Source organism: Calonectris borealis, chromosome 8 (assembly GCF_964195595.1).
Source record: "Calonectris borealis chromosome 8, bCalBor7.hap1.2, whole genome shotgun sequence".
Taxonomy (NCBI): Eukaryota; Metazoa; Chordata; class Aves; order Procellariiformes; family Procellariidae; genus Calonectris; species Calonectris borealis.
The window spans coordinates 18,504,432-18,576,520 of record NC_134319.1 but is presented as its reverse complement, the minus strand read 5'-3'; the positions used below and the strand labels follow the sequence as shown (position 1 = coordinate 18,576,520).

The window sequence follows — 72,089 nt, the reverse complement described above, 5'->3', positions numbered from 1 at the left end:
TGTCAGGACTTTGATACAATACAAACCCATAGAAAACACTGTAAACAACATCAATCTTTCTAAAGGCAAGGCTGAGACAAAAATATTATTACCATATCCAAGGATGGAGACAGTATGTGTGCTTAATAACTTAGAAGAGCCATCCCAACCCAATTGTAGTGGGGAATCAAAACTCTTATAAACACTCTTTTTTCCAGGGTCCCTAAAGGAAATACATTCATCATTTATATACCCAACTAGTGTTTGGCAAGAAAGAGCGTGCTGACAATCTGGAGAAAAAGGAAGACAATTTGGGATAACAGCTGACCTGAGAGGGAGTTGCACGTGAACGGTGCCTCTCAGGGCTTGGGGTGGTGAGCAGAGCTTGTTCCCAGAGCTGGATTCCAGTGCTGCTGTGGGAACACCTCAGCCGTACCCAGGGCAAAGCCTCCACCCCACTGCCTGTGGCAAACTTCACATTCTCCAATGGAGCTCTGATTTTGTCTCATGTCCCTTATTTATCCCAATAAATAAAACATCAGTTCAGAACACCCAGCAACGCCTCATGTCTGTTTAGTTATTGAAGAAGTACCAAACAAATCCAAACGGGCAGACACACTGTTCCTGCAATCACAGGTAACTCTGGATTCTTCAGAACCAGAGAAATTGGCGTTAAATCAAATGACAACACAAATAACCATGAGGTCTGGAGAGAAGGACCAAATCATGGGGAATATTGCAGTGAAATCAGTACTCTAGAGGTATTCCATGCTACAGAGGCATGAATTCACTCACTTCAGAGTCACCAGGCTTCTGAGAATGCCCTGAGCATGGATAAATCCAAGGGACTCTGAAATTCATCCTGAAAGATGGTAACAAAACTATTAGACCAGATCACCTACTCATCTACATCACTAAGAGATTTCACAGAGCCAAGAAGCTTAGATTCTGCCCTGAGATGTTCGCATGCAAATAACAGTTGAAGAGTCTTGGAACAAAATGACTTGTTTAAAGTAGCCCGTGGAATACAAAGAAATAGAAACATTAAAATCAGGGAAGAAATGTTATGCTGCCCATGAGAAAATCATGAGGTAGGAATACCACAGTACACTGGATGTTTGCCATTAAATTTTTATTTCTGTAATAATTACTGAATTTATTTACAATCATAGTGTGACCCAGACATAAAAACATGTCCCGTTTTCAACTAAATGAAGGACATGCCCCACTGCGGTAGACCTTGACAGGGGTACTATTTCATCCAGCTTCCTTGGTATCTCTTTTGCTTCTCTCCTGCATGAAACTCCCACTAATGTAGAATAATAGAATGGCAAAGTGATTTACTTGGGAAAGTATAAGGCAAGAATTTTCCAGAAGTTTTGAAATAAACCAAGCCCTTCTTTAGAAGATGGAACATAGAAGAGAGCTGTGTATTTGGAGTAGTAAGGTCAGAAACATTAAAAAACCTATCCCTTATTTTAAGCTTCCAGGCATAGTTTTGTGTATATAGACTGTACATATTCTCCAGATGTTCTCAGATACTTCGTTCTGCTTTCCCACCTGTGGGGTCCAGTTTTGATCTCCTTTGAAGTGAATGGCAAAACTTTTACTATATTTTAGCATAGCTTTTACACCAAGCTGTCTGGGACAAAACCTCTACTAAACCTCTACACCTGCAAACAGGAAATTCTGCTTTTCCTGTTTATTAAATTTAAAATTTAATAAATTTATTAAATCCAGCTTTGAGTTTGTGGCACAGATTTGAGACTAACATGCTGTTTGATTTCTCTTAACATGACTAGATCCATGAAGCGTGCATGTGCGTCTGCGTGTCCCCTCTTGTACCCATTTCTATTGCATTTCACGTTTCTGTCAATATAGCCTCCAATATTTGAATCCACTGATAGAACAGATGCAGTAATTGCAAACAGCTGTAAAGTATTACTCATCTTGCTAATCAAAATGACTTTCTGCTAAATAAACCATGAAAAAAAGCTTTTCCACCATCAGTGAAGTGGAGTGGAAATGATACAGACTGTAAAGAATCCACCATGGAAGTAAAATCAACAGATCAAGTTTTCCTACAACGATGATTCTATGTGTTAATGCACATTTCCAAAATTGTTATAGAAATTTCTCCATGTTTAGAAAAATGAATTTGTGTAATGACACAAATGTTCCTCCAGGTATTTTACGTGATACCTCCAGATACAGAGAGCCTTGAAGACTGCTTTATGCTTTCTCAAGATTCACAATCCAAGGGAGATAATTGCCCCATATGGTTTTGCTAGATGTGCATTACACGCTATACTTTTTTTTTTTTAAAACTCAGAGTAGTATATATCCACGTCAAACGTGACAAGATGACTGTTTCTGAGCTTATGGGAAGCATGGAAGAGGCTGGTGAATCTCCAAAAACAAGTTTGAGGAAAAAAAAATCACTCCTAAGGAAAACTCATGGCTGATAACTTTAGTGTTTCATTAGTCTGTGCTCTAATGAGAAAGCTCCTTTTCTAGCTCATTGTGCTTCAGTTATCCTATTTTCTAAGTCATATTCTTTAATTCTTAAAAATGCTATTAGAAAAGATATAATCTCTGGTATATACTCTTCCTCTATTCCCTTACGCCACTTAAGCACTTATTGCTGTGGGCCACTCCAGCACAAAACACTCCAGAGGAAACAACTTAGCCCTGAGTTATTTCTCTCACTTCTTTGGGTCACACTGAATTAGGAAGTAAGCAATCTGCTCCCACAGCTTTCTGGTACCATAAATGATTTGTTGGGACCCTCAGCTATTCTGTTATGAAATGTAACTAGAAGTTAAAAAGGCATATAAATTACAGATGTGCTAATTTTGTGGAGCATGATGAACTTCCTACTGCCAAGCTTATGTATCTGCAGAGAGGGGAAGAAGAGGGAAGAGTAAATGAGATACATATCTGATTATAGCACAGGAGCAGAAAGAGTAAATCTATTTCCTCTCTGAAACACTTCATGTTCTCCAGCACTGGATGCAGTCTGCACCAAAGGACTTGGCAAGTTCCCTAGATCAGTTGCCTTTCTGCCCCAGTTTTTGCTCTTTTTTTTCCCTCCCCAGGTCTTTTTCCTTTGCCTTGACTCTTTTCTACTGTCACAGTCATCTATCCACATTCAGTGCCATGGCTGCACCAGCGTGACCTAGTTACACCCAAGACACCCCAGGAGAAGCACTGCAGAACTTCAAACCACAGCATCGCTGCCACAGGCAAAAGAGACCGTAACAGGGGAGACAAGGTCACTGTCTAGGGTAACATAGTCTACAGGGTGACATAATCCTCTTTATTAGAAGGGTCACTGTAGGACTATGATAGAGTAAAGTTCTCTCTCCCTTGATATTCCTCTTCTTGAGGTTGAGAGGAAGCGTCAGAAGAACTGCTTAGAAAGTCTTCACCAATTCACTCTGTCATTCATTCATTTCTCCCTCTTGTTCTGCCCACTTTCCAGACAGTTCTTTGATTTTTGAGTGAGGAATGAAAATGGAGAAAGGGGCACCGTTTTATCAGAAGCCGCATCCTTCTGATAAAGCATATAATGTATGGAGGACATTAAGGTATGTCAGCAGCAATGAACGAGGCTCAGACACCTTCACATCTCCAACTCCCCTCAAATTCCTGGTAGCAGCATGCATAATTTTCACTTACACATAGACATCTCCATGCTACTTGTGGTTGCACCATTTGCGGGTTTTACAGCTAGTGAGTGCATCTTCCCACAATTACTGTAGTAGCAATATGCCTATTTTACAAATAAACAGAAGGCTACAAAGACTTTTCTGAGTGAGTGAATTGCTATCCATTGCAGTCATCATACGATCCCTCCCAAAGATCTGAAGCTGCACCTGAAATGTATTAACTGTGCTTGCCCTCACTACCCCGACTGGAGGTTGTTCCAGAGCCAATATTACTGCTCAGACAGATGCATCCTTCCTATTCCAAGCCTATGTTTATTCATGCTTTGTTTAGTCTAAGGCAACAAGACTTAAAATTATATGGCCTATTTTTGCAGGCAGCAATGCAGCAGAGCCAGGCCTAGATCTCAGCCTCTCAAGATGCAGCACGTTTTAGAGCTTTTTATCATCTGCCCTCATGCAGGTTTTCAAGAAAGCCACACACAAGTCTCAAATGTCAGGGGGGGCAGTGACTGAGCGGCTGTGTGGGTCTTAGTTGCCGGCTGGGGTTAAACCACGACAACATCTTTCACTTTCTAAGCAGTCTCCCATTGCTCTGAAAAAATTTGCAAATTCCATTTCTCACACCTTACAGCTCCTTTCACGGTAATATTCCCACCATTCAGGCTCTGTTCCACATCCAGCAATTTCCTTTCTAGCATCTCAGAGTTTGGACTTCTCCTACTAGAAGTTTTCAAGATGTAACATCCACCTTAAAGTGTGAGAACTGAATGAACAAAGCTCAGACCTTCATGGAGAAGTGTGAGACAGTACTCCCAAGAGAAGCTGAAGACTAGGAATGAAACTTGTTCCTGAGACAGAACTGGGGAGAAGAAAAGGAAAGGAATTTCTGAGAAAATATTTCCTTTGGGAAAAAACGGAAGCTATAACACATTTCAAAGTGCTTTTGTCTCCTCTTACTGACATTGAGAGCCCAAGACAGACTGCAAGAAATACAGAAACAGTCACAATAAGACTGTGGTGGTCCTCATTTAGGAAGAGCTCCCTTACTGCAGAAAACAAACCTGAGAACTTTCCTGAACTGAACAAGAAGGGAACCCTACACATTGCCAGCATGGTACCCAGGAAAAAAAAAGATTACACAATATGCCCTTCTCAGTCCATTAGCAATATTTGTGCTCATTACCAGTGAGATGTGTTTCATGTCAAAGAGCCACTTGGGCAGGAGGGGCACTTGAGGTAATTAAGAATATATTTACATTTTATAGAGCCATTGATGCCCTTATGTCCAAGGAACCCATATTAAAAGTGTGCTTAGGGTATTTTCCCTATCAATAAATATTAAAATGGTTAACCTGCACTTGGTCTGCTCGCTGCCTGCCATGGCTGTGAGCTGTTAGCAAGCAGTAAGAAGCAGACAAAAGAACGTGTCAGACAAGAAACCAATCTTCCAATCTATTTCTCTTTTTTGTGTAAGTTTCCATTTACTATGTTACACATTGTCTTATTTTTATGAATGAAAAATAGAATCCAAAAAATGGCAGTGTCTCAAAATTGTGACAGTAAGTTCTTGATTTAAATGCACTTTTTACTAAAAGATTAGCTTGGAGTGATCTTTCATTCATTCAGTTCTGGAACATTTCCCTATCCTTCTGAAATCATCCTCAAGTGCAAAACGGATCCAATATTATGTGTCCATTTATTTAAGTTCTGCCTGTGCCTATTCTTATTGTTGTCCCACAGCGTTCCTGCTAGACGCAAGCCCAGGAACAATAAACAGCAATCTAAACTCATTACAAAATCACCTTAAGAAATGCAGAAAGTAACAGGAGTTAATCAGCTGAACAGGCAGTCTTCCATTGCAACCCTTGTTATTTAGACAAGTGCAGCTAATATACATAATGTAGCCATAAATAATTAAGTAAAATAAATTACAGCCCAACAAAGTCCACATTAAACAAGACAGGCCTCTCTGAAAGCCATGCGGGACTTACTATGTGAACATCAGAGTAAAAAATGGAAGAGCATGGCTCGTGTGATCTGTCTGTTGCTCTAATTTTTAAAGATGATACCTAATCATCCTTAGATGAGACGTAGAGACTCTTGCCTAAGAGAGCTCGACCATGCTAGAGCTGAACCGAGTCATAAAAGAGTATGAAAATGAAAAATGAGAACGAAATGAGCATATACATTTTGCATCGTGCTCATGTGGTAACTCTCATTGTCATGACTCACAACAGAAAGAAGAAACTCCACCTAGAGCTGTAAATTCTGGTCAGCTCAATTATTTCACATGTTGCAGCCTGACTTAAGTTATTCAGAGCAGAGAAAGGCAGATCCCTGATGCACCCTTCCATATTGCTGGACAGGGTGAAAATAATAAATTGGTCATTGGGAAACACTGTATGTTTCCTGGATAAGGAGCAGCATATTTCACATTCTTCTCTCATAGCTGCCTCTTGATGGCAGTAAATGGTTTTGCCATAGCTGTCATACCTCAGCAGAGAAGTCCTGCAAGCAAAGGAGAGTCTACTTCCACTCACTTGAACGTCACCTACAACCCTTTCTTCCATGGCGGCTGATGTCCCAAGCCCTCCTGGCTCACAAGCAGCAACAAACAGCTCTATGACTTGTCAGTTTTTTAAAGACTACTGGAAGCCTTTTGCTGAAAAGCATCAGACCATATTGACCTAGCCCTACTGGCAAGTCAATAGTTTGGAAATTATTCTGTTTTCCCCAGATAATTGCACTGGGTCCCAGGAGTGGAAACATGGCATTTCCAGTGCATCAGAGTGCCTTTCAGGAGAATCACACAGGTTTTGATGTTGCTGACTGTCTGCTTCTTCCCCAAGCACTTGACATTCTCAAAAAAAAAAAAAAAAAAAAAAAAAGCCTTTCAATGCTCAGGTTTCTAATCCATCTCACACTTCTATTAAAAAGAAAAGTCAGTAATATCTCCATCTCTCTATCCAGAATAGTGAAGGAGCAAATGACACAGGCCTCTTCATTTTTTCCATAGAAAGATCCGACTCCCAAATCCTGTAGGTTTGGTTTTTTTCCCTTGGATTAGTCTGTTGTAAAGAGTCTGTGGCTTAATCTTCAGAAGTGCAGTTCTTGCTGAAATCAGGGCCTCTGAAAATCCAAGCTTTGGTATCTCAGTGCCTTGAAAAGGACCTGCATGCAGAGAGGAAAGGAATAATGATTAACAAACTGCCTTCTAAACATAGAAACTATCACCCAAAAGTGGAGTCATGGTGCCTGCCTGAACTGCTTCCTCATCTCCTGCCCAACTTATTTCCTGGCTCATTGGAGGGAAGAACGCAATTTGCACAATGAACACGGTGCTTTTTGAAGATGTTTCAGTCCAAGTAAATGATCTTGCACCAGTAACAGTTGTTTGATTATAATTCAGGACCCAGCAGTAGATAATGCAGCGGACCCAGTAGCTGCAAGCTACAGTGAAAGGCAATACGGAGCCAGCTTGCCCCCTAGCAAGGGAAAATATTTCTGAACACGTTTGGCATTACCCATTTTGGAGGGGTGCAGAGAGAATTTTCTTCATGTACCTGCCAGCTCTGCTGGTCAGCAAGGTTGCATGGATGCAGCAGGAACCTGCCTTCCTCCAGTAAAAATCCCAGCACCTTCTCAAGTTCCTGAAGTGCTGCTCACTCTGTGGCCACGGGTAGTAGGAAAGCCTTCCCATATTGCACGCATATACCATGCACACGGAGAGTCCTGCACTCGGGATTACCTGAGGAGTCTCCCCAAAGTTTAACTGAAGGGCCCCTTTAGGACTCCTAACCCACTGCTAGCAGCAAGCATAGCTGGATCAATACCCTGCCCAATGTCTTACATGTCATGACAGTGGATATTGCAAATTATTAACAAAAGAACAGTTATTCTAAAGGATGGAGACTAAGTATTTGTCAAGGGGTAGTGATGAACTGGGGCTGAAGATACTAAATAAAATGAGATCAGATTGGGAGAGGACTAGTGGGTAAGGCAGACATTTTTAGTATGGGTATCTTGATACAGGAATATCTCTTGCTAGAGTTTCCGAAACTTGTTGTTATTCTATCGAATAATTCATATAATGACATGGGTGAAGAGTCTTACAGAACGTATTTTTGCTAGGTACAGTAAAACTGCCAGGCTATCTGCCAGAATTTATTTCTGATTTGTTTTGAGGTTCAAGAAAACCTACCAACCCAAGATTCAAGCCATAGTTCTGTCAAAAGACGTTTACGTTACCCCTAAGCATTTCAATTATACATACCAGATAGAACTGTAAATTGTAAGATATACATAGATAAATCAGATAATATGTGGCAAATAAGGTGTATAGCAGCAACATTACTTTGCATACCAGAATCTTAAAAAGCAGACACAATTAAGAGACAAGGCAAAGAAATAAATATCCCGTGATCCTTTCAAAAGGCTAACCACATTGTGTTTATTTTAATATTGTTTAACAGTAACACTTAATAAAGAGAACATCATGATTGTGTGAACTAAATTTTCAGTCATAATGAATGCTACAAACTTAACCTCCCAAGTTTAAATAGGCTACAATGCCTTGGGAGAGATGCAAGAGAAATTATTTGATAAAGGTGACGGTTTTTCACACCTGAAAATAATGTTTTTCTTCCAGGCTCTCTTGATCAACAGTCTGTAGCCACACATTACAGATATAATCTCAAGACCTTATGGTGTATACTTGTCACTACTTGCATAACTTACTAGGGACAGAGGATCACAGAGATTTTGAACATAATTTCCCACACTACAGGAGATTAAATAGACTACATTTGAAGAAGGCAAGAAGCAGCTACGGCCCCTTGATAACAGAAAGTAAACTTCAACCAGTTTCTGCATCATTTATTCAAGAAGTATAGTCTTGTCTCCTACAAAATTTAGGCATAAGTATCCTGTGCAGCAAGGATGTGTATTTGATTTAAACAATTAATTGCACGGGAGTGGATTTCTGTTACGGCTTTCCTGGCACAAACTAAAATCGTTACATAAATCAGCTGGAGAGTGGCAATTTTACCTATATAAAGATTGATTGAACATTCACAGCTAGAGTTTGTCCTGTTCCCCATACTCATCAATATAGAAGCAGCTGTGATCTGAAAGCTTTTTTAGGGTAAAAGGCAACACTAAAGAGCATGCTGGAAGAAAACAATCACCATATCAGAGCTATTCCCCAGATCATTCTTCAGTGCTACAGTTCCTTCTTCATCCATCATGCTTTCTCTGATTGCTATTCATTTCCTTATTTAATGAATATTGTAATGAATACGACACATTTAAAGATGCACTGTAGATCTTTTAAAAAAAAAAAAGTATGTTTACCACTATATATCCTGAGAGGGAATATTAACAGCTCTATTAAATGATGCTCTCTTGTTACCATGATAAATGTGTATTCAGTGATAGATTTAATGCAAATCCAGTGTACATAACTCACCAACAAATCTAAATCATGCATCATCCATTTGAAAACTGTCAACTTTTTCTAACAGATAGGAAGTATTTTCCCAGTGAATCTGTTGCTTACTATACTCTGTTCTTCAGAGATACTAGTGACATGGCAGCATTTCCTATAACAAAAGAAAAATATGCAGACTCGTATCCAAAACTTACCCAAAGAGGGAATATTTTTGTTGGCTTCAGTTGTCATTAATGAAGACAGTCGGACTGTAGAAAAGCCAAAGTATTTGTCACCTTTTAATGATTTAACTGTTTCCTTTGCTTATTATATACACGTATTCTTGTGTTAAAGCCCTGAATCCTATGCTGGTAAGTATAGGGTCACTGGCACTGGTCCTACTTTTAGTGGCATGTGGGGACTTGTTTTGAACAGGCAGTTCAAAAAAAAAAAAAAGCTTTCCAACACTGGAATTTTAGTTTCGGGAATATTGGAACAAAACTTTTTGATTATTACCCTTACCCAAGTTGAGAACTCATCCACATTCTTCCTTTCCCATAGAAGACTTCGGTTTGGCTGCCATTTTCCAAAGAAATTGTATGGGCAAAAAAACTGTTCGCCCTGATTTAGCACAGACCTCAGCATGCCATCGAACCCTTTTCCAAAGAGGTCGGCTTCCTTAAAGGAATGGAAATTGGGGGGCTGGGGATTCTCCTGCCTATTCCCCTGATAGAGCATAGGTGATATATTTGCCTTAAGATCTGGATCTCTCTCACAAGGTCATTTAAGTGCCCTGACAGCTTATTCGCTGGAGGTACAAAAAGAAAGAACTGCCTGAAGCTGACCCAGAGTATAGGTTGATATGCACGTGGCTTTCTTTTCTTGCTGAACAGCTGTTCATGAGCACCATACAGCTCCCACAGCCATACTGCAACTTGAAACACAAGGAATTCCTGGGATAGCAAATTATGGAGTAGTATAGTGCTACCTACCACACCAGTCCTACACCCTACTCTTTGCCTCCCCCGCACTGTAGGAGACAATCTACACCGCTTTGCTTCCAAGAACTGGAGTGGTACAGTACCCACTGCCTCTCCAGTATAGCAGCAGGATGGAAGAAGGGCTGAAAATGGATCTCCACAAATTAGGGATCCCCCTCCTGTCCACTGAATTGCTGGAGGAGTGCTGCTCTGTGCATGGAGGGTCTGGGGATCTTTGGAGACGTGTATGTGAAGGAGGGTGTGGGGCTGGGTAGTGCCTCTGTTCCCAGACAGCAGATGAGAGGCAGATGTGTTCCTTCCCCAAACAACTAGCATTAGGAAGAAGCTCCTTGGCATGCAAAAAGGAAGAGATCTGACTCTTGAGAGTCTTCTAGTGAATTTATAATGAGAAAATAATGACAGAGATTACAGTGCTGCGCTTTTAAACTCAGTCTTCAGTACTTCCTCTCCCAGTGCCTATATGTGTCAGACTCACACACAGTCCTGCCCAATAAATATGTTAATAGTCTCTGTCCAAGATACTCAATGCTAGAGATGCTCCTGATTTAGTGAAAGACTTAGATTACCAGGACATTTCATTTCCTGCTATAAATGATAAAGTTAGTTCTTTCGGTCACTTTTAGTTCTTCAAGTGAAAGAAATAATGAGCCTAAGAGGAAATTCTATGCCTAGTCCTGAGGGCTTGACTCTAGCAGAGCTCCCGCTGTCCTCAATGTCTGGAGGGTTGCTGTGCATGCAAGACCTTCAGAATCTGGATCAGTACACTTAAGAACGTGCAAAACGGGTACAACGTGCCAGCTGATCACAAAGGGTGGAGCAGAGCTATTTTCATCATTAAGGAACAGGAGCTGCCCTATTTTAATGCTTGTTATACCAGCTATTTTTACATCTCAGCATCTGGATAAGACATGTCTGGAAGATATGATTTTCAAGCAGTGTGAAATACCTCCTTAAAATTTCTTAAGTTGGTGACGCACACTCTCCAGGCACCTTTAATAATGTTGGGGAGAAATTTGCCTCTACTGAAGTCAGAGAGAGTTTTACTACGAAGTTCAATAGTGCTGCATCTTGCAGCTTTCTACTGACTTCAGTCATTCTGAGTTCTCTGGTTGGCTGGTTTATTTAAAAGGTGTGGGAGGAAAAAGACTGTCTGAAAATAATTTTTCCACCAACAAGATGATTATTAGCTTATTTTCCATTTTAGATCATGCAAAAGTGTCACAACTCAGTAAAAGGTGCAGGTTCATACATTATTCCTACTATTCTTCATATTTATAATATATACAACAGAGCAGGTTTGTAATTTGACCTTTCTCTAGTATTCTTGTTATGCTATCTCATTAAGGGAAACAGATTAATATAATACAAGATCCTTTGTATACGAAGGTGCCTGTAATATTCTACCTTAACAGTCCAAATCACCACACCTTATAAGGGTAGCACTACTGGGTCTAGGTTATATCTACTGCTGAACAAAGAACTGTATATGTGGTTTATATTTTCTTCTAGCTTCATTGCACATTTCTACAAGACTCATTTTAATGCATTAAGAAATGGTAGTTCTGTATACATTTATCATTAATGTACCAAATGTACTAACTATAAAATGATTAAACTAAACAATATTTTGTAGGACGACAGTCAGTCAAGCCCTGAAATGCTGACAAATAAGAGACCTAGTGACAGACAATGAAACCATAAGTCTTTTTGACTCTGTCACACAAAATAATTGGTAAGTGTTATGCTTTCATGGTTGTAGAGGAAATAATATGACGGGGAAAAACCCCAACAGGTACAGGGTCAGTAATAGCAACCTCAGAGAAATACTGTAACACATCTGACATTAATAATTAAATGTACAAGAAATCTCAATAAATATTGTTATTTGCTAAAGAAATCTATGCCAATGGCTTTTTTTGTGTGTGTGCAAACTGATTTATATCAGAGAAATGGGGAATCTGTTTTAGTCAATCTTGCTTTTTTCTCCTCAGAGCTGTAGAATTATAAAGTGCAAATCTGCTTAAGTTGGGCTTTTTTACATTTATAAAGGGCCACACTTGATTTAGCAATACTATTTTTATGTGTAATGACATAGACACATTTATTATACATTCTGCTAATCTTCAGACTTGCATTTTGACAGGATTAGGAGTTTATACAATATGTAGACTTTAGGCTGCACATTAAGACTGAAGCACTTCAATACATTTGTTTTTTGCAAGCTAAGACTGAGTATTTGAAACAATCATTTTGTGTTTCCTGCTCTCTGAACAATGAACTGCAGTAATCCTTCTGATGGTAATCATGTTATTTTCTGTTTAAGATTACATTTTGTTTGTACATTTATAGTGTCACTTAAAACAAAATCCAGCAGGTTTTCTTTTAGGTATCCTCTTAAGAGGAACAGAAGCGAATATTTTAAGAAAATGACATAGAAACTGAGTTTTCTAAAAGGTACATACTTGCCAGTATGTATTTTATAAATATTTAAATGAAAGATGATCAGAAATGTATAAATAATTGTGTTAACACTTTAGGAACTGTTACCGTGTTCTACAGCTCAGTAATAGATTTCCATACCGAAGGGATTAAAGGATTTACATTTGGTGAATGCAGAAACTGTTCAGTTTTTTCTTTTTCCTATACAGCAAGTTGCATTACCAATTTTGATACACAGACTAGTTAAATATGATGTTTCCGTCTACAGGAGGTATATAATGGAAATTGACAAAACGATTTCATTAAAATATTAATGCAGAAATTCACAACATTGGAAATGTACAACAGTTTATTTTCAATCTTAATAATGAGAAACTTGTTATTCATTTGCATGAGAATGGCAATTTAGTGTGGCAATGGAGAGCTCCAACTGCATCCCTGCAGTTTATTGCCTTAGGTTTGCAAACTGCTTTAACAGCCATCAGCCAAGAAATGTACATGTCATCTGCAAATCACAAATCACAGATCTTGACTCGAGTGATTGCACAGGGAGAAGTGCTGAAGGGTTCATAGTGGCCAGAACAAGACTTAAAAGTGATGTGAAATAGGGAGCAAAAAGGGCTGCAATTGCCTTGGAGCCTAAAATAGACTGAGCTTCAATGCCATGGAAAAAATCACCAGCTTCTCCATCATTTCTTTAAAGGTCAGAATTTTTGTAGGTGGATTGGGAGCGCAGTGGATTGCAGATGCGTTTAACAGCAGGGTATTTTCCGCTGCCATGACCAGTTAAGGAAGATTTTCAAAAACACATCTGCTGGTAAACAGTTTGGCCCTACTCTGGGTCATCTGCCTTATCTGTGCTCATTGCTGCATGAATTCTTACCTGGATAAAGTCCCAAACCTCACATCAGTCAAAGTTAGGCTTTCAGTACAGTCCATTACATTTTTTAGAGAGGTACCTCCGTGGCTTTCAGTTGGTTTTATGATGTGGGTCTGCTTCTTCACAAATGTATGAAGAACACTGGCAGTAGAGAGACAAAGCTTGCTCCTTCCCACTTCCTGCTCATGTTTCACTTGTCAGAAGGCAGAGCACAACATGAAAGAATAAATGAAGAGAAAACAGATGACTTAAAGAATAACAAGGACTCAGGGAGAGGATTTCTCTGTGCTGCAAAAGGAGACTAGTTTCCGATACCATTTTGCATCATTTCAGACCACTAATATTATGCAGAAATTGATTTAAGAGGAATTCAAACACAAATTGCCTACAAACTGATCTAGAAGGCAGTAAAACCATTTTCCTTTTCTATCTCTCTCGCTCTGCAGGTGACTAAATGCCCCTGTTTAAGATTTCTCTTCCTACACTCTGTTCTAACAGAATCTGAAGTTCTGTTTGGAATTGGAGAGGTTAAAAAATAATCCTCTTTATTAAATGGCTGAACCAAATTGCAATTAAATAAGCGAAGATCTTTGCAGGTTGGGTTTTATGCTGGGGAGTGTCTACACTTTACACATATTTGTATGATACTTAAATATCTCTAAGTAATGTAACTTTTCTAAAATGTTTATTAGTCCATGGTGAGCGCACTGGATCCTCTTCTGGGATCAAGATATGAATTTATAAGTGTAAAGTATTTAGATAGTTTCAAACAGATTTCAGAGCACTTGTAACATCTGGGGAATGATTTCTACTTGGCTATTCTACTGTTTACTTAAGAGAGAAATGTAGGCAGTTTAACCAGCAGAGATTCTTTGTACCAGTGGTAGCTGAGCCTGTTTGGCTAATGCTTATTATGAAGAGGGTGTTATTTCCTTTGGAATTCCTTTCCTCCCACCTCAACCTCTGCCACACAAATTACACCATACAAAAATGAGCTGCTTAATTTCTGTAAGGAAAAAAGAGAAAATCTCCACCAAAAGCACGTACCATAGGAAGAATTGAAAATTCTTCCTGACATACCCTCCTGTGAGCTGAGACATTGGGAGAGCCTCAGAAAGCAAAATTAACTTAGGCAGTGAAAAGATAACAGCGTTCTTCATGAAATGCTCTGCTTTGGTTTTGAAAAGACGTGTAGCTGGGGCAGCCTACATCTATGCAATCACTACATCTAACTCACGCAGCTTGCGGTTATATCTTCCAAAATAGCTCTCACAGTGCATCTGAAAGATTTGTCTGCACATTTATTATTTGAAGGTTATGCTGTTCACACCTTGGACTTGAATTTGCAGTTTAAAAAGAACAATGCCATATTTTTGTTCAGTTTTTATCTCACCTTGTGTTCACCTCCAGTGGCAACTGCTTTTTCCACTACAGCCCATCAACAGGTGGCTTAAAACACCGGTCAAGGCCAATGGGTACCTCAGAGGACTGAGCATTATTTTTTAACATAACCGGCAAGCACTGTAGAAAAAGCAGAGGAAAGAGAGAAGGGGGAAAAAACAGAGTCCACAGGCACTGGTACTTCAGCACTTAATGGGAAACTTTATCCCAACAGACTGAAGCCATCATCTCTCTGACACAGTCCAGTTTTGCAGCTCAACCAGGGTTTCAGAGCTCCTTGCCAGTTTTAAGTGTCCTGCATTTTTTAACAGATGCTGCTGCCACACTGAGGAAGAGCTGTGATTGTACATTATTATATTCTCTCCTTTTGTTTTCACTTACCAAACCTAGAGAGATTTTCTTCCCCTTTTTCCAACTCATCTGACTTTTAAGTCTTCTTAACAGAAAAATACAAAATTGTGTTGCTTCTGTTTTTGCAGTAAAGCTATTTGTGATGATCATAAGCCCATGAGCCAAGGATGACTTTCCCACCCAGCTCTTACTAAGGCAAATCTGCTTTGCTTTATCTGGCCGTACTCACCAGCTCTTCTCCACTGAGCTGTCATGAGTCCTGAGGGGAGCACACAGGATGTTCAGCGGGAAGGGAAAAGAACTGATGTCCTCCTCGTAGAGGCAGTTTTCCTCACATCCTTTGGTTGTGCTGCGGGCCTCTTTGCAGCACAGAAAGTTCTCTGCACCTGTACAGGGAAACAAGAACAGAGAAAAGAGAGCTGGAAGAGCTGAAAACACTGGAAGAGATGATCAAAAAATGTCACAGACATGGGGTAAGAAATGGAGGAAGGGATGGTTGCATCCCAACAATTGAAAGGGACTGATGAGCCCTCAGTGACATAGGAAGGTGGGAACATTATGGTTCCAACCAACAGCCAGTGAGTGACCATAGCCTGCTTATTGTGAAGACCTCCTAAATCTTTTAGAGTTCACAGTATTTGCATGTGTATTTTCCAATTCAGTCAAATGGCTTTCTGAGGAGAGAATAATACAGTGTGAAATCAGTTCCACTGCAATTCAGATTTGATGGCACTTCTGAACCTTCGCTTTGATTCCCCCTCTCTTTCTCAATCTCCTCCTGGTCCAGCCAATTCTCCCTTAACATGCTCATTTGTTAACAAGGGAAGGCAGTTCATTTCATTATTTCCTGTTCCTGGTTTAAACTATATGGTTCCAAAGGGATAACAGTATCAACATCAATTGGTGACCCCCCTGTACTTGAAGAAGGATAGATGTGAGAGGGCAACGTATAAGAAGGTCTGCAATTACTGGGAAAAACAGATGGATGAAATATCTAAGTTTGCTGCTCTTTTCTTCTTTCCCTTCCAACAATTATCTAAGGCAGCTACTGAGACCTAACTACTAAGGATCCATGCAAATATCTGCTGTGCTTGTCTGATCAATGATTCAATAGGCAAAGAGGGGCCTTTTTTCCATGCTCATCTTTGATTTCTGCACAGAACTATGCTAAGCTTGTGTTTCTCAGATGAAAGCAAGTGATACAGTTTATGCTAAAATGACAAAACAATTTGAAAGCGAATGTGTATAATGGAGAGAAGAACTTAAGCACATGGTTGACATTATTACGTTTATTTCTCAGTGAGACCTGTCTTTTCATGACACTAATCAAAAAACTGGGTCACCTCACAATGGTAATTTCCTAGGAATCTTGAAATTCGTGAGTCAATTTGATCCCTTTTTAGCTGAACATTCACTAAGCACAGCGAGGCTGGTGGAGCTCAGCTAGCTCATCAGACTTGTCATCGACTATATGTGAAGAGTTTATATCCTTAATGGGATCAAAGGTTTTATCAGTGATCCTTCGTAAATGTAAACAGATGAAATATTTTTCTATCAGCATTGATTCCACACCTGACATCTCTTCTGTTGATCAGTTAATGGTTATTGTCCGTTATAAAATCGGAGACAAGGAAGGTTTATTACTTTCTTAACAACCAAGAACCATGCCAAAGAACATCCCCCACCCCCCCTTGTTTGAATCCATCTTGCAACAACTGAATATTAATAACATCATTTGCCATTGCCAAGGACAGATTTAAAATAATGCTAGTCTGGACATTATGAGAACTTTTCAAGATATCACATGGTGTTTTAAAACGCAGATCTCCCATTAAAGTCAAATAGAAGTCAGTCAGCTAAAATCCTAGTCATCCTTCAGAAATTTAGAACTAGAAAGATCTCCAGACCAAGGATTTGTGAAATTAAAGCATTGGCAGAAAGTGCCATGCACTTAGCCTTTATTGCCAACACAAAATTATGCTCTTGTTTAGTGTCCTTTAGTATTAACTCTGAATATTCCCTTGCAGATCTACGCAATTGAGAATATTCCTGGGAATACGACACATTTCTGAAATATGCTACAGCTATCAATGAATTAGGACTTATCTTATTCTTCGGCTGTGGAATATTATCCTTGTTTGGCATAAGGAGGAACTAAGTGATCAAAATGGCTTCCTTATAGTACTACAAAATTATAGCGATGCAGAAAAACAATCCTATTTCAGTGAATTATTTTTACTGGGGGAAAAAAACTATAAAAAGAACCAGTCCAGGAAATAAATCATACTATTATAGGATGTAGTTCAATTATATTAAAAAGGAAAAAATGTTTCAAACCCTATAAAAACAAAGGAGAAATATCTTGTTTTAAGTCTGACAGAATTTTTCATTCGACCTCGAGTGAAGGGTTTTTTAGAAAATTTTGGTTCACCAAAGATAAAAAATAAATCACTCTGAACTGCATAAATTACTTGCTGCAAGAGTGATCAAACCTGGAAATATGGCAAACAATATCAATTTAAAAAGAAGAAAGGACTTTTAAACCTAGATAGGACCAGACTAGTTTCTCCAGGCAGAGCATGAGTAACTCAGTCAGGTTCATGCGAGTCAGTCATAGTCACAAAGGTAGAAGTGAGCCTCTGGGCTTAATATGCAAGAGTTGATCTCTTGTCCCTAAATCAGCATCAGCACTGACAGCTGGATCACCAGGAGTATGTCTACACAGCACAATACCGGCTGTACAGAGATACTGAAGGAGCACTGACCCAGGACCGGGATGGTGCTGGGTAAGTCTCTCAGCTGATCGGGGGGCAGCCTTATCAGGCAGAGCAACAGCCATTCAGAGACACTGGACCTGCAGCAAGAGTCATTCAGAGCTAGCTGGTGGTTCTCTGCACAGAAGGACGTTTTGCTGTGCAGACCTTTCCTGCAGAAATTACCAGTAAACCTTTGTGTTGTATTCTACAATTTCTGAGTCCTGCGAAAGAACGTTGCATGCTTAGCGTATCTCAAATCTGCATTTTGCTCTGCTCTGTCTTTTTTCCTAAACGAATTCCCATCAAAATCTTCATCCATGCTCGTCTGAAAGTACCCAAGCCTGTCTGACCTTAGATGCTAAAGAAACACCCCCTGGAAACAGATATTGTGGTAGGAACGAGTCAGCAACTGAATGGAATGAGAAATGAAGCTGTATTGTCATTACTGAGCTGATGTACAAAAGTAAAAAATAAAACATAAATCAAAATGAGATTGAGGTCAGCATATTATTAGAAATCAGGTTATCATTAATGTAAATTTGAATTCAGAGGAAGTTAACACTCATCTCATAGAGCAATGTAAAGACAGTAGCTCTCCCCCAAATCTCCAGTCGAGATCCTCTACTGATGGCCTGATTGTGCAAACACTACATATACTGATGACTAATGCAGATAATATCTCTGACACAGGGAGTTTTTCCCCATTTGATGAATAGATATGGACTATTGCAGGAACAGGTCTCAGCACTGCAAGTCCCTCAGAGCAGACTCTGCCTTCTTCCTCAGGCACGTTGCATCCTGATGGTTTTATGCATTAAGAAGAATAAACAAGGAGAAAGGTTTCATGCTTTGTCTTACCAGGCTGTTAATTGAACGTATGTATCAACATTTCTTCATTAACAAGTATCCTTCCGATTCAATGCTTTGGAACTAAAAGCCATAGCCCAAAAAGCCTAAATGAACAATGTTTTTCTCACTTCTGCCTTGCAGGAATGGCAGCAATTAGACTGCCTTGCAATGCTCAGACTGCGTAACTCCAGCATGTGACCTGTTCTAGTGAAACTATTGCATCCTTTGTTACAACATGGGAAATTTCAATTACTACTTCAGGCACATTTTCAAAACAGCAAAACTTTATCCAGAGTTTTACTGTGGAATTGTTTTACTGAGAAGTTACTGGATATAAAAACCTGTCCTATTTTCTTCCCCCTCCCACTAAGTAGCCTAACTTCTGAGGAAGTCACACTCCTTTGCTTGCTCCTCTTCTGACTCCATGTCTTTTCTATTCTTGCAACCCAGCAGACTCACCTTCAAGGGGGCGGCCACTGCCATCTCCCTTGATTGCTATACAAGAAGTGAACACCACCTTTTCTCCCTCCTGGAGCCATCTTCTGAAAAGGCATGCTTATCTAGTCACCTGCACTGGGAGGACTCGAGGCTCTGTATATACTGTGTATGGAAGAGACTGATGGGAGCACAGTTCGTTAAAATGCTCCAGTCCATTTCTCCATGAGGTTCATTTCCCTGCCATGTTTCAGTGGTGTGTTTCTGTTACAGTTACTCTGACTGTAAAAGTCTTAAGGGATAAGGAATCATTTCATTATGCTCAAAAGTGGCTATGGCTTTGATGAAGTCACTGGTCATTTGCACTGCCTAGTTCTGGTGACTTTTCAAGAAGGATATAAAAAAACTGGACATTTTCCTCCTTCCTTAAAGGAGTTTCCATTGACAGACTTCTGGATCACACTGTGTTTATGCATAGTTATTAAAAATGCATCTGGTGCTAGTAATGATCTAGAAAAAATACCTATATTTGAAATACAGCTCTCTGATGGAGGAAAGTATAACAAAATCTAGTATCCAGAAAAAGCTAGATGAATTCTGGTATGAAAGAAGATGCATATTTTAAACAGTAAAGGACACTAGTTTACCATGGTGTGTTATGTTGAGATGTCTTTGTCAGTGAGCCATTTTTGTTGTCAAAACTGGATCTTTTTTTTTTTTCCCAAAATCTGTGCTAACAGAGAGGTAGCTCAGCAAGATAATTCATTAGAACAATGCATCCAACCCACAAGTCATTTTGGTGGCCTTCTTTCTCCAGGGATGGACTTATTTATGCACTTCTGCTATGCACAGGTAAACCAGGTCTCCTGAGAAACTCTGTGCCTACTGTGCATTCAGACTACAGCTGATCTTTGCACAGATTGACTGCAATGGCTATTTTGCTGGGAAAGGGTCAAACCACATTGTCACACTTTGTGATGACTAGACTGCTTGGTCATTACAGCTCTGGCTCAAGATCAGACAGTCTCTCAGGTACAGTGATATTGCTGGGCACCAAAAAATGTTGTAGACACTTTTGAGCATAAAGTCTTAGCACTAGAGAATGAGATGAGGGTTACACAAGTTATTCACCTCACAGAGGCATTTGAAAATAAATCAGTGTTTGCGATTACGCAGACACTAACTTATTCAAGGATTAGTTTTCCTGATTTAAGTTGTTTAATGAGACACAATAAATTACAGAATCCAAGAAAGGCAGCCAAAATCCCACCTTGAGTAATAAATGGATTGAAGTTTCATCTGCAGAAGATTACGTTTGACCTTACAACAAATGTGTTTTTACACATCCTTTTTCCAGTTCTTCCTCTGCCATGTCATTATTCTTCCCTTTTAATCCTCTCCCAAGCTAGGACCAGGCTGTCCTTATGTGAGTCAGGAGCCATGTAGTACACTCATGCTTATGCAACTATGAAATTCCAGCCAAAACACAGGAGTCACCATTAATATGAATACCAAAATCACCCAGCACTAGCAGCCATGTATTTACCATGCTCCATACCAGAAGAGCTAATGATTATAGCATCACTGCTCTGAGTGACAGTAAGCATAACACATTTTTCATCTCATATACCTTATACCATGTAGTCGCCTTCAAAAGAGCTGTAGAGGTGTTTGTGGGGATGCAGTCATGAATAAGGCATGCTGGGGAATGGGGATACCCTGGATGGTCTACTCAGCAGCACATGAGGCCAAACTCCCAAAGATTTATGTTGGCTAAAATGCTGGTGCCTTGAAGGAGAACAGGAACAGCACTGAGATCTCAAACATCTTGTGCTCCAGGACGCTCCCACGATGGAACCTCACCAGAGCGATTGAACTGTGACTCCAGGAGTCAAGTTCAGAACTGGAGGTTTTTGTACACAGACATCCAGGAACATGCTAGGCCTGAAACCCAGCAAGGCAATAATGAGCAAGCCCAGTCCAACTGAATGAGACAGTGAAATCTTAGTAATGTGCAGGGACAAGGGTTTTGTCCATTATTAAAATCAAGCAGACATGCAGTCTTTCTGATGACTGATAGTGCTTAGGAAGTAAGCGTTGAAAGTGAGGATCATCTCTTGCAGTGGCCAACACATCTGTGCACATGCAGCTAATGGCAAAGGAACACTGCAGATCACTGCCTGAGTATGGGACTGAAAGTCTATGAACCCTTGTAATGCTCTAGGGAGTTCACAGACAAGCTCTTCTTCAGTACATGTCCCTGTGCCGGCTGAAGAACTGTTGGTTCTGAAGCATCAGTTCCCCCAGGTGGTAAAGCAGCACTGGGGAGCTGAAAGAAAAGCAATGTAAGGCTGCATGCAAGTAGCTAGCTCACAGACACACCAGAGCTGATTCCAACACAGAGGAGAAATGAGAGAAAGACTGATATGGGCTGGAGCAGAAGTGCAGAAACTTCATAATATCTAATAATGACACTTGCAACTCTTGGCACTGTGAAGGGAGTGGGAGAGAAGATGTCTACAAGGCTAAGACTGCTGCAAATGAAAGAAGGTGCACCTTTTAGCAAGGTGATACCGAAACACCTGAGTTTTCTAATGTAAGCCTTGTGTACTAGGAACTTTCTATGTTAAATTCATTTAATTATAACATCCATGTCCAAAAAAACCACACAGTCGTAGGGGAAAAGTTAGGGAAAAGAACTTCTGCTATTGCAATTTTTTCCTCTCTCAGCTTGGTTTCCTCAATTTTTTAATTTGGCAATATACAGTGAGATCAGGAGATACACATGCATATCAGCAAAAGGTTGTGTTAAAGGCAAAAAATTTGATGAATTGCCTAGTTACGTACATTTGAAACCTGCTAGGTGAGGGAAGAAGTAAGGTTAACAGTGTCCTGATGAAAAAAAAAGATAGAGAGCACACAGAGAAAGATAGAGAGTACATATAACATTCAGAAAATGGTGACACTAATTTCATTAGAGCACTGGACAAAATATACTGAAAAATCAGTAGACTGTTCAACCTACTCTATCAGTTTCTTGTCAGCATTGACCTCAATAAATTCTTGCAACTCCGCATGACTGTTTCTTTTGTGAAGTACAGTCATCATCCCCTGACCCTTTCTTTAATGTACCTACTTTTGAAGGAGATAAAAATGTACAAAAATGTGCTTTCAAAAGGGCAAAATAAACACATCGCCAAATTGAGCACTGGAGACTTGATTGCTTCCTAGCTTAGTGCAAGGAAAGAATGTGATTTACCAGGAAGTCAATAACTTCAGAAATGAACTCCCAGAGAAAACTTAAAAAAAAAAAAAAAAAAAAAAAAAAGCATATGCAAATAAACATCTTTATATTGGCATAGCATTCCACTTCAGTTCAGATAAACATCTGACTGCAAGCAAAATAGTCTTATCGATAGCTCGCTGCTTTGAAAATCAAGCTGCAAATCACTCAAGAACATTTGCTTTCCATCTTTCTCTCATAAGACTTCCAATTCTTTGATTAAGCTGGGCAACAAATATTGCCAGAGAAGGCTCCCACACACACTTTTTTTTTCTTACTTCCTCTTTCCAATCTCAGCTGAAATCACAAGGTGTGGATATCGTAAAAAAATACAAGTAAAAATCATTAACTTCTTTAACTTAAAAACTAAACCCCAGTTTCTCCAACTAGCAAATAGATTGGAATTTGGTTTATGTTTTGACCATAAGCCCAATGTTACGCAACTTTATCTGCCCCTATTTACCCAAAGTTCTAGAAAACTTTCCATGATTAAATAGGCTACCTTGGCAAGACCAAACAAAATGAGTGAATAACTGAAATATACACACACAAGCTTGTACTGCCTAAGCAACTGAGAGGTAACTGTGACTCGCTCTTTTGTCACGGGAGCTAGTTTTGTCCTCATAACAATACTGACTTTCCTGTGACTTTCCTCATTTGTCTCACATCATCAGTATTTGGCTTACTAGCCCATAGTGGAGACAGAGAATCTCAAAAGTGCTACAGAAACAGAAAACTAAGGCATTTTGGTTATTTTATCATGTAGTCCAATGGAACACATCTCTGCAATTACCAGACAGACATATGAGACTTACACTTGTGTCACCCGCAGACTTTTCTGTGCCGCTCACTTCCAATAACTCAGTCATGGCTATATTATGCAAGATAAAACTCACACTTTCAGACAGGGCATGCCAGCTTTGTGGGTTTTGGCCACCACTGGTGCAACACACAGAATAGATGGGCCCAGAAGAAGCATTTAGTGGAACTTCAGAGGCATAGACATGTTTGGAAGGTAGCTGTCAGATTTTGCTTGCGAGTGGGGTGTCAGGAAGAACTGGGTTGGTGTCAGTCAAATTATCTTGTCCATCAGTCTTTTAGGAAATACATTGAGAAGCCTAAAACAAGATGTTGAAAGAGATGGTGTTATTTCTTCTGTGAAATGAGAGGATGTTTTATGTAGCAAATCTGACACTGAATTTCCAACATGAAAGAATCTGCTTACTACATCTTAGCTACCTTACTTGATCCAAGGTTTTAGAATAACCTGAGAGTGTCAATCAGGAAGAAAACAATATAAAAAGACCCGATAAAAACTCAGAAGTTGTATCAGGCAAAGCCAAATGAAAGCAACCAGAAGGATCAACACATCAAGTTAGCATTTTTTTTTTCTTCTTCCATCACCTGCTGCAGCTCTTCCTCTAAACTGGTGGCTCTAATTTGGCAAGTTAAAAAAAAAAAATAAATAAAAAAAATCACTGTTGACTCTTAGCCCATTTGTAGAAACCCACCAGTCCAGCTGTGTCCACTGCTTCTTCACATGTAGAAACCAATTCAGTAAAATCGCATTAGAAGGGTAACTTCCTTCTCTTGGACACAGTAGGAGAGAGGTAGGGATGGGTATTTACTCCTTTCAGCAGCAAGCATCTCACTCATTAATCTAACTCCTACTTCTCTCCGTTGAGCATGCTCCTAAAAAAGCCATCCAGCCAAGATATCCACATTTTAAAAGTGTATAATTCCTCTGCAGTAAGCTCATCCTTGAAATAAATATGATCTGCCCTCAGTTTTACTGGTAGTAACATTTAAGTCTTTCCCTCCTAGTGTCAGCTGGCATCATACTTGCAGTGCAGGTACAAGTGATGCTCACAGCCAATGAGAGACCCTAAATAAGGAAAATGGAGAATGACTGATAGTTTTGACAGATAAAAATGGAGAACTTCCACACAAGAGACACTGAAGCAGCTGGAGATAGTGATATAACTTGTGACACTTAGAACAATGACAGCAGTGTAATGTCAGTCTCAATAAGAAGCTAAAAAGTCTGAAGAAATAAGAGCAGGAATTTCAAGACATCCTGCTATTGTTCAAACGCTCTGTTTCGCCAGCATGTCAGATGACAGAATAAAAGGTTGACCACAGCAAACATATTTCCCAGTAGTTCTACCGAGCTCCTTAACCACCAGGAACAATCCCTCCCTTTCCCACTTGAAAAAGGAAGTGATAACCAACATTTGGGCCACTCCTCATTTCACCATAAGTCTCCGGAATTTTATTAATATTTCCTGCCACCACCTAATTAGATCCTGTGCTTAAAAAGCTGGTTTTATCCATATCAGTATAGAAAGAACATTTTAGCAAAGCTTTGTTGTTGTGCATTTTCTCTTGGGTTAGAGAAAGAAGGAAACTTTATTTGTCATCATGTACTGATCTTACTGTTCCAAAAAATATTTTCATATGAGGACACAGAGGCACTCGGGGAACTTGGTGAAATGAGACAACTTTTCAATTCTTGTAGTGGCCCATCTGTACTTCATCTACCAGAACAAGTGAAACAGTAATAACTACTGAGCAAAGAATGCTCATTTGTGTTCAGATCAACAAATAAAAAATAGCAGTTGTTTTTAACTACTACAGGTCCCTGGATGACTCTTCAGTTTATTTACAGTCTCTCATGACTGCACTTTTCTTTATGTCTTACATTTCAAACTTTGAGCATGACATGAAAAAAACAAACACGCTCTTCTTCCTGGGTCTAGTATCCACCTATTCACATCAAACCTCACTTGCAATTGCCAGAGCAACTTTCAGAGTGAGTGTGGGGTGCTGGACTTGTGGTAGGACAGGAGCTCGCATGAATCGCTGCTGGCAGCAAGCATGAAAGAGGTAGGACGTTACTGATGAGTCTAAACAGCTAGGATTCAGATATATTGTCATAGGATACTGGGAAGCTCTCTGACCACAGGTTCCCTGTAAAGAATACAGCTGAGGATAACATAATTTTTTTTCAATTAAAATAATTCTACCAATTTTACAGAAGACTTAAACTTTGATTCTTCAGACCAAAGATTAAACTGCCTTCCAAGCTTTCGTTTATATTTGTGGTCTTTAGGAAAGTAAAGCAAATGGCAATAAAGAGCGCTTACTCAATTCACTGATTCAGCCAGGAGGCCTCAGTCAATCTGAGTAAAGCCTTAACTAAGTTAACAGAGAAATGTGGCATTTGGATCAGGGGCTTATACACCTGTTCTTGTTCTTGAATGGTATGTTTAATTTACAACTTTCCTGTAATCTGCAGAATTATCTTAAATTGCCCATTAGAAAGGTTAATGTTTAAAATTTCAAATAACTATTAAATTCAAAAATCCACAAAAAAATCCTTCATCTTTCATTGGATAATAATTTTAATAAGCAATTAAACCACCATAATGCCACACCAGTTATTCCATAAGACTTCTCTTGTATTATTCAGCCTACACTCATCTTTCAGTCCTTTTGTGCTGGTTAACTGTAGTAGTCTATAATTCCCCTCATCTAATTTTTTTTTTTTGACATCTATCTTAGCTTTCAAAATAAAGCATTATAAGAAAGAACTACTCAGTCTACTAACACAAGCACAACCTTTTTTCTTTGAAAATTGCACCATTCATATCTATAGTACCTTGCAGGAAATCTGAAGTATAAAGTTTGGGAAAGCAGGTTTCCCAAGGTCACAACATACCATTGGTTAAAAAAATAATATACGTGCCTATGAGTACATTAACAACTGTGCCCACTTGCCAACCTGTTTAAGGTTATATATGAAGAGAAATGCAACCGTGCCCTTTCACTTTACCACAACCTTAGAGTTTAGCTTTAAATCATTTCTGAGGAAAGGTTTCCTGCGGACTTTTCACTTAAGTAGTTGTAACTACAACTGCAAAACACTGTTGACTGGTGGACTCCAGAGACTTGTTCATTACCTGTCATTAAATGTTTTAAAGTTTGCATAATTGATCCAGCCAATAAGTCATCATTGATTTATAGGGGCCTGTGCTGAAGAGTTGCTCATTAAAAATTCATAACACTGGTATGTGTCTTTACAATCCATTAGCTGTTTACGTACCCACAGTCCTAAGATTGATTGACCTTGGACTGAGATTCTCATGGACTCTGCTTTTTTTTTTTTAAAAAATCCACAACTTTTTTTTTCCATATTTTTTTACACAAGCCCACAGTATAGAAAAGCAATACTTCAGCCTTCTCCCTTGACACCTATACTTTGATTTTTTTCCTCTCCATCAAAACTGAAACTTTACTTGAAATGATGAATAAATAAAGCATACTCCATAAACAGCTTTCCACTATTATTTAAGCTTGTAAGCTGTGCTCTGTTAGTCTCCTTTCCCCACCATCAGATTCAAGTGTGTAAATGTTCTAAAAGGCTTTGAATGTTTTATGATGATTTCAGGGAATGATGGAGTAATAGCTGAAGAGCGAAGCTATTAGTTTTAATATTTATATTGAGTGCTCTGAAACATTAATGTGACAGGATGTAAGATCAGAGCAGCGGGACATATTTACTTCACAACCATTGCCACGTGGCAAAAATATTTATTTTCTGAAGCTCTGAGGCCAAGTTTTTTTCCACAAGAATTTAAAGTTCAGATTGACATATGTATTAGCTTTTCCTGAACTTTGTATTTATTTTTAGGAAGTAAAGATTGGTTATGGTTTTGGATACAACTTACTTCATTTAGATAGGACCCAAGTGTAATGATGTTGGCGGTGCATCATGGTCTCTTTAGTTTTCCAAAGCTGATATTAGTTTAGCAGTTCGTCTCTCCCTGTCTGCTGTGCCTGCTTCCCAAAGAGCACCTTAGAGAAAAGAAAAACAGTCATTTGTTAATAAAGAAATGGGATGGGCTCAAGAGCAGAATCATCGTTAAAAGGTTGTTTCATATTGTCTTCCAATATTTCATGCATGAAGTAAACCAACCCTGTAAATGTCCTAAGTCACTGTGCTTGGTTCTTCTGTTCAAACTAGCAAACATATTAAGGTAAGTGATCGTAATTACCAAGGGTCAAACAGTGCTCACCCCACTTGTGTGATTCTCATGGTCTTCAGTGAATAAGTAAAGGGAGCAAGATTAAATCCCTCGGGAGAAATCTTCTATTAGATTTGCAGAGTGGATCTAAGTGGAACAAATGATGACTTATTGCTGCTACGTTATAAAAATGTGATTTCTCCAGATGCTTCCATGCTCTGTATAAGGACTGACACCACCCTCAGAAGCAGTTCACAGATCTCCAGCAGGAGAAACAGTTGGGTCTATTGGGTACATTTTAGCCAGATGTAACAAACACTACATTGAACTATGTCAAGCAGGCTCACACGAACAATAGTGCTGGCCAGAAAATGGAGCATACTCCTCAGTGAGGCATAAATAGGTAGCCTTAGCTGAAAAAGTGAGGCTACCAGTATATTAGTACGTTGTTCACCAGAGTCCTCTTTACACACCCTTCTATACTTCTATATAGTCATGGCACGCAGGGGGCTTATATGGACTGGAGGGCTGGGCCAAAAAAGAAAAAAAAAGTCACAGTAACACTAAATTGCAAAGTTGACTGGAATGGTTTGTCATGTGCTTTCCCAACCTTACCTTTCCAGGAAGACAAAGAAAACTATCCAAAGGTCTTAGTTATCTCTCAAACGTTTCATTAGCCTAAATAACTTCTGACTTAGTCCTTGGTGACCTCCTTTCCCAGCTACCTTCCAAACCATCCCCACAACAGAAGCAGCCAATAGAAATGTTCATCAGAGCATCCTTTGGTGAGTTCCAACAGGTCAGAACATGAAGCATTTTCTTCTGGAAGTATATTTCACTGACCTTCATATCTAGTGACACATAAATGCCAGAAAACAATTCCACCATTATTTTGAATATTCCACTAATTGAGTCAATCCCCTATGTTCTACAGCTTTCTATAGCTACAGGTCATCATTCTTCGTCTTTCCCAGACCTGCTTCAGTTCTTAACTTGCTTAGGTTGTTTAGGAGGCATTTCTAAATACAATTCTTCTCATTAGTAGCTGAATCATGCAGTGCACGAATTAACAGACTAGAATTTTTAAACATACTTAAGGGGAAAAACAAACACGCTACCCGTACCTGTGTGTACAGCTACTCTACAACTTCTTGGCCTTCCCTGTATCCATTAGAGAAAATAATTTACAAGTGTTTGCTTCCACTTCTCCGCACAGAAACAGTCTTTCAAGACTGTTAGAGGAGACTTTCTATAAGGAAAAAAAATTAGAAATAAGCATAGCAAGCATAGGGAGAATGATTTACATCACTGAATATGTGGGAGTCACATTCTGACCCACGTCTGCTACAGTTTTTTTGAAAGGTGGAAGGAAAACGATGAAGTGTGTTGGCTACCTATCAAGACCTCCCTCCTTGCAAAACTCCATTAAAACACATCGTCCACCAAAGCAATTCTTCCCCTTGTAACAGAGCAGATATCACCACCACAGTGTACAAAAGGGTAAAGAAAAGAGCAGGAGCTGCTATTTTAGTGCTGAGACCAAAGCAGAGGCCAAGAGAAGGACAGATCATGATGAAATCAGCATCCTGTCTTCTGCTAGGGAGGTTCCTCGGGACCAGAGTATGGCACTGCACAGACTGTAGCGACAGCACCCAAAGACTCAGTCTTCTCCCAAAAGACGACATTTCCAGCAGAAAAGGATCTGACTTACAGTCTCCTTTGGCAGGGGGTTTCCACACAAATGCTGGAATCACAAATGATACCGTTTTCTCAGCAGGATGTTCACTGACAAGTACTGACTCAAAAATGCCAATTTTAATTTACAAACTTTACATTCAGCAACATTTCACACTTGGAACATGGTGAAAAGTGCTCATCACCATATGAAGTCTCTGCCTGGGATGTTGAGGGAAATGAGTGCAATTTTAGCTAAAATGGGTCAAATTCATCCCTGCTGTTACTCCGCTGGTATTGTTTGAGTTACTCCAGGGATAAATTTGTCCAGTGTGGTTAATGGGGTCATTGTTAAAAATTCTGCTTAAAAGAACTTGTTTATTTGCCTTTTTTCATACAGATGAGCATTACATAGCCCAAACCAGAAGTAATCTTTTGTTATTTACTGTACAGCTAGCTAAGCAATGATGTGCACAACAGAGTACTGGCATGTCCCTAATTATCAGGAATGTGACTTGGTATAGTCTGTATGATATACAAATTGTGGCAAGTTTGCTTTCAGAGTGTAAACTTTTAAAAACCACCATAAAGACCCCCATAAAAATACGACTTCGACTAGAAAAAGATGTAAGCTGCATAACGGCTACATGGGTATTTTTCCTTAGAGATCAGGAGAAATATGACAAGTATGACTGCTATTATAGTTATATAGCGTATTCCATTTAGCAGCGATATAGCAGAACTGTGAAAGCATATCCTAAGGTATTTTCACTTCACGCATTTGACATTGATATTAGTTATTGCATTTAAGATACATTGGGCTGTTTATTGCTGTTTCCCCTCACTGAGAATGTTAACCACAGCAGAGGAATATTTGATGTTACAAATTACTTAGCTTGCTACTCTTCATTTTCCTTTTAGTATGCAATTATTTGTTTGCTTTCACTGAGCAAATGAAATTTCAAGGGCATTTCAAGGAAAATAAATAAAGTACAACCCAAAAGGGTTTTTTGTTTTGTTTGTATTCAGGAACCGCACTGAATCATGCATATGTATGAATGAACAAAATCAGGTTAGCTAAGAAATTGGAAATCGCACTCCACATTAGAGCATTTTTCTTGCTCTAGAGATCTTTGCTATGGATTTGAAGGACTAATAAAAAATCAGCAGCATGACTGGAACAGATGTTTTTTATGGACTCGGCTTGTTAATAGTCTTTTTAGCTTCTCCTAAGGACTTAAACCAAGTTCCTCACTTGTCCTGAATATCTGAGATGATGTTAACATTGTCCAAAATGTACACTAACAAGCAGCAGTGAAAAACTAAGGTCTTACATATCATTATGAATAAAAATTCAAAACATAGGTCTGAATGTGATGAAACCCCGAAGTGGGCAATGTGCAAATCAAAAAACCAAACTTATTGACTGTATCAAACCCATATAGTGTTATTCTCTTGAAGGGAAGATAGGCTGGTAAAATACTTCCATGCACTCTACTACATGTATTATAAAAACAAGGGCTCATTACAGCTGAAGAAATTCCCTTTATATTTAAATCATGGTTCACTTCTGTGTACAATGAGAACTGAAACAAAATGAGCCAGATCCTTAACCAGTGTAAAGTAGTCAGGCTTTATTGGCTCCAGTGGCACTGTGTCAATTTATATTTGCCACACAGGCTTTGTGTTCTCATTCTAGCTAGAGAATTTTTGCAGGTAGAAAAGAGTGATGAGAGTAATTGTGAAAAATAGAAATCTGTGAATCAGAATCTGTGTCACACGTTTCACTGGTCAAGTGATACTTCGTTTACTCTGTTGCTGTTTCATTCACTCATTTTTCTGCAATTTCCTATTGTGCCTCCACAAATTCATATCTGCCAGATACTATATAAGTTGTTCATTATGCAGGCTCTGAGAGGGAAGGAATCACCCTAGGATTTGCCATTTTATCACACCTTTTAGCTAAGACTTCAGAACAATGGTGCTAAACAGTAACACCCAGACATAGGACTGGTCCCTCCAAATCCCACTCACTGGGTTAAGAAACTGCAGAGGTATAATTTACTTCTCAGGCTTAGAGAAGGAGGAGAAATGGAAGTTCCATATCACTTAGGGAGCACTTGGTTAAATGGTACTTGAAAAATTTCACAATTCCAGCTTGCTGCTTTTATTTTTTTTTGTACAGAGGCACCAAATCAAGGCACCAAATCATTACTGGCATTGAACATTGAGTATCCTAATGTCAGGTAAAGAGATACATCTTCATTCACTTCAGCCAAGTGATGCTCAAGCTCAAATATGTGGGATTTCTTTCAGTAAGGACGGATTGCCTTTTCGCTACATGTAAAGCATTCTCTGAGAAACCTAAGGGAGAGAGAAAAGTAGCTTTTTCCTTGACAAGTGACTTAAACTCAGGTGCAAAATAAGGACAACTATGTCCACTCTCTTCCCAAGTTTTATTGTGAACGCTGTTCATATTCTTCTATTGGAGGTGTTCTTGACACTCCTGGGAGTATTCCCACAGGAAGGATTGGGGATTGGCCTGGTTCTTTTCTCATTGAATTATCCTAAAACCTGTGGTGGACAGGTGCCCCTAGGGGGGCTCTATTGAGGCCTGTCTTTTAACCCATTTATATTAGCAGCTGAGGTGACTGGAAAGTTTGCTGTTATGCGTATCTATCTTCATATGTCTTTGCTTGTTGCCGCCGTCATTCATATATTTAGAACATCCAGCTTTGGTTTGTGAGAGCTTTGGTTTGTAAATAGCTTGAATATGGAATATTTGATGAAACACTTCCCACAAATGGATGCATAAAAATCTGAAAAAAATACCAATTACTGCCAAAATGTTCCAATCTGATTCAGTAAATCCAAAGTAACCTCATGGACTATACTGAAATTTTCCGAGATTTATGCAGTCTGACACAAGAATTTGAGCCCACTCATCCCAGGCTATGGACTGGTTCCATACAAAAAGCATTGAAAAAGGAGAAAATGCCCTCATTCAAGTTCTACACATTAATTGTCTACTTGCAGGCTCTTTGATACAACTTTTAAACACAATAACCTGCTGCTTCTATTATCTCCTGACTCATAACTGCTTAAGTTAGCAAGCTGAATGCTCTAGTATATAAGTCATTTTAAAACAAATAACCCCAAAAAACCCCAAAAAAACCAAGACAAGAGAAAAAGCAATGGAGAAACAAGTATGACAAATGCACATACATTTCCTGAGTCCCTCCACAAATTCAGATTCCTCAGGCCAGTGAAAATATTTGCAAGAAACAGTCAGAGCTGAATTTTTCACAAGTGCCACACACAATGGGCAAACACTCACTGAAGGGAACCATCTACCACCAAAATGCAGAAGTTTTTAGGGAAGCTGTCCTGTAACATATCCTGCAACCTAACCTCTGTGTTGCCTTTGGACTCCCAAGTCTTTGTTTTTTGGGAAGAAGTGAGCATCCAAGAAGTTCTCATTTTTTGTTAAAAGGAAACTATCCTACAGGACAGAATCCCTCTTTGGATTCACATTTTAGTAGCATTTAACTGAATGAAAATATAAAATCTTTTCTAGCTGGAGGGTCATGACATGATTTTCTTGGCAGCATCTTTTTTACCTCACTACTAACCTTATGCTGCTTCACTTTTCTCAGATCACAGTTGCAAACAACAATCTTTGGCTTATTTCTGCTCTACCCTGGTTTTCTTCCTGACACTATAATAAATCTAGACAGTTGTTGCAGCTCCTTTCCCTATTAATGTGGAACTTGGAAAAATAGCCTTGACCTGAGCTGGAATAACCTCTTGATAAGATTTTATACCAGACAAAACTGATATTTTGTCTCATTTAAATAACGCTAAAAACTCTGTTTCCTTACAGCTGACCAGGAGAGACCCCAGCACGTATTCTTCTTTTATAACATTGAAAGCAAGTGCTAGTGAGACCTGCTGATTATCTGATAAGAACACAATTAATTTGTGCCCAGACTCATTAATCTTTCTTAATACATGTCAGCCCATTACATTTGCTCCATGACCTCTGTCCCCAGTCTTGCATGAAAATCTCTCAGGATCAGAATCACATCATGATTTGGCATGGAGCCACCGGCTCCGGCAGTTGACTGCAAAATGCTTCAAAGCCATCAGCAATGGCAGCTGCTGTATTTATGTGCACATGCCTGAATGATAAGTTCACAGCTCCTCTAAGGCAAACTGAAAGAAGTTGGCCATTCGAAAGCCTGAATCCCATTAGAAATACAGCTGTGTCCCTATTTAGATCAAATGATTACTCATCTTTACTCTCACTTATGTTCCCACAGACACAAGTGTCATTTGGGGTGTTGGGACAGTCTATGCAAATACTTTCCCCATAGCTTTTGTAAATAATATTTGATATAACATTAATAAATGTGCAGCAGTGCTTTGAAACCAATTGTGCTTTCACATATGGACATTCATGGATGGAGGAACAGAGGATCTAGTTAAAAATCACTCATTACAGTATACCTCAGTCCTTCCTGCTTTAACAATTATCTCAAGACAGGGAGGTGTCATTTTTTGTAAAAGTTCAGGCATTTAGATTGATGAAATCACCTGGCTTGATAGTGGACATGAATACAGGCCTTTCAGTGCTTTTTGGCAGCCATCAAATTACTTTCCCATCCATAATTAGGAAGGAAAGTCGAAAGGCTCACATTATTAGTAGTCCTAGAAAATAATATGCACATAAGAACAAGCAGCAAACCTGTGATGGCAAATCCACAACCTCCTCATCCTCATATATGCAATATTTTTTAATTGAAGCAAGCATTTCTAAGCTGAACTGTTTATGAATTTGCAGTCCAGACCCTTCCTTGTCATCAATTCACTGGCACGAGAGAGGTAGGCGCTGAATCTAAGAGTGACAGAAGTTGAACGATCACAAAAACAACTCCATGCAATTTTTTTAAATGCCATTTTTGATGCCAAATGTCAAAGTTTTAGTTAATGTGAATTTAAAGCGTTCTTTCCCAGCTACATCTAACTCATTTTTGTCACCAATACAGTTTGTGAAAAATATGTAATCATTCGCTTTACGACAGTAGTCTAAATTGCATCACTCAAAAGCAATAGTATTAACTTTTCCTGATTAGCTGATGATGTTTCATTTGGTGCTTAACACATGACAGACATAGCGCTGCCACAGCAATAACATATGTAGCCAGTGGCTTTAGCGTGGGTTCTTCTGAGGGGTTTTCTGTGAATCTTAGTTCTGTGCATGGCTTTTTACCTCTCTTGTCTTTCTTCAACCCACAGAAAGAGATAGAAAACCTTGCAATATAACTGCCAAAGACAGATCACAGACATAAAGTATGTGGTATTTCAAATACAAGTAACTTTTTCTCAAGTTTCTAAAGAGCAACTTATATTATGTATTGATTTATCTGCAATCACAGTATTTCCTGATCATGTCCTAGCAAGCAAAGGCTTGTTTTATTCTTATTAAAATGTCAAACAGGATCTTAATCTTATCAAAGTGATTATACTGCAGCTTTGAATTACTCTGCAAAAAACCCCATTCATTCATTATTCACTCACTCATGCAATGAAGAAGAAGGTGAGATTGTCAGATACTTACCATGCCTGATGGGCTAATTGTGAAGGGACACAGCTCAGCTGCTTGCCAGCTGCCCAGAATGGTAACCCTCAAGGGGAAGGAAGGGAAGAAAAGTTCTCATCTCTGCTCGCCCCCAACAGTGGCCTTTTCACATCTTCTGAAGCCATGTAATCTGTGAAGATGCAGACTAAGCTGATACTTTCCCACCTCTCTAGCACGAGGATGATCAGAGCTATGTCTCCCCCATCCCCCTCTGTCCACAGACATCAGATTGTGGTCCATCATCTTTAGATGCTTGTTTCCAAGGAAAGAATAAAGCATGAGGGAATACATGTGGTTATCTTTCCAAGCTTCACTGCAGGCACTGTGGAAAGATTGCCCACTCCTCTGCTGGGAGCTTTCTCCAGCTTTAAACAGATTCCCACCATACAGACTGCCAGGCTAGGATCGTGAGGAAATCTGGTTTTTAAAAGAGCAGAACTCACGCAGGGATTGTCACAAATGCCACAGAATAAGCAAATTTGGACTCGACAGTCAACCTTATTTCCAGATTGTCAGAAGATCTGAATCAGGAGTATAATTTAAACATCAAATCAAGATACTGCAAAAGCAAATTCCCGTGATTTACCATGTTGCTCAGAGATAATATGACCTAAGGGTAAGAGAAGAACTGGCTGAAAAAAATGTCTGTTTTTCCAGGGGGTTGTGGAACCTTTTGTTGTAAATTCACCAAAGAAATTGGAATGTGTAGTTTTTTTCTCAGGCAAAAGCAGAATGGTACTATGACAGAGAGTTCTCCAAAGGGGCTTTGGATCTTGTCCAGATATACTTGCCTTGACAGATATTTGCTATTGTGAGAATTAATAAACTAACTTTTGGAAAGTGCTCTGAAATCCCTGGGAAGGAGAAGGTCGAAATGCCAATTATTGTTATTTTTAAATTAAATGTTTTACATGGAACTACAGATATATCATAATGCTGCTAGTATTAGTGTGGACTATTGCAGCATTTTTGATAAAGCTTGCGCTGGAAATGTGGAGACTAAAAGAGACACATATATTTATAACGATAAGCCTTTGTCAATGGCTATCTCTTTGTGTTGATATTCACGACTTCAGGGAAGATTTTGCCTGAATAAGGACTGCAGAATAATGCCCACATTGAGAAAACCATATGAACAGAACTGGAAAGAAAAAAAAAAATCCAGGTTAGGAGCTGTCATTCTGAAACTCATTTTCCCCACCATGAGGATGAACTTTTATTACCTGTGAATATGGAATTCAAATACTATTTTCAAGTTTTAAATGTAGGTAACACTTTACATTATGTGTCAGTGTGGTACCAATTACAGCATAACTCTGATATTGTAAATCTGTTGAGAGAGAGGCCTGAGCCAAGAAGTTTCATAGTAGCCCAAACTTTACTTAAAGTTCAAAAAGATTTCAGTTTGCTCTTCTTATACAAGCTCATATTTAGTATCCTGGGACACTTAGTGCCTTGGAATAAGCACTTATGTTTTTAATGTAACAAACAAACATCTTGCACTTCTTTGTTTCTTCCTCATCCACTTTATGGATGAAAATAAGATCCTCATCTACCCACTTTCACACCTTAGTAGCTATGCAAAATTTTCTTTACCCTAACAAGGAAAGTCTGCATCCCCTGTTACAGTGTTCTCCAAAGAGCACAGTCTGGGCAAAGGCAAGTTGAATGTTGTCCTGGTTCCACAACTGAACTGTCTTCTGTTGCTGTGTTTGGAGCCAGCTCTTTCTCTGGCTGACCTATAGTGCTGTAGGTACAGTGACAGCTCTTCAGCTAGCCCACTTTTGACTAGGATAGTATCTAGCCCTCAGAAAGTGGAAAAAATAGATATCATGGTATCAGGGAAACTGCTTTAAAGAAAAGAAAGCAAGGCTGTGCCTTAATCCCTGAGAGAAAATCTTATAGGATTTAATATAAAAGTACAACATTGCTGTAGGTATTAACTAGTCTTTAGTGCCAAGATATATCACTAATTTAGAAGCTGATGGCAATAAGAGCCATACTTTTCATGAAAACAGGTAGATTTTTATGGTCTTCAGAGTAGCAATTAGGACATAAAGCCATTTCCAATGCTCAGTGAGGGCAATGGAGAGATTCTGACACTGGTCCATTGAGGGGCTGCTCCTTCCCACTTACTGAAAGCCCAGGTATGGACCCTGGACCTTGCTTGTAGAGCAATAGGGTAACACGTCTGAGCTGCTGCTTTGCTGTGAAAATGTAACAGACAAATAGGTCTAAGCTATTGAAGCATACAAGCTATGCTGTTCTTGAAGAAAGGAAATGAACAATCTACATTTAAACAATAAAATAAAGTCAATTTTCCTATGGAATAGTTCAGCTAGATATGCAGTCTTGGAGTCTGTTTGCTGGACTGTGCTTTTAACCAGAATACTAAACCCCAGTGTACAGGAAATATTATCTATGCAAATGATTCATCATTAGTTAATTAGGTGCGCTAGACTATTTTCCTCCCAGTGAATGGAGCTTGTGTACTGGTATCTGCCATTAACACTAAATGGGGCTTACACATGTAAAATCCCTCTGGCATTGAGGGGGAAAAAAAGCCTTTCAGTTTCATAAATAATGGATCTGTAGCAAAATTAGCATTTCATGAAAAATTTGAAAAACTAGAATGAAAATATAATACAATTTCTATTTTATATGTCCCAGTTTGCCCGTGCATTGTGTGATGCAACACACAAGTAGTCTCCTGCACGTCTACTACATAATCACATCAAAAATTCTCTCAGTTATCTGCAGACTCAGCTGCTCACCTATGACCAAAGCCCTCTGTGGCATTATGATAGTAAAAGTGCCCTTCTTCTACCAGAGCACTGTGGCACTGGGTTAATTTTCCAGTGTATGAATATTTCTGTGATATTTTTTATTGAATTGTAACAAATGCCATGACTTTTCTACTGTGAAGTGTTTCTTTTTCTATGTATGTTATGTGACATGCTTACACACAAATAAATAATGGTTTCTCTGCAGGTACAAATATAAGCAACTCCTGCCTGTTCTATTCCAATAAACATTCATATGGAAAAAGCTATAAGCCTAGGTTATTAAGCATGCAGACTGCAGACTGGGTACAGTACACTAAGTAAATACACACCTATTCATGACATCAAACATTTTTACCTCCTAGTCAGCTCATTTCATTCCCAACGCTTTCCAGGGTGACCAAGATATGCAGCGATCTCCACCCATTTTAGCTGTACTCCACACTAAACCTGGCTGCATTTGAATCCTGCAGAGTTCTGTCATCAACCTTGGTGGAACAAGGATTGCAGCTTGTTTCTTTTGTAACAAGATGCTGAAGATCTCACCTAAGCCAAAACTTCTCTATGAATTTGCCCATTATGGTTAGGAACAGAGCAAGGAATAGCCCTGCTAACTCCCATGAAAATCTCCAGACAAGGCCTGTGCGTGGTGGTGTGATAAAAAAGGTCAAGAAATCATTCACATATGAAGAAGAGTGGGAAAATTATTTTAGCAGGCCCACCCACAAATGGTAAGACACTGCCTTTCTCTTCTTTTCAGGATTCTGAATACCATGGCTTTAAAATGTGAAGCAAAACCTGTTAACATGGGCTTTGTGTTTCCAATGGAATAGAAGTTGTAATGCCAGTGGGAAATCAAATTCCAAGAGTCATGTTTTTGGGTTGTTCCATATTCTGAGCCTAAATTTTGCAATAGTTTTTCTTTTTTCTTCCTCAATGAGTAAATACACATTTAGAGCAGCTAGATGCAGATTAATTCTGCAGCCAGGCATACTTACAAATCAGTATTTTTGGTCAGGAAGAAAACAAGCAACAATGACTTATTAATTTATAAGCATAAACTCATTGAACACACTGAGACAGAAGGAAGAAGTTACAAATACATTAACCCATGCTCTTATTCCGAAACTCCTACCATTAGGAATTCTGCTCAACTGTTCTTTTGCAGGACATATTTAAAGAATTTTTTTTAATTCTACCTTTTAAATTGTACTTTTTTCTATGTTTTTAGTGTTTGGATGCTATAAACTTAAATATCAAACAGGGGTCATGATTATATTTTTTGATTCTTGATGTCATTATTCGGCTTATCTTTAAAATGAAAAAATGATTTCTGTTTTCCCAATGGATCAAACAAACAAGCTGGGAAGTCAAAGGAAAAAAATAACATCCTCCCTTAAGTTGAGCAATGTGATTCGTACTTCCTCCTTCCCATGTGCCTATGGGAACATCTGTCAAGGCTGAGTCAGCACCTTCCCAGGAAAAACTTGTAAACATGTTAGAAGACATTTCATTTTGTCATCTACCTAGGCACATTGGATTAGTATGCAAATAAGACAGCACAAGAACAGACCACAGCAGCAGTGCTAATGCTCTAAGTGATCTTTCAGTGTAATTAGAATTTGTTTCATCACACTAATTTGACATGGCAAATTAGTGAAGCTAAGATAAGGGGGTTTAGTAGAGCCAGGGTGCTGGTATGTACACAGAAACTTGCCAGTAAGTCCATTTGCACACAAGAGTTGTATAACATTGCAGAGAAATGACAATCAGTAAAAGCTCTAGAAAATATCAGCTTGTTTTATTATTAGTCTGGTAACTTGATAGGTTATATTTTCTTCTGCTGCTATCTTACAATAGTGGTTTAGAGATCTTAGCCTCTCCGCTGTTGAGAAATCTTTCAAGACTTAGGACAAGCTACATGGTACTACAATTATACAAGTTTAGTCAAGTCTGGCCCGGTGGTACACAGCAACATGCTGTGTTATCACATGGGAATTCAAGGGGCAACTTCGTGATTTCTGTTTCACAGAACGAGCTAGCTGAAAGCCGTGGCAACAGCAAAACTGAGGACATTGGTTGGCTTCTTTTCTGCACCTTTCTGCCCCAGATCATGCAAGCTCAGGAGGGGTCCTGAACCAGAAATGAAAACTGGTCCCTATTGCTGCAAAGTAGTCCTGAAACTCAGAAGATTTTAAGGATGGCTGGAGCAGGCAGAAGTCTGGCAGAGGTCTGAGGGAAGGCCTGGTAAGAAAGAGGACTTGTCCAGCTTACAGAAAATAAAATCTTCACCTTCCTCATTAAAATGAAGATTTAAGACTGTTCTTAGTTTTCCTAAATAATTTATCCCTAATATTAGGGTAAATAAGTTACCTGACCTTTGATGCAACACTCTGTTCATTTGGACCCGCTGACATCATCAGCCAATTGAGAGCATCTGGCTGGAGATGTGATGACACATCTCTCTCAGGTGAATCACAAACCCACACACCATCCCCCAGAGATACAGCTTCCTTTTGCATCTCACACTCCCCAACGGAAAAGAGCTGTGTAAGCCAAAGAGGGGCTACCTTGAAATGCAGTTCTACGGATTTGAGACAGAATTCTTATTCTGTGCTCCTTTGTGTTTTAACCGATTCAGAATAATGTCTGTGGATATAATAATGTCAGTTGTTTATAAAATTTGCATCATATAATGAGATGCTAAGATGGTGTTTATTACTTGGAGCTTTTAAGAATAATGGAGTAGAGAAAGATCTATCTAGATAGGCATATTTAATCTAACTATTTGTTCACAGATAGGATGATGACCTATTCTTTCAGTTATATACTTTGGATTGCTTCTATAATTTGACACAGTCCTGAGGATAATTTAAGCTATCTTTAGGAAATGCTGAAGGAGCCAGTCTATTCAACAGCTAACAGGAAAAAAATGGTACTCAAAACCAAAGCAAGTTCCTAGGCAGTGTGGAAATCCTCACTATGGAGCCTGAACAGAATTCAGAAAGGAATAAGCATAATAGCCAGAAATGTAAGCTGCCCTTCAAACGAGAAGACATAAGTTGGTATCTTCGAGTTTTGCACATTTCAAAGTGGTAACATCCAAAGCACTGAAACAGAATACACGTTAGCTGAAGTCGACACCAGAGACTCTGGATATTGACCTTTTCTTTCCTTTTCAGATCAGGATGTGGTATCTTTTAGAGCAACATCTGAAACCAAACCCTTCCAAACCCAGAGGTTTTTTGGGCACAGTTAAAAAGTTGCCTGTAAGTACGCTCCAGGAAGAAGGCAAAGGAATTCCCCTACAGAGAAAACTCATTTCTCCTCTTGGAATCAATCACCTTTTGGAACTTTTTTTTTTTGCTGAGAATTGGATCTCATGCCCCATAAATCTGAAAATCTAGGATGGGGTATTCCCTTGAACCTGCACAGTAGAATTGAACCCCTGAGGTGCAGCCAAGTGGAATGGTGTTGAGAAAGGAAGGTGCTTTTCTGTTCACTCATATTCAAAGAATCCTTCTTTATTTTAAATATGGGCTACCTATTATTTTATAAGGATTTTCAAGGCCTACTTTTAATTTTTTTCAATCTCTTCTCATTATAGGAATCACTTGCTAAAGAAGAAGATTAGCGTTTTGATTCTTTAGCCCCAGAGAAGCGTGGCCAAACAGGTGCTCACACACAGAGGCAGACAGAATCTCTGTTATTTATGATAAAAATAAGCTAACATCACCTGCTTCTGAAGGTAATCAGATATTGCTCATATTTCAAAGCTCAAAAAGTTAATACTAATGCCTGTTCTGAAGGCGTTTACAAGACATCTAATTACAATATAACTAGAAGTTGTGGAGAGATGATGGGATAAAATATTACTCATCATAATTTGTGCCATAAAAATGCCTTTTTAAAGACAGAGGAAAAGGCCATACTGTAGGGAATATTTCATGGCTAGTGGGAGGGTTAAATAAACAAATGATAATAACACCAATCAGACCTCTTTGCTTAAAGCCTGCAGAGTCAATCTGCTTCTGACTGTGGAGCTACCAACCAGCAAAGGCAAACTAATTAGACACAGTCAAACACTTAGGCAATCACACCTTGTGAATGTAAGCGTCTTCCTGTCATTTGGCAAGTCTCTCAGCTGCCTCTGAGCGTGAGACAACAAATCCCCTGCAAACAAGTTCCTCACTCTCCCTGTTAGTGAGATCTAACGGAGCACAATGGCTGGAGGTGAAAGGTGGCAGTCTAGTCAGGTAATGACATCGTCTTGAACAGCCCACATTAAAATAGTGGCACTTGTTTAGACTAGCCTATTTGCACCTACCTGCAGAGGGCCTTTTTAATGTAATTATTAGCCTCTGCAGCCCTTCTTAGGATTTGAAAATATCATTCATTTTCATCTTGCTTCAACTACCGCTGCTATCTCCTATTCAATCCCAGTCACCTCATCTCCCCACAAGTAAGTGTAGAAACAGAAGCAGATGAGAAGAGTTGAATTAACAAGAAACAAGTTGGCAGGTGAGCTGTGACACAACAATAAAAAAAAAAAGCTAAAAGATTTGACAATATATTCTAATCACTACCTGACTGTAGCAGAGCTGCAGGCATTGAAATAGCTTTCTGGGGAAAAGAGAAAAGACAGCAGGAGAATGGTCTAAAACCTCTCATGTGAAACCCAGGGGCAGGAACCAATCCTTATGAGCCTTAGAACAAATATGTAATTACTGTCTTTCAAAATTGCCTTATTTTCTCAGGATTTAACTATTCACTATTGACAAAATATGACAAGAAGTACAGTATAAGGAGTGAGATAAGTAACCACCACCCAATTCTAGCCTGAGACACCCAGACACACAGCTGACTGCAGAAGACACAAGCCCGTATGAAGGAATTGTGCAGTCGCAGACCAAAGCTTCCATCCAGTTTCCTAATAAGAATCCATGTTGCACTGGAGAGGTGAAGTGAGTTATCTTACCTCCCTGTGTCCTCATTCACAAAAGGTCCAGCAGAAGGTATCTGGGGGTATCTCAGAGCATAAGTGCAGCATTTGCCAGAGGAATGGGGCAGGATGCATTTGAAGAGTACTCCAGCAGTATGTGGCCAGTGACAGTCAAAAAAGCTGGTCCAAGCAGAGAAGCTGTAACATCCATTTCCTCTTGCCAGGGAAGCATAGACCTGTCCAGCGTGAGTCCACTGTTCTGGGGAAGTTCTACAGAAACTGGATTAGAGGTACATGGAGGAGGAAAAAGAAGAACTTCTGCTTCCTTTGTAAAGAGAGTAATTTCAACCTATTTTAAGGTGACGCCAACAAGGAATAAATGATTTAGTTCTTGCCTCGTCTAGCATCAGTCTCCTCACAGAAAGGACATCTTGTTTACAAGATCAGTGCTAATTCCTGATAAAGAGAAGGCTCTCAAACAGCCTGTACAGAAGGTTTGCTCAGTTTGATGTTTTGCCTTTTGGTACAGTTACTTGGGTTCTATTATTTACCTTGCAAATATATCACAAGCTTTATCAGTGAAGATAATTTCTCTATCTTTGTGCTGACAAGGTATTCAGATTAATTTCTCCAGCACACAGCAGTTTCACAGATGACTGTTGTAGTGTAGGTTAGCATCTTAATTGGTGCCACTGACCAGCTTCGCATGCTGAAGGAGTGACAGAGAGTCATAGTATGTCCCAAGCATTGTTGATACCTACTTTGTTTGCAGTTTTTTTCCCTCCATCTGGCTATGATGGATGAGGGTCCTTTAACTACACTTGTTCTGTAAACTGATATTATGCATCTGACCTAAAATGACAGCTGGAATCAGGGCCACACTTAGAGATGATCATGCCCAACACAAAAATATAAGCGAGTTCTGGAGGGTGCCAGCCCTGGGTCAGTCTCAGCTTATTTGTCAATCTGCCAGTTCACTGCTCCTCAGTGCTCTCCTTCCCTGACTAGCAGAAGGCACTGCTTTCAGGGGTAGGAAACGCAGCATGTTGAGAGACAAGCAGTTGGCAGGAGTCCTTATGACAGGGGTGGCAAAAGCAAGACAGGTAGCCAGATGGATCTGGTGCAGCCCAAGGCAAGCACTGAAGCAAAGGGGTGAATCAAAATCAAAGGGTTACTATACCCTGATGGAAATCTCTGATTATAGTGACACTGCATAGGGAAACTACGTATACTGTAAGCTCTTATCTGTGCTCTGGTGCTACTGCAGCGTCTTGGACAAATCTTGTTGTGCAGTGACATTCTAAGTCATTTTACATTGCTACTATTATGGCTACTCATGTCAGTTTGTCTCTGATCAGTCCATCCTCCCTTTTCCACGTGGTCTCACTTTGAGAGTTGGGGGGTTTATTAGTATTCACTGATCCTCTGGGCTCTGTATTAATTTGCTCTTAAATATTTGTACCACTTCCATGAGAAATTAGGACCTATACAAACTAAATTTATTGATTAGAAACGAAGTGCGTTTCGCAGACAGAAGTATGATCTTTCATTAGACTAGCTGATCTAAGTGGGGAAAATGGGCAAGCTCTCCAGCCATCGTATCCTTAAGGTAGCTATGATACCCTGAGACACCACAGCTACTATTACCTGCAATATGCCTATTAAAAAAGAACATTGTAAATGAACTTGAGGAATTCAGTTTGAAATTTTCAAGAGTAAGAGGCTGAAAATAATTCATTTGGTCTGGATAAATTATTCAGTGCTATTGCACCACTAATACTTGTTTATTTATACTTATTTCTACCCACACATACACAAACACACCCACCCCAACACACTGTTACTTAGCTAAATATTTTAATTGTATAAAATATTAAGTGATGAATACAGTATTATCTTGCATATAATATGACCTTATTTTTTAAGCAAAGGTGACAGGGTACCGAAGCATCAGTCTGTATGTGAATCTCTGTAATGACCCCACACCATGAGAAGCAGCTGCCTCACGATATTGAAACAGCCTTTGCTCACACAAGCCTGTCAAAATTAGGATGTGACTAATCCCTATACCTGTAACTATTTTCCTCTCGATATTGCATCTCATTTCGCAGCACATTTCATACTTGCACCTAGAGGATCCTCACTTGCAGGTTTAGCTAGGATTTAGAAGACGACAGGCTAAAGGACACCTGCCCTTTTGGAAAGGCAGTGACAAAAGCATTGTCTGCAAATTGGAAGAGACACTGTCCATCCCTTTGACCACGGGACTGAAGTAGGGGTACTGGAGAAAATGAAGGAACCAGGATTTTGCCACAGCTGTTCACCCAGACTCTTCCCATGTTTCCCTTCAGCCATCAGACCTGAATAAAGATAGAAGGGATGTTCATGGAGCAACTAACTTCCTCAGAAGACAGGCATCTCCTGGACCTGGCAGGATGCCCAAACAACAAAATTTGTCCTCTTTCATTTTCTTGCAAATAGTGTGTTAAAGAAAACCACGTTCAAAGAGGGAAACATTTCCACAATAAGGAGCAACCAAGGAGATGGCTCAAAAGAGACCCGAGGCAAATTAAAGCCCAATTTAACTTTTGCTCAATAACTTCACTTTATTTGGATGAATCATTTATGTGGTGAAAAACTTCAGCTTACTACACTAGAAAACTCAATTAATAGCCAAAGTGCTTAGAGAATAGGGAAGGGGAAGCAAGGAGGTAAAACTCCAGTTACCGAGTTAAGAAGCAGAAGTAAAAGCCTTTTGACACAGAGCATTAGAAATATCGAAGAGGAAATGGGAAGAGTTCCCCCCAGTCCACAGCAGGAAGAATGCTTGCACAGGGGGGCTGGTGAATTATAAGGGATAATACATCCAGGTGCAGGACTTGGGAATGACTTGTACCACACTGTGCCATTGCAGGTGGGCCCCAAACGACCAGCCAAAGGCCACACGAGAAGCCTGTAGTGGGGCAGGGACAAGATTGTCAGTGCCCCAGCTGCCTCACTGGCACAGTCATCACCCTCACTGCCTCCCTAGATAGATCAGAAAGAGGGTTTGCCTGCCTGCTCCTTGGATTATGGAAAGGATGTTTTATCTTGGCTTGCAGACACACTTTCCCGATTGCTCAGTGCCGTTAGCATAAAGACCTTTCGTGACTGGGCGTGCTTCTTAGGGGTTGCTCTGTTTCTGTTCTCTAGGCAGAAGGTACCAACAGTATTCAGAACAGCAGCGTAAAAGGGAAACCACAGCCTTGCTTTTACCACCATGAAATGTGAAGACAGAAAAAACCTCCAGCCTTTTTCACATCACCCATTGCTTTTCTTTTGGATCTGTGCGTAACTACACAAATATCTCTTAAATACACAGGAAAATAAGTCACATTTATCACAGTATCAGACATTACTTTTCCTCAGTTGTGAAGAATCCAATCCCTCAAAGTGTGAGAAGCAAGTTGTGGGGCAGCAACAGTTTGTGAATTACAGCTTTTTCAAAAGGGAATGGAGGGAGTGAGCACTTTTGTTCTCCAGCAAACTTAAACTTAGCAGCAGAAACCAAGTCCATAACTAAATTTTTCTGCTGGCTCCCTTGTTTGCTTCTTAAATGTAGAGGAAGGAATATTAGGTTCAAGTAGTAGCCACAGGAAAGGAGAAAGTGAATAGCTGAGACTGAATGATTGCTGTGGTCTCACAGGTTTTATCACATTAGAATAGGTTTAACCCTTCAAAATCTGGTCAGTTCTCATCTGTGGTAGGAAAACTGCTTTGTTAGAAAGAGAAAAATGCACTGGTGCATATGGTATACGATTAATAAGTCTCACACCCCATAATAGGAACATTTGTACACAAATGTGTTTTTTGGGATCTAGCCAAGAGCAGAGCACCCTAGTGAATCATAATGCACAGCTAATGAGTTATTTTTGGTAAATTTGGCACTCGGAGTTAATAGAACCAATTTGTCCCCCAAAAGCTAAATCACTTATCGCTTCTTTGGAGGTGCTAAGTGGATCTAGAACTTCAGGATGCTGTCAATAAAAATGAAAGAAACTCATCAAAGCTGCCTATTAATTTGTGCTCCCCTCTACTTCTGTTGAGAACAAAGGTAAAATGTATGAGATGGTATGACAGGCAGGCAAGAGTTCGTTACAGGAAGCAATAGTGCAATTTAACTGTGCTCCAGGGCTGATGCTTGTTGTCTGAGGTGGGTGACCACGAAGAAAATAGACTATTATTTTGGGAAACATCCAATTAAGACAGCTAGACCCAAAGTGCAAAGCTCTGAAAAGATGTTGAATTGCCCATGTCCTAAGCATTTGGAGATGTGGAGTTTTGGTTCAGCCTGCTACAGACTGCTTATAAATTCAGATCTGGAATTATATTTCACATCCTTCTGAAACAGAAAGATATTCAATTCAAATTGAAATTGAAGGGGAGGCTGGGAGGTTAATATGAGGTTTTGGTTTGGAAATGTCTCTGGTGGCAGAAAAAAGTCAAATTATTTTCCATTTAGAGAGTATTTCTCCAACTCAGAAAGTCATTGCCACAGACACCAGCTGTATTTCCTATGGGAAATTCCCCTTAACTCCTCCCTTTCAGGTGTAAGTTGCCATTAATGCCCTTCCTATGTTGAGCAAAGGAGCTGCATATGGATGTGCAAAAGATATCCACTGAAGTTTCCACTTTAATATCCAATGAAAAATGTATTTGGGTAGGGAACTCTAGTTTTGAGTGTCTAGCAATTGTCTGCATTAACCAACCAGTCTAAGTGGAGTGCACTGAATAGGAAATGAGAGTAAAGCAAAAGTTAGAGCTATGCCAAACTACCTGAGTGTAATGTGGATAGCAGTGAACTGTGACTCATGTCATGTTGTGTTATGTAGCATCAAATCACTGTACAGTGTGACACAACGTAAGCAACATGAGTGGCGTGAATGTGACACAGCACAGCCTTTTTTCCTCTCTCTTTCTCTTTTCTTTTTTTTTTTTAAGAGCATTTTATTTTTAATCAGATAGCTGCTGTCAATTCGCATAACAGTTGCCTGACCCAAATTTTCAGCTGACTGAAGTGGACGAATACTGAAGTGTGGACTTTCTATTACGAAAAGTTAACATTCTAGACTAGCTCTCTGCGCTAAAAATACTCCTGTCTCATTCTCTTCCCCCCACCTGCTTCTTCCTCCCCTAACACTAGTAATGTTTTCTTACTGATACTGAATCAATAATTTCATTTCTATATTACAAATCTTAAAACAATACTGGCAAAAAAGTATACTGGAATTTTACTTACTGATGTTTAATTATTGATGTAGGCTTCTTTAAACATATTTGGCTCTCTGAAACAGCTCTTTAGAACTGTGTTCCATTTCTTATTGCTTACCTATTCTGTTTGTTCTCTGCCTCCCTGATCCTTTTCGATTTTCTGCAGGTTAGCAAGTGCTGCATTGTCTGCTTTTGAAATGTGTCTTTAGGCATGCTTTTGTTTGACAAGGAATGCCAAGGCTGAGCTGACAAAGTCTGTTTGAAAATCTTTTTCCAGGTATACAAGATCAGTAAGTCTGTTCAATGTATTCTGTGATTAGTATTTTTCTTCAGATATTTATATCAACATTTCAGGTTTAGTGAAAGATGTTTTCTGAGCATACCTGTCAGTGGGAAACCTACTAAAGGTAAGTAACAGTATCATTTATATATTCAAATGTATAAATATATTTATGGTAAATAGTTGACATCTCTCTCCATATAACTTAAAAGAAAATATACCTTTAACAAGCACTCAGCCACTGTTCTTTTCACAGGTTGAAACAAATATCAACTTACGACAGCTGTCTTTTAGGTATTTTGGCTCTAGCTCTTTACAGCCAGGATCATTTTAAACATAATATTTAGATTTCTGCACCCGTTCCCCTGCAGGAGCAGGGGATAATGTTTGTCCTATAAGGCAAACTCTCAAGTGAAGAAAGCCTTTATGTAGTCAGACACTGCACACTCATGAATTCCAAATAGGATTTTTTTTTTAAACTGGAGACACATCTTTTGCCTTTTACCTCCCCAGCTGCAACACAGAGATCATGTCCTTAACAAAACAATTTGGTGAAAGCTGTACCCAAAGCCTGCCTAGAAAAGGCAAACTGAACAATTAAAACATGTAGATCCCTCTTTTACCAACACATCTCCTATTTGCCATGGGATACAATGGCCTCAAGAGGCAGCCTTCCGTGCTAGTGACCACGGAGAACTTTCTGAATCCTTGGAAAAAAAGTACAACAGCCCCAACCCTTCACCTTTTATTCCTACCCTCCGCAGAGCTGCCATACATAATTCTATTGTCACTGAGTGTCTCCCGATTAGGGCTGGAGCCTGATACACTCTTTGCATGGGGACACCTGAGCAAATGACTCCCATATATCAGATGGTGCTGGGATTTACCAGGTGGTGGTAGGATCCCAGGCAGTTCCCTCTGATCTGGAAATGAAAGTCTGTATGGAAGATTTGACACTAAATGTCGATGAGTTAGCAAGGGTATGAACTGAAGGCAGAACACAGACCTAGCTGAGGGACAGAACTTTTAATGTAGAACAGAATTTTCCTTCTGATTACCACAACAAATGCTTGTTGGAAAGCAGAAGGCAAATAAGGGATTTGTGAATCTCTCCTAGAGTGAGATTAATCTGCTCTCCTACGATGAGATTAGGTCCGCTCTCATCTAAAAGGCTGAAGAAATTCTTCAACAGGAAAGAATTCTCATTTTCTTATGATTGAAGCTCTGGGTAATAGAAGTGTCAAACTCTTAATTCTAAAATAAGCTACACCTTTTTTTTTTTAGGTTTGGGGTTTTTTGTTTTGTCTTGTTTTGTATCTTTGTTTTTCATAGAGGACTAAACCAAACACCTAAATTTGAACATGACAGAGTCAAAATCCAGACTCCAATTTTTTCACTTTAACCTGCTTTACTGTAATTACATTTTAAGATTCTGTTTTCCATTAGTAAGTTCACACTTAAATGTCGTGTATCTCCATTAGGCATTGTCCTTTATTAAGCAACATGGAGCCACCTCCAGTCAGCAATAAGCAAAGAGATTCTTACACCTATTGGGTGTATTAAAATTTCACTGTCCCCTCTCTTTTCTTCCATATACCACTAAATTTTAAAGCAACATCAAGATAATAACAGGCAGCCCAATTCTACCACAGCATGACCTTGTCAAATCATAATCAGAAGAGATAAGCATGCACACTCCATGTTTTTTCCCAAAGGGCAAGGTATGGAACTGAGAAAGACCATCGGAGCCAAGATTGGAAACTTCAAAAATATGTGTCACTTTAAAAATATATTTTACTTTCACTTAATTTCAATTATATTAATGCTAATAGCATTAATAGCATCCATGGATGTAAGAATGCATTGCACATTCCTTGCCCAAAGGAAGAAATAATAGGAAATGTCTGTTTTTATGTAAAAATAAAAACCATAAATATTCTAACAGTTTTCTGCTACAGCAAAAGTACTAATCTAGTACATTTGAAACTGGAAAAGGATAACAATTGATCTTAACTTTGAAACATGCAAAAGTATTTTCCTTATGATCTTTTGCCATAGAAAATGAAACCAGCCAATTCAAATGTACAGAAGCTGATCTTGTTTAAAAGGTGCTTGGCTCTCTAATTACATGAGAAGTACCTTTCTTTAATAATTTATTAGAAATATGGGGCAAGATAAAGACAAAGTCTAAAAATACCCACCATGTAAACTAGTGTTGAACTGCTCTCTTAAAATTAAAAGCTGAAATTCTTTGACTGTCTCATTTTCTAGCAGAACACAAGAAAGGAATATTTTAGTTGGTTCTCACCCTCCAGGCAAAGTAGTATAAAACCTCTGGCCTGATTCCAACCCCATTATCAAAGGACCACTCACCTAATCTAAAAAAGCAGCTCTTCATCAATTTATCATTAACAAGAACATTACAATATAATGTAGGGAAACGGCTTTCCACCAGGGATTCAGTTAATGGGAGTCTAGAGCCATGTAACAAGCATGGCAGAAGATATGCCACAGTAGGTGAAGATAATATACATATATTCTACGCAAAGAATACTGCAAATAACTTCTCTGGTGTTGATGAGCTCCCTGCAATAGTTGTTTTTTTTTTTTAATATTTAATTTTAAAAGTCGAGGTCTCATTGAATTCTACAGCAACATAAATGAATGCAAAATAATTAGTTGCTGACTCTCTATGAAAATGTTTCATACAGTTTTTTTGGTATCAGTGAAAGTGTGACTCTGGTAGGTTTTTTTGGGATTTTGCAAGTCAGTGTTGATTCCTGTTCACTGTCTATCCCATTCCCTCTAATCTCAGGAGTTCAAAAATCACAAGCCAAGCACCCAAAATTCAGGAGGTGGTTAGTTAAGATATCACAAAATACTATGTGAGTGTTCTTTGACTTTTTATCCTCCGTCTAAGGATTAGGAATATTTCTTCTCAATCTAAGGCCATAGCTCCATGGGGTAAACATACTATTTTATAATTTTTAAGCACAAGCTGAATTTGGACATACTCCTATGAATGCTGCAGCTGAAGCTTTAAGGAAAACGCTGATATTGTAAGGCAAGCCACAAAATCACAACTGGTGAGTCTCTTACGAGTACCTAGGCTGTGGTTCCATCCTTGGTCATTAATGTCATGTCATTGCTCTACTGCCCCCCCAGCACGAAAAGTTCAAGCCAGACTAGGGCAGCTAAATAACCTTTTTGTGCAGCTCACCAAAGCCTGCAATACAGAGTTGGTGACACATTTTTGAGCTCCCATCAGCTGGGTGAGAAAAGATGATATCTGTTCTAGCCTAAAACTTGCCAACCTAAAGTTAACCCATCAATGACACTTGAAGAAAGTGGAATGAGCTTGTATCAGATCAGCACTCTGCATCATGAGGCTGCAGATTTTTGGGGACCTTTGGCCAGAGCCATGAAGCTAGCTATATCACTGAAGCATGGCCTCATTTGAACTCAAAACAATAAAGAATAATTTATGAATAGACAGAGCTAACTGGAGCTTCACAAGAAAACCAGAAAAAAAGTCTCACACCATTCATACTTCTAAAATAATTTCATCTTAAGAAACACAGTCACTGGTATACTCCTAATATTACATTTCCCTAGCATATAGGTTTACTGGACTATAGTACTCTAAGACACTTAAAAAGTGTTTGGACTTAACCGGTAAAAATGAACTATTTTGCACCTGCTGTAAGAAATTCACCCATTACAGGCCATACAAAAATTTCTTGTATTTAAGTGAAGGTAAAAGAAATTAGGAAAAAAATAAAAGTCACAAAATACCTTCAGTAAATGAATAGGTCTGATGAAATAGTGAACCGCATTGCATTTACATCACTTCAACTCAGATCTAGGAGTGAAGTTATATATCCTGAAAAAAAACCAAGTGTTGCTATACATAACAGTTCATCTGATCAGCAATGCAAGTCACAGCAAACACTTCACCCCAGTGCTCTGGCTTACTGTGCGGGCTCCCTGCAGAGTGGAGACGAGTTCAAGGTCACTACCCTGAAATTCGAAGTGTGCTGCAGGACTGGCCCCACCTACCTGTGAGACCTCCTTCTCCTTCTCTGACCACGACCTCCCATGACAGCCACATTCCTCCAAACAGTGAATCTGCCAGCAAACAGGCAAGACGCTCCTGAAAGGAGGAGATGACTTTTGGAGAAGCTGGATGTGGACTATGGACCTTCTTCCCTGAGGAGAGAAAAACAAACTCACTTGCAAAGTTCAATGCAAACCTCATCTTTCCAGCTGAACATCCCTCAATAATTTCTTCAAACAAAGCAAAATTCTATAAAATAATCAAACTGTTCTCCCAACAGGCTGAGAAGAGACAGAGGGGAGTGCTTCATACACAAAGATGCATTCACACATACACACTGCTCTTAGTAACAGAAAGCGTTTTGATATTACACTGCATGAGGGTATGGAAGAGCATACTGAGACCAAACAACACAGTTACAGTGATATTTCAGGAACAGGATTAGAAAATGTACTACACTGAATCAAATATGTAATGAAGTACTCACACAGATATTTGATGTTATTGCCGTTGGCCTCTATGCATTGCCAAAAGGAACTGATATCTTGATACACAGCTTAAATACAAAAGCAGCCCTCTTTCTTAAAATATTTTGAGCATCATTGAACTGGGGATACTCGCTTCCTTCCAAAGCTGCTGGTGGTCTCTGATAAAAAGTTTTGTTTGACAATAGCTTCATATAACATAGCAAATCCTTCGCTTTTGACTATTTCCCTTCAAATGAGGAAGAACAAGACCAGGGTGAGAGTGGGGGTGGTTACCCAAAGCCATGTCCTGTCAATATTTTCAAGATTCCCTGCCCCTCCCAACTCTGACCTGAGACAAAGAGGCAAAATTGAAAAAAGGGCACAAAAGTCAAGCACACCAAAACAAATCATGTCAGTAGAAACTCTCCACTTTGATAATTTCAAAATATTTCATTTTTATTTCAGTTTTTAAAAGACATGTTTTGTAATTCTATTCACCACATATTTCAAACTAGACAAGTGATTTCTGTCTTGCTTCAGACCTGTCAAATCAGAATGCTTAAGCCCCAGGAAGCATCTTCCAAGAAGCTATTGGCATTTATTCATTCCTATTAACTGCTTTAATTTCGAGGAACTGACACCTTCCAGAGAAAAAAACCCTTTGGCCAGAAAATTCCCAGCCAAACCCAACAAATAGCACCCCTCTGGAAGGTCTTAAGAAAAAATTCTGAGTGGTTTTCCCTGAGGGATCGTTCTGTTAATGTTCAACGTTAATTTCCATGTGTGACAATGTCAGGTCAAAGCTGTCAAGAAGACACACAGAGGACGTCCCTCCCCACGTCACCGCAGAGCCCCCAGGCTGCATCCCACTCCAGGAAGGTGTGGGAAAACGCACAGATTGCAGCACCTTCACAGGAAGAGCCTGATTTCAGAAAACGCAGTGTCTGTACCAGTTAGATAAGGTATCTGACCAGGGAAACCGCAAGAGCAGCAGCGAAGGAGGAGAACCAGGCTGAGAAGCTGTAGGAGCAGCAGTAGGAGACGGGGATAAAGGTTACTGAAGGTCAAGTACAGCCGGCGCATCGCTGCTGGCACGAAATTGCTGCTGCATTCCAGGAAATCATTCCCTCTCATCTCCTTGAGCCTGTCACATCCTATTTTGCTTACTGGTTCCTTTTCAAGGTGTTCGTCTTATTTGTCTCCTTGGGTTTGCTGTTTATCTCCATTTATTCTCAGCATAATTCAAGGATTGTTGTTTGAATCCTGTGACTGGTGGGCAGGCGGGGGAGAACTAACCTGTGTAATGATCTGGAGAATCGTGGGAAGGAGGGAAAGCAAGATTAGTAGAAGTGATTACAGCAGGAGTTGTGATGGGAATATCGTTTCACCAGAGCGAGCAGTGGGGGACCAGCTGGCCTGCGTCTCGTCATTTTTGCAGAGAAAACTGAAGGAGCCACATTGCTCTGTGAGAGCTGTGTCCGGGAGCTATAAAATTACCTACTGATGAATAAGCTGGAAAGTTGTCTGAAATAAAGTTTAGGAAGCGCTAACATACCTCACGCAATTCCAGCTTTATGGTAATGTATGTCAGATAATTAGCACCAATGGGTAAGAGGCATGAATGCTCATACATCGAAAGTAAAGCATTAGCATATATTTAGCAGATTACAGTTAAATTTATCATGAGCTACCTGTCTCTGCTGAAACAGTTCTTACAGCAGGAAACTCGGTCCTCCTTTGGAAAAGAAAAAGGTATTAGGACTTTACATTTGGCTTGCTGGGGGCTCTTTCAAAGAAACCGAAGCTCACTATTCACAAACAAACTCTGAAAAAAACCCCTATCACCAGCCTGGGCCTACATATCGGTGGCACAGTGCTGGCGGGGGCTGCGGGGACAGCCTCTGTGAGGAGAGGCCGGGGCTGCCCCATGCCAGACACAGCCGGGTCCAGCCAGCTCCAACCGACCCACCGCAGCCACAGCTGAGCCCCGCAGCCACGTGTGGGGCACCTCTGGGAAAACACATTTAAAGAAAGGGCAGAAAATGCCAGGTGGAGAGAAGAGGAGGGAACAGAAAGAGAAACAACAGGGGGAATACCAAGGTGAGAGGAAGAGGTGCTCCATGGCAGAGCAGATACTCACTGCAGCCCGTAGAGACCCCACGCTGGAGCAGACAGACGCCCCTGACAGGACCGCAGCCCCCAGAGAGCCCACTCTGGAGCAGGTTCTCCTGACAGGACCGCAGCCCCCAGAGAGCCCGCTCCAGAGCAGGTTCTCCTGACAGGACCGCAGCCCCCAGAGAGCCCACTCTGGAGCAGGTTCTCCTGACAGGACCGCAGCCCCCAGAGAGCCCACTCCGGAGCAGGTTCTCCTGACAGGACCACAGCCCCCAGGGAGCCCACTCCGGAGCAGGTTCTCCTGACAGGACCGCAGCCCCCAGGGAGCCCACTCTGGAGCAGAGGAAAGGCGTGAGGAGGAAGGAAAAGCTGAGAACAACTGTGATGCACTGATCGCAACCCCCATCCCCACTGCACCATTCAGGGTGGGTGTAGAGGAGTCTGGAGTGAAGTTGACCCTGGGAAAGGCGGGAGGAAAGGTGTTGGTTTAATGTTTGTCTTTCTGTTTCCCACTACCTAAGTTAAGAATTAAGTATTTATTTTAACTGGCAATAAATTAAGTTAATTTTTCCCCAAGTCGAATCAAATATTTGAAGGAGATTGGCTCCTAGTCTACATCTTCACTGCAGGACAAGTGTAGAGGGATCTGGGGCAACCTGCCTTCTCCAGAGGCAAGACATGAAGTCAGCTCATCGGCTGTGCCTTGCACCTGCAACGGGAGCTAAACTTCCTTTGAATTACACTCAGCTACATCTTGCATTCATGAGACAGCTCCTGCCTACTCTTGACATCCTGCCCTGGATGAAGAAATATCTTCTCTGGCCCTAGTCATGATTATAATATCTTTTAATTTTAGCACTGTAATATGTCAATATTTGCACTGTGCCAGTTTTTAATCCTGATGCTAACAATTTACCAGTTAACTGAGTCAAAGATATTCTGTGCTAGGAATCTCTTGGGTAAATGACTTAATTATATTAAACTTGTTTCCTGGATGTCTCAGCCATTGTTATGTTTGTAAAACAATTCACATTGAGTGCCCTGTTTCTACATCTTTGCCTAAGCATGACTTTTTAAATTTCTTCATCTGCTTGTTTTGGGAAGTTTAAGAAAATACCTTTAAGTTACTATCGAATTAGGGAGAGAATAATGCCTCTACTTGTTCAAATGAGAAAAACCCAGAACGTCAAACCACACTTTTTCATCCACGCAGTCCTAGAAATAATGCTGAGTATTTATCATTTCATGTATATTGCAAAGCCTAAGTAAAAACCACTTGCATCTTCTGAGAACAAAAATGAGCAGGAATAAGATGAATAAGAAACGCTACCAGGAAAAGACAGAAAACTAAGTGTAAATGGAGGTAAGCTACAGCTAAAGTGGCTGTAACATTACTCATGGATGGAATACTTGCACATACTATGATGTATAAAATCTGCAATTAAATTTTAAAAGAAATTCTTAAAACAAGGAAATTTGTCATTAAAGGAGGAGAAAAATGTTGAGATTTGAGAATATGATAACTCTACTGTTATCTTGGAATTCTTTTTTTCTTCATTGCAATTTCTGTCTTTAATAAAGGCAGAGCTGTTTCATATACTGACTAATGCTGCTCATGTTGTTACAGGAGTATTTGTGCATGATATTTTAAGAAGGGATATAAAGAAAAGCATTTTTGAGGAACAAATCTTGTTTCTCTTTACATACCCAGACTCAGACTAAGCAGTTCTCTTATTCAGAGTACAGAAGTGGAAACCTAAATCTAAAGCAAGAAGTCAGTTTCTCTGTGACATGGTTAGGATCCACCACCAGGAGTTAGGAAATTGAAGAGGTCATGTATCTGTCACTGAGAAGCACAGCTGCACCTGCTTAAAACTTACATACTGGTCACAGCAGGATCTTGCAGAAATAAAATAATCAGGATCAGAGGCAACAAGGGAGTTTCTGGATAAATCCAGACAGAAAGGCCATCCAAGAATACCCTCTTGCCAGGTTGCTCGGGAAGCGCAAGAATAAAGTTGAGGCTTCTGTTTTCATACAGATTTAACTACATAAAGCCAAATGACCCAGTGAGAAATATTGGCGGAGATCTCCACTCCAGAGTAACCAATAGACTGGAGATTAAAAAACTAACAAGAGACACGGAAGAGGCCCTGGTCTTGATCTGGTAAAATGGCTTCTTTCCTCCGCTTCATTTTTTAAGGTTTTGGGACATCTGAAGGCAGAACGGGAAATGCGTTTGCCATCCAGCTATTCACACTACCAGGATGAATCTGTGAGAGTGAGAGCTGTAGAAACACCTAATAGAGGTGCCTTGGAGAGAAGGAAAAGGCTGCAGACAGGGAGTATGGTAGGAGACAAAGAACAGGATCCTTGCATTCATTTTACAATTTTCACCCCCCTAGAAACAGGGAAAGACACGCAAAACAGCATAAAGAATAACAATGTATTTTCTGCGTTGTTTAAAACACTATGAATACAGGAATTGAAATGTTCTTTTCTTTCTTTGATTCATCCAGTTGCACCTGTTTTAGATAGAGAGGAAATGCAAAACAAACATGAGTATTCATTCTTACTTGCATGATTATTAGTGTGAGTTGAGAAAATTCGTCTCTTCCGAGCTGAATTCTGCCTGTTGTTTCTCCTGATCACTGCGCATGACAATCCTGTTACACTCAGAATTACTCTGAGTAGAACAACATTTGCTTCTTCGGAGAACAGAGAGGCTTGCTTGAGGTTTGTGTATATTGACTTTCTGAACTCTAGAGTGATATACAGACCTTCAGTGTTTGTATGTAACATTTGTCCTACTTTGTTTGGTCTTTTTCTTATATTTTTTATCACAATAGAAAAATATTATAGATTTACAGAATGGTTTTTCAAACACCTTCAGTACCAACATGAACTGAATTTTTCTTACACAGAAACAAGAACACTAGATATTCTTCAAGAGCTACAATAGGCACATACAATTACAAGTAACCGTATATGCAGGAGGCCCTGGGGACAACAGTTAGGCAAGGTTTGAGTATGAGATATGACACCAAACCAGAACTGGGATTCAAATACAGGCTTGATACCAGCAAAATCTAAGTGAGCACTGGATAACTTTGCAAAAGAACAGGAACTTGGTTGCTTCTGAATAAATATCATTACATGAAACTGCTGGAGGACAAAAACCATAAAAAGCTAAGCCCAGTTTACTCCAGATTTAAACAAACTTTGTAAGTTTCATTCCCAACATCTGTTTGGTCATGTTTCAGGTTTGGCTGTGAAAGTTTTGCAGAACCTTAAAAAAAAAAAAAAATACAGCCCTCTCCCCCCAGTCTACATTTTGTAATAGAACAGAGTTCTTCACAGATTCAGTAAATTATTCATGGAGAAGGCAATATTACTATTAGACCCTGGGGTCTCGGGCTCCCCACATGTAAAAGATCTAACTCTACACAATCAATCCAGCAGGATAACTCTGTTATACTCTACTTAACCCAGATTGCCTAACGGGGTTTGAAAATGGATTAGTGGATGATGAGCTTACTTTAAAAGCAATATTATCTCCCAGAAAAGCAGAGGATAATTCCTACTAGCTGGTTTAAGAATTAAAATGATCCTACGTTGGAAAGAAACTTTTCACATGTTCTCTTAACTAGCTAGACACTGACACATCCGATGACTAGAGACATGGGAGAAGCAGGCATCAATCAAAACATTCCCACCAAGCAATGGTGTTCTTCGACTCTTAGAGAGTAGAAAGAATCTAGCCTGACAAGAGGGTATCAAAACTGGCTTATTCTTCCAAATTCTCTAAATATCATCTATGAAGGGGCAAGCAAGATTTCTGGAATGGCTACAACTCTTCGTCATTACAGCAACTCCCATGATTAATACTGATATGTTGAGGATATCCTAACGCACTTTTAATTACAGAGAGAGGCATAAAGCTGAAAGCATTTCTAGAGACCAAATGTTTCATTGCTCTCTATTTTTGGTGACTACGAGACATCCAAAAAAACCCAGCAGAATTTACTATCTATAACAATGGGTTCAATTTTTATTTGTAACAGAAATCTCTGCTCACTCACTATCAAAGCACCATGGTATGGTCATTTTTTATTTTGCATTTGTCAAAACAGCTCTGTTTTTCTTGCACACATGCATTTTATTTGTTCATAATATTCCCTTGAAATAGAGAAAATTGCTGGAAATAGCTCCAGATTGGATTGGACAGAGAAAAGGAAAAGCATAGGAAGACTTACCTCTACATGGAGACATCGTGGGAGTCCATCAAGCCAATCAGAGATGTGCTCTTCTGGGAGGTCTATGGGAAAGCCCTGTTCTCTTTACATGCTACCAAGCATCTAGCCTCAACAGTGCCAAGGTTGGAGTCAGGAGTATTCTGCAGAAGACAACTTATGAATATTTACTCAAACTGGAAAAAAAAAAATTCACATGCTTCCTGCTTACTATTGAGAAATATTCTAGATCTGTACTATGACGGCTTCTCACCAAAGGGTAGCATTAAAAGAATACAACAGAATGTCCATTGAACAGGAGTTTTGATTTCACAACTGAGAGAGTGCATCTCAAAATCTGATGCCAATCTGATGTACAATATTCCAGACAGAGAACAGAGACATATTCTGAACTTCCTATGCATCTACTGAAAACAGTTCATATTCTGAATATCAAATCTTCACAGCAAACTGTTCATAGGCAAGCCCTAGGCTGAAAGATGTTCGCATAAAACATTAGTTGAATAAATTCAAACTAACATATTTCCAGATCCAGTAGAGCAATTTGTAAGAACAGTATCTACCACCGGCATACATGGTCACTCCAGGGTTCTGTGAAAACAGACAGAACTCCAGAACTCACAACATTTTACACTGGCGTAATAGCTCTCTCTTGTTAACAAAATGGCAGCATGACAAATATAACGCAGGAGCACTGCTTGGCCCCCTTTGCTTAGCACATTTTCTCTCCTTTTATTCTTCAGTACTTTTTCTCCCAACATGTTTTTTGTTTTCTGTGCTCTACCTGGCTCTTCCCTTTTAGACAGTCTCTTCCTGACAGTTATCAGGGTTTAACATACTGTACTAGGAGGCTCGTGAATATTGCTCTTTGATTTTTAGTGCTTTATGATGAATGGCTAGGAATCGTTGCTGTAGGAAAAAAAAAAAAAGGGAAAGAAAAATAGTTTCTGAAAACCTTTGTGCTATTGAATTCTGCCTGCAAACTCTCCAGCATTGAATTGCTTTGCTACAGGACTGTCACTCTGCATGCTAGATGTAATAAACCTTCTCCCCCCGCCCCCCAAAAGAGCAAGGCATAATGTGGGAAAAATAAAAGAGTATGAACCTTAAGTTTGATTAGGATGCGTCCTTTCTTACATTTTTCCTTCTTGATTTTTTATCTCTTGTTTTTTAAAAAGTCTTCTCAGATGTGTTTAAATTTGAGGTATTTTGTGTCTTGAATCCTTTGTCACTTCACAACAGACCCCCACCTCTTTTTTCATTACCTAAATAAAAGCAGGGAAGCAAGAATTAAAATGTTGGACCCTGGACTAACAAAGAGTATTCAACTCAGCAGAGAAATACACTACCTTCTCTGCATTTAGCAACCTAGACAAAAAATGGGGTGGGAAAGCCACCGGGAAGAAAGAGAATAGAAGCAGCTCTAAAACAGGAAGGGAAAGTCTGTCCAACCACACAATCCTGGGAGGGATCTGATGAAAGTACTCCTACCTCTGGGTTTCTTTAGGGGTGTCGTCTTTGACCCAGAAGCTTTCTGCCAGTGAAATTCAAGGAATTTATAAACTTGTCCAGGGTTTCAAGAGCATACAGGTGAAATACATCCCCAGAGGACTGGATTTAGTCCATCGTACCCGGGCAGAGCATATGCAGCAGGTTCCACACCTTCTAGAAGCCTTGGCAACATATTTGTACCGGGGAAATTCCAGGCAGGAGCAGGGCCACACTGCCACTGCCATCACATCCACACAGCTGGAAATCCAGCTTGAAATCACTGCCGATGACCCTTCCGCAACACCCTGCGGAGCAGCAAGGATCCTGGCAGGAGAGACTAGCTCTCGATGCCACTTCTGCAGGTGACAGAAGGGCAGCACAGCCCCCAGCAAGCTGCTCTCATTCCCCCACGGGGCAATCCCACGGTCCTCAGCAATGGCTGCAGGTATGGAGCATCTTCAAAGGAGCAGAGCACTGGCTGGTCCACGGGGAATGAGCAACCAATTTCTCCATCCCCCTCCCCCCCGCCCAAAAATCAAGCTACCTGTCTTCATTTCTTGGTGAGACAACAGTCCAGAGTTGTGAATACAGAGATCATGCAGCAAAGTTTGTTATGTATTTTTAATTCTTTTTAAGGCAGTAACACAAAGTATATGCCAGGCCAGGACTTTATGCTAGTTCAAACGTGAAAGCAATTTCCTAAGAACATATACTTAACTGGTGGAACCTCAGAGAAGTCTACCAAGCACTGCTAATGTCAGGAAAGGAAATAAACCAATTTCCATCAACTGAGCACCGTGTTCTTAGAGTTGGATCTCAGTCCTCTCTATTGCTCCCATGACCTTAAAAATATTTTTTTTCCTTTATTTTTCTCATTCTTCTGTTTCTAAGTGCCATAATTTCCCAGTCTGGACTACTGAAATACACAGAAGTTGATGGTCCCTGCCACAGAGGGCCAACAGCCTGCAAGCAGTAACAAAGAGCACAGTGGCAAGTGCCAACAAGGGAAGGAAAAGAAGCATTTCTGGGTGAACTCACTTCTGGATGAAAAAGTTCAAATTTATCACTTTCACCTTGCTATGCTTCCATGAATTATAAGCTTCAACTCCAGAACAGTTTAGCAGTTTCCCCTTTCAGGATTCATGCGCTTAAAGCACACACAGCAGTGACTTTACAGCATTCAGCTTTCCCAAACTTCTTCAGCATGATGGAAAAATACAGAAGAACACATTTTATAGTATAGTCGGCTTCTTGCAATTCTCAGTCTCCGATTCCAGCACTTTTCTGCACCCTTCTTACTAATTGGTTGCAACATGGAAGAACTGCACAAGCTCATATATGTCTAGGAACAAGGAAAGGCTATGACTTTGAAGGTATACATGCTAAAAAAATTAAAGTAGTTTAAACAGGATGAAAAAACCCCAAACACTTTTTTACTTTAATAACCCACCATAGCTAATACTCCCCTGCCAAGAGGACCAAGGTATGGACCAAATGCCTATTTACCAGAGGGAAGAGGAAGTAATATGGGAAACGTAATCGGCCGGTTGGAGCACCACACTCCAATTATGTGATATGATTGTTACCACATTCAGACCAGAGCTTGCACAAGAAGATGAGTATCACTTTCCCCATTGAAACCTGCCGATTTCCCAGGGAGGCCTGCAGGAGGCAGACCCGTGGACTCTGCAGATAGTGCCACTCGGCCCCATGGCCTCACACAGCTGAGGCTCCTCTGAAGCTGGGTAAGGAACCAGCTGGAGCCACGTCAGTGGCACATCAATGCTGCTGTCCCACAGCAACAAATAGTTTGGTTTCCAACGCATCAAACTTTCCACTGAAGTGGTTCTTTGCACTTCACCTGTACCTTTTAACATCACGCAGATAGCCAGATTGTGTCTTCCCATCCGCTGGCTCACAAATGGAGAAAACTGTCAAAATCAAAGAGAAAAACAGCATTCTGTGTTGCATGACCACACAGTGGGCGCTCACAGCACACATCAGTATAGTACCAGTTATACTCGTCTAGTGTTGTGTACGTAACGTTGCTTTCACCAAAGCTAACTGATAAAGAGCAAAAGTTAGCTGGAAGATACATCAGTACTCTCTAGTCCTTCCTGACTGGTGTGTTAAAAGGCTCCACACAGAGACGTGTCACTTCACTAAGCAGCCACTTTGGCCTGTGAAATCAGAGTGCCAGGGTCTCAGATGAATACGTGGCTCTTGGCTGTAAGGTCACGATTTCTTTCTTGCTAAGTCCAACTTCTTTTCTCTGTTGTACCAGATCAGTCTGACGGATTTAATGGGATTCGTGGGATTTTCATTTTTCCTGAGAGCTTACTATATTTATAGGCAAGAAATACTGTTTTGCCTTTTTTTTTTTTACCCCCAAGAGTTCTGTAAAATAGCTCCACCTTTTAGGGGTCTACACTAAACTTTTTAATACTACACAGAATCCTTGATTTGCAAAGGAATCCTCAGAGTAGAAGAGGCTTCTTTGCAACAACTCCCCACCCTTCAACTTTTGTAAAGCTCTCTTCACAAAGTTCCAAAACACTCTGTTTTAGAGGCAAAGCACTTAGAAAGCTTAACATTAAGTTAAGCTTTTTTCCTTTGTTCTGGAGTGTGCATTTTGGGGCGGGGTTGTTAAGCAAGGAAAATAACAAAATAACAAAAGATCCTCTGCAGAAAAGGTCATTTTCTGACAGGAGTTTCAGTTCATACCTATTAAATGCTCACATGGAGCTTGTTTTATTGTTTGCTTGTTTTAAAACTAGAAACAACATTCAGTTCCATATTCAGGATTTGTATGTCATGTTTCAGCCTGGAGCATATTTTTACGGTTAAGTTATAAACCCTTAAATTAAGAATTTATCATAAAAAATACACGACAACTCCCTAGCAATAACATTGCAAACAACATCACTATAATGATAAAAATTATTAAATGCTATCATTCTGTACAACACATTGCCAACAGATTTTGTGTTAACTGTCTGCAATTAAAGGTCTTTTTTAATTACAACATATTAATATGAATTCTGCCAGTACTTTTGTAGCTTCCAAAATATTATTAAAATAAATAAGTTCAGGGGGAGAAAGAGTAACGCAAACAGGGAAACAGACTGTTTCACAATTATAAAAGCCCTTGGCAATAGACAGTTCACTTTTAATATAAATCTGAATTTCTTAATACAGGTTACCCAGACCAGGAGACAAAACAAGTTCTGTACTAACCTGATTTAACATGCCTGCCTGGGAGTACTGAGCATTCAGAAGATTATACTCTCGTAACCTCTAGGAGCATCCTAATGAACTGGCGGAGCAAGACTAAACTAAAGTAAATACATAAATTATGTTTTTAAAAAGTATGACAGAGGGGCAGCAAGAACATTTGTACTGGCAGTAGGTTGCATCTTTTTTTTTTCAGTCTCTTCATTACTCATTACAAATAAGTTAGCTAATTGTTAAACAACAAAAAAAAAGACACTAATTAGAGTAGTGGCTTTGACATCTGTGTGTATTCTAAGTTAAAACTTAATTAGAAGTTAAAACTATGTTGTTTTATTGATGCGTACCTAGCATTTTTAGTCCTTTAAACATTAAATGGAGGTTCACTTAGAAAGGGACATTACAATGAAACATTTAAATACACGGCTGATTTTCTCATCTAGTTAGTGATACTGGCCTTTCTCCTGACATGGTCACTAGCAAAAAAAGAGCAAAATGAGAAACCTGCCAAACATGAGCAAATATTTCCACCTTCTTTCTAGAGTAAATTATTGTCTCTGAATTGCCACTCTTCTTATTTCAGTTTTATTCTTTTCATTCGTCGGCAAGGGAATTCATATGCTCCAGTCCTCCTCCCCCCGCAACAATGATACTCTGCTAATAAACTCTTACTGCCTTTTTCTATCTATCAAAACCACTGCATAAATCGCTGCCTAGGAATGCTCGCCACTCAGACACACATTCTGCTGCCCCCCTTGGGAACAGTGAGCAGAACACTCTGCCAATCAGCAATTATAAGATAATGGTACTAAAAAGCCTGAACCTGGGAGTTATTTGGTTCCTCTGCCAACCCTTCAGGACTCTTATGTGCCTGGGAATTAGGTAATTAACAGACTAATTTATTGTTCAGTATAAAGGATTTTCATCTTTCTAGTCAGGTTTGACATCATCAAAATTCACCACCTCATCAGAAGATGCCAATTGTTTGTCCTCCTTTCCAAAAGCGAAGAAATCCATGAAAACATTGCTTCATAGCTCAAGTTTCCTTTGAGGAAAAAAAAAAAAAAATTGCTGTCACAATTTGAGTATTGCCTCCAATGCAAACACACATGCCTGATCTTCTAGAGTACCCTTAAATAAAGGGAGACCTAAACTCACAAGCCTCAGAGAAGCCAAAGCTATAATTAAAGCAGGCTGTGGATACACTGATACTCCTCACTCTGCACAGTAAAGGATGAATCTGGTTTTAACCTGATGACTAATTTCATTGATCATTGCGTAGACTAGAACATTTTGCCTACAAAAGCTAGATCATTGCTACAAAGAAAGAGTGAGCATTAACTACTGATGGCAATGAACATTGCTGCTTTAGCTTACAGTCCAAGCCATAGCCAAGAGATTAGTGTTCAAACGCAGTATTACAACCTGTGTTTCATAGCTGATACACAGTATTAAGGACTCATCTGCATTACAAATACATGTTGTGTTTAAACATGAGCAGGAGGGGTTACATTAGTGGAAGTAATGACTGCAATGTTATAGTAGTCATAGAATCACAGAATCATAGCATCATTAAGGTTGGAAGAGACCTCTAAGATCGAGTCCAACCGTCAACCCAACACTACCATGCCCACTAAACCATGTCACTGAGCGCTTCATCTACACGTCTTTTAAATACTTCCAGGGATGGTGACTCAACCACTTCCCTGGGCAGCCTGTTCCAATGTTTAACCACTCTTTCAGTAAAGAAATTTTTCCTAATGTCCAATGTGAACCTCCTTTGGCGCAACTTGAGGCCATTTCCTCCTCCTATCACTAGTTACTTGGGAGAAGAGACCAACACCCACCTCGCTACAACCCCCTTTCAGGTAGTTGTAGAGCGCGATGAGGTCTCCCCTCAGCCTCCTCTTCTCCAGGCTAAACAACCCCAGTTCCCTCAGCTGCTCCTCATAAGACTTGTGCTCCAGGCCCTTCTCCAGCTTCGTTGCCCTTCTCTGGACACGTTCCAGCACCTCAATGTCCTTCTTGTAGTGAGGGGCCCAAAACTGAACATTCGAGGTGCGGCCTCACCAGTGCCGAGTACAGGGGCACGATCACCTCCCTGCTCCTGCTGGCCACACTATCTCTGATACAGGCCAGGATGCCGTTGGCCTTCTTGGCCACCTGGGCACACTGCCAGCTCATGTTCAGCCGACTGTCAACCAGCACCCCCAGGTCCTTTTCCTCTGGGCAGCTTCCCAGCCACTCTTCCCCAAGCTGGGGGTCATCATGGTCAAGGGGAAATTGTGTTCAACTTCATGGATTAAACCCTGGTGGAGGACAACTTTCTACTTCTGTGCTCTAGGTACTTTCTTCCAGCGTAAGGAAGTCTGCCAGTTGGTCTTTGCAGAATCTGAAGGAAGGAATCAGCCACATTTGCAATGCAGAAAAGAAAAAAATCCAACTAAGTTGGGAATAAAGAGTGCGCATTAGAGATGTGAAATCTCCTTCACTGAAGATTTTTTAAGAACAAATAGGATACACCTGTTGCGAACAAGTCAGGTATTCCCATTCCTGCCTCAGTTCAGGGTTACTGACCAGCTGTTCTCTTGAGACCGCTCCAACTCGGATACTTTCAGGATTTTAATACTTAGGATGCTGTTCCTGCATCCCTCCTGGTCCAGTCGTATCACTCAAATCAGTCTCATCAGCCAAAGTATAAAACATAGCAAAATGATCCCATGACTCTGGGTTGTAACGGAGCAGGAGAGTCAAAAGAATACTGTTGGGACTGAGAGGGCCGATCAGCCTGCGGGGTGGGAGAGTCTCTGAAAACTAAGCCATGCTTTCCTGGCTTTGACATAGGAGAACTTCCTTTATACTTCTTGGTGGAGGAGGCAAAAAGGAGCATAAAGAATGGTGAGTTTGTTAAATCTAAAAAGAGAAGTTATTAAAAGAAAATGCAGAACATCATATCACTAATAAAAACCTGGCTAAAAATTGTATTGAAGGATAGCACAAAGAAAAATCATTATATCAATTCATAATACATCATGCAAGTATTTTTAATGAACTTTTTTTTAGTCCATAGCTCAAACCCTGACATTTATTATTTCAGTGATTTCAGATGCTCTTTCCAGGATTTCTGTGAAAAAAAGGAAGCCATTTTCAAACCTTGAAACAAATTGGCTCCCATATGTAAGTTTAAATTATCCATCACCCTGCAGGAGGATTCAAGCAAAATCGAAGGCCATCTTGATGAATAATCAAGGTAAATTTGTCACATTTTTTACCATGCTGCATACTTTGAGAGTTTCATAAAAAGATCCACATAATTAGTTTAGCTTACCAGGAAAAAAAAAGTTGAATGACAAGGTCAGGCTCTTGCCCTTTCTGTAAATTAGAGAAGATTGCCATAAATTGCATAATATAATGAAACACCAATTTGCATATTTGCTGCTATATTAAAAGGGATCAGTTTTAGCTCGCAAAGCAGAACAAATAAAAACATGCATTTTAATAACTCAAATTACTCCTAGGAAGTGACCCTCAGCAGAAAGCCTGATTATCACTACTTAATTAGAAGCCTTGGAAATCTAAATCCTCCTTTAAATCCTATTCTGTGTACAGTGAAAGATGAAGCCGTGAGTTTTGTCTTAGATTCAATATTTACTCTTTACTAATATGTTTGCAGGGGAGACTTTCCAAGCATTATGAAGACACGCAAAAAAAATTAATATTCAAAGAAAGAGTGCATAAAACCTGTGTTGGCTTGCAGGTGCAAAGCAATTAACAAGCTGGCATTTGCAGTACTTTTAATTAATTAATTAAAAATTCAAAGCTGACTTTCATTTCTTTAAATGTTTGAACATTTTATCCATCAATAATGAACCACTACTTACTGCTGTGCTACAACAGCTGGTAAATGAAAAACTTAGTTCAACACTAAAAAAGTGCATAGGAATTTCACATTTTGCTTTCTCCTTGCAATTTAAAAATGCAATAGTTTGAAACTCTGTATGATGTGGAGGTGAATCTTGCGTGTCTGCTTAGCTGTAAAAATAAACTGCATTCTATATTACAGTTCACCCTTGAACAGGAATTAAACCCAAAAGTTTCAGTATAAAATGTATTTGGGTTTAATTTTTAACTTAACTTTAAAAATTAAATTCTGTTTGCTTTGGGAAGTCAAGGGATTTTTCTTAAGAATAAAATGTTCTGTCCTGATCTCTAAATGTTAAAATTTATACTATAAAATGAGATTCTGAGTCATTTCTAAATGGTTGCAAATAATAAATAATCAGAAAAAGGTGCTGTGATTAAATTTACAAGTTGATATCACTTGAATGATAAATGTATTGTTTTCAGCAGGAAGATTTTGGTCAGTATGTATTTAAAAGACACTACCATTAATATACTTTAGTTAAAACATAAATACTACATTGCTACCTCACTAGGCATTCACTCAGCTGGAACTAACTGTATTTGCTTAATCTACAATTTTAGATGTATTAGCAAAAATAAATGTTGGTGAATGTAAGAGCCTGATTACATATCTTGGGTAAATTGGTGATAATGAGTCAAGAGACTTTGTGTTCATTCACATATATTAGAATAAGAATCATTATGAAATTAAAGCTAAGATTAATCCTGCTAATGACACCATGGAGCATCTGGGAATAAGATAACCCAGATGTCAAATTCACTGTGATACTGTGCTGCTATTTGATAGAGTAACCCCTTGAAGTGTTCTTCTAAGGCAGCTAGCTGGTACCCCACAGTCCCAGCACTTGAAATGCAAATGAGTGACAAGATAGACTAATAATGAGAGCAGATTCTAGCAGTAAGGAAAATGAATAAATTAAAAAAAAAAAAATCTGAACCACTGATAAGAACAAGCAGCAGGCAACCCAATGTCCTCAATTAGGGTGGATGACATCTGCAGTGTATTTCTCTCTAATAAAGCCCTCACTCTGTATTCCAAAGCACACGATTCTAACACTGTTAACATTTTAATGTCTTGGGCGTGCATGGTAACATTAATTACAAGATGATTTGGATGACTTCTGAATCTCTTTTATGTCTTCCACTGAGTAAAAATCTGAGTTGCGGCTTTGATATCATAAATAAAACGTAGAGACCTGCCAAGCATTAAAGCTCTCCTGAAGTAACTCAGATCTGCTAAGTTACATTAAACCTTTATAGCTAAGTAAAGAGCATTCTCTATGAATTTAAAGAGGGTCAGTGTCTATACATTTTAATGGCAAGCTTTACAGATCTCCAGCATTTTTCTTTAGACTGCAGCTTTTGTTGTTTTTAATTACTAATAAGTTTAATCTAATGTTTTGTTGAGCTCAATTTATCTTCTCCATAGCATTTGTTCAGAAACTTACACCAGGATTAAGTGACTTGCTTCCTTGTTTCCCCAAACCTGGGTCTTCTCTTCCTGCTAACTGCTCTGCTCCTTGTCTGGAAAGAGCAATTGTTAGCAAAAACACTCCCAAAACAAGACCAAGATTATCGCCAACTGAAAAAAACCCACACTTTAATTGTAGCACAAAACTCAATGAGCAAACCAAGAGCAATCCAGGATCCCCATGGGCTTTTCTGATTCACACTGAAATGCAGCGGCACCTCATCTTTGTTGCAGTTGTCAGGCATGCTAACCACCCACTGCACTGCCATCATCCCTGCATCAACTCTGGAGACACACTCAGTGCGGGAAAAAAAATGAACAAGGGCCAGCTTTTGTGGAGGAAAGACACACAGCATCCCTGGTTCTGTACTGCCCTGAATCTTCTTTAAGTCAGTACAGTAAAACTGAGGAGAAAGCTTTTCATGCAGTTTTGTAGCCCACTTCACGTCAGTGTAAATGCAAGGAGCAAAAGCATGCAGAATCAAGCTTTTATTTTCTCAAATGAATGCCTGAAGCAGACAATGAACTTTCACTACTGTTGGGAACAGGACAAGGATCTATCCTGCCTTCTTGGCACTGCTACCAGTGGTGTTAGGAAACAGACTCCTGTTTGTGAAACTCTCCCAGGCTGAGGCAAGACGCTCAACCTTCTTGCAGCTTCAGACATCTCGTAAAACTTCACTCCGCCACAGGTTATGATACACAGTTCAGTAAGAATTTTATGAGAAACATCACTGCAGGAAAGGCTTGAATACATTTCTTTGGGGCAAATGAGCAAATGTAAATGCTTTGATCTCTTCTTTGACACTGGGACACAAGTTGACCAGAGTCTTTGTGCCAAAGGTGTAAGATCACAATTAACATACTTCCATGCATCAGTTACAAGAACAAAGTAACAATAATGTGTCAATCCACAGTTAAGATTTGTGGTCATGAGATTTGTGATGAGAAGCTGCTCAAGCCATTTAATCTCATTACAAACCTCCTTCCTCAGAATCTCACATCTGTGCCCGATTCTGAGGACATTTCTGGGACACCACCACTAGCCGGTCTTCTGCTTTTTTGGGTTCCACAGGACACACACTCTTCTCCGTCTCTCTCAGCTATATATGTATCCACATACACTTCACTTTTTTCTTGTCCCCCCCCCCCCCCAATATATTGATAAGAGACATTTACTGGTCCAATTAAATTTTGTACAAGTCTGAGAAAAGATAATTGAAGAGAAATTAAGAGGAAAGCAAACTGGCCTTGGGATCTATGCCTTCAACTACATTTTTAGGTGCATTTTAGAGGGTAATTTATACAAACTCTCATTTAATGCAGATGTTCTTTCTTTTTTCAGCCTTCACAGCCTCAAGAATTAATGAAACACTGAGAAATTTCAGAGAATATCTTGATGTTAATAATTTTAAACCTTTTCTCTGAGGAGCAAGGGCAATTATTTCTACTGTTATTTTGTTGCAGTAGATCTTGTCTTCCAGGTGGAGCCAGCTGCGGCACAGTTGTGCTCATTCTTTATACCAGAAATTTGGGGGGATTTACTATTCAGAATTTGAAATGTTTTTGTTGATATAATTAAAAAAGCATACCCTTTTAGATACTTCAGCCCATGATTTGCTCAGTCAGGAAAGTAATTCACACAGATAAAGTTTCATAAAAGGCACAGACTGTTTTCCCTGAACAAAGATACAATGGCACTCACATCTTCGGTCTTCTATTGACATCCACAGCTCTGCGGATTTTCATTTCATTTCAGCCCTGCTTTTTAGCTTATATGGGTGTTCTCCTCTCAGATCCTCTAGATCAGCAGTGCAGGAAAAGGACTTGTGAAGTTGGAATAATTCGCTCACAGCCTTACCCATTTAGAGTACTGAAAAGCTTGCTCAAGTATCCCCAAAGCTAAGTTCAAACAAAGAGTTCAGCATGTCTACACCTAAAAGTAAATCTGCACAATCAGCTCTAGCTGTTGGAATGTATGCGCAACTAGAAGCATGGATTGTTCAAAAAAATATCCTCTTTTATTGTAGGTTCGTGAGATGAAAGCACGAGCTGTAAATCATCCTCATGTATGTCAAAGACAGCACATGCCATGTCTTTGTTGGTGGTCTTTGCTAAGAGACAGAGACTGATCTTGTCCCAGCCTACATGATTTATCCTATTAATCAGTGTCTTAATGACCATTTCAAGTGACTTTTGAGCAGAAGTGACCACTGTCTAAGTGCCTTCCCATTTTCTGGAGAAGCTGTCTCTTCCCAAGAATGGCTTTGCACCACCCTCTGCCTTGCTGCTTCACTCTGCTCACCCCTGCAATCACCTGGCAGTGAGCTGGAGGCCCAAAGCTCTCTGACCTCCTTCGTTTTCATTCCTTGGAGTTGGCTTGCTAGGGTGCCTTCACAGGGCACTGCATGCCTGCAGTGGTTTCGCCTTAATCTGCACTGAATCCAAAATTTCAGCAGTTTTAAAACCCTATAGCCTGTATCTCTCCTCTGAAAATACTAACAGATTCGTTTCTTTCATTCTATCTATTAGGAGATAGCACGATGCACCTCCTTGCAAGAACATGGAGCAAGTGTATAACCACTGAAGCCACTGAAGGTTTTTTTTAAATTTATTATAGAAGCTTCATTATAGGAAAAAAGCTTGATTAAATATGCATAAAATGGGGCTTTTTTAATAGCTGGAAAAGCTTGTAATGTAACCACAGGGACAAACCATAGAGATTCAGAGAGGAAAAACCATAGAAGAGTTATAAAAATACCCTCTTAAAAAGGTAACTGTATCATGAACACACTACTACTTTCACGAGGTAGGTTTAGTAAATTAAACAGGTTCCAAGAACAACTATACAGGGAATTTCCGAGACAAAAGTTTAAGTCATAGTTACACAGGTCTTGTCTTCCCTTGTGCTTGGGCAAAACTGCCATTAATATTAATGGCAGACAGGCATGCATGTAAAGGAGAGAAACCCCTAATTAGTGTCGTAGCACATGCAACATTCCTAACAGGG

The 72,089-nt window shown here is 39.6% G+C and overlaps 1 long non-coding RNA gene across 1 annotated transcript; it reads right to left on the bottom strand.

Moving 5' to 3' along the window:
• Positions 1-12,949: 12,949 nt before the first annotated feature.
• LOC142084945 (uncharacterized) lies at positions 12,950-65,679 on the bottom strand. The gene is made up of 17 exons (XR_012674496.1): positions 65,532-65,679; positions 64,648-64,729; positions 63,691-63,788; positions 62,321-62,384; positions 61,527-61,795; positions 60,068-60,227; positions 58,966-59,105; positions 52,615-53,902; positions 52,130-52,279; positions 51,866-51,953; positions 34,795-34,945; positions 28,689-28,749; positions 27,204-27,330; positions 23,289-23,591; positions 15,380-15,536; positions 14,792-14,919; positions 12,950-13,591 (listed from the first exon to the last, which is right to left on the bottom strand). It is a non-coding gene; the product is annotated as an uncharacterized LOC142084945 (long non-coding RNA).
• Between the last annotated feature and the right edge of the window lie 6,410 nt (positions 65,680-72,089).